This window comes from Loxodonta africana, chromosome 21, assembly GCF_030014295.1.
Source record: "Loxodonta africana isolate mLoxAfr1 chromosome 21, mLoxAfr1.hap2, whole genome shotgun sequence".
NCBI classification, from domain to species: domain Eukaryota; kingdom Metazoa; phylum Chordata; class Mammalia; order Proboscidea; family Elephantidae; genus Loxodonta; species Loxodonta africana.
In genome coordinates, this window is record NC_087362.1 from 53,385,010 (window position 1) to 53,457,098 (window position 72,089).

Sequence of the window (72,089 nt, forward strand, 5' to 3'; positions counted from 1 at the left end):
ATATTCTCTAGTGTTTCTTCAGAGCACATAAATTATAGATATGTATATTAAAGATTATGCAGAATTTTTTTCTCAGCTCTGCATAGGATGCGAAAGGGCTAAGCTCCATTCGAGATTTGATATAACTAAAAATCAGAGGGAAATTAAGCAGCTCTTTCAAGGCCCCCAGCAGAGTTCAACCTTTTGTCTATAACCAAACCCACTTAATGCAGACACACCAATCCACACTTCTTCACACTACAGTTTCTCTTAAAGCCAAGAATGCAGAATTTTTTCATTGGTGGCAGAAAACATGGGTTTTGCACGAGATAAACCTTGCAGATCATGAAAGGAAACAATTAGCTTACTCATTGATTTGCATTCCAAGGCATTAGATGTTTTCCTCTGAAGACGCCTTACTCGATGTTGTGATGTAGAGGGTTCAAGTGTTTATTAATAATGATGAAATGAATAATCCCTTACATTAATACCGTGCTTTGCAGATTACAAGGCACTCTAACATCTTTGATTTCATTTAATTCTCTCAAACATCTGGTAAAGGAGGTGAAATTGAGACAGGGAAAAAATCAGACTACATTAAATAAAGGCTACATTTTAAGGCCCTGTGCGCTTGGGCAGCTATAATTATATAGCCTCTGACTCAGTATTCTTGGAATTTCAACCAAAGTGCAGAGCACCATGTAACTTTTACTGCTGGCACTCGAGGACTACTTGTGACTAGCAAACTAGGTGCTTAGACAAGATAAGGGGCCATGTTTCCTAACCCTACAAGCTTGACCAGCTATAAATTACTGATAACCCTCCTGAGATGTTTTTCAAGTCCCCCACAAGCTGCAGAGCATGCGCAGTAAAAATCAAGGTAACCTATGAATGACCTTCGGCATGAAATAACCATGAGAAGGGATCCCTAGCCAGGACTTGAACCAGGATCCAGGGACATCATGCATGCACAACATCCCAGAATAAGTCCCATTCCACACCCCAGCAGCCCTTGCAACGGACTCCATCTTTGTTCCGACAACCTCTGCGAGGAAATCCATTTTAAATTCCAACTGCAAGTGCCCTTGATTTTCATAATCCCTCCCCTTCTCCTGGAAATCTCCACCCTTCTAATGAATGAAGAAAACCTTTTATAAACCCCGGGAAATCCTTTGTTCATAAGAGAACGGAGGCTAGCATAGGTGGAAACCCCTCTCCATCTCTCCCTCCTGAGCATTTTTCTTCCTGTCCCTAACAAATCTTTGTTGGTGTAGAACCTCTGAGCCTCTCCTGGTCATTCTTGGTCAGAAGAAGGTAAGAACCTAGGCAGGGCTTAGTCCCAAGCTGGGAAGCCTTGCCCTGCAACAGAATGAATTTGATTATCCCAATTTTATCTGGGAGCAAATTGAGATTCAGTGGGGTTAAGCTAATGCCAAAATTTACGCAGAAATTGGAGGGGTTAGACTCAATCCTGGACTCTGAGTTGAAGAATAGTAATCATTCTTTCTACTACAATACTATCTCTCAGACTATAAGCCTCCTCCAAAGGCAAACACAAAAAATTAATCATTGTCTGTGATGGTTAATCACATAAGCTATATTTAAACTGATAAAACTGAATTTATGTAAAGTTGAGCAAATGAAAATTACGCATAAGATACTAAAACAATATAGGATGCAAACATGTCCAATGCAATTGAAATTAAAATAATAATGGGATAATATTTCAGTGAAGCTAAACTGCTGCTCAGAATGTGAAAACAGCACCAACTATGAAGTATAAGGTTCTTTTGAATTCGCAGAGCATATGCTGCTATGTGTGCCACGTCAAGACTTAGTACTTCTTAAGATTTTCCTTCTTGAAGTACTGGAAACACTTCTGTCATAGATTGAATTATGTCCCCCCAAAAATGTGTGTATTAACTTGGTTAGGCCGTGTGGTTGTCCTCCATTTTGTGATTGTAATTTTAGGTTGAGAGGATTAGGGTGGGATTATAACACCACCCTTACTCAGGTCACCTCCCTGCTCCAGTGTAAAGGGAGTTTCCCTGGGGTTTGGCCTGCACCACCTTTTATCCCTCAAGAGATGAAAAGAAAGGGAAGCAAGCGGGCGGCGGGGGGGACCTCATACCACCAAGAAAGCAGCACCAGGAGCAGAGTGTGTCCTTTAGACCTGGGGTCCCTGCACCTGAGAAGCTCCTCAACCAGGGGAAGATTGATGACAAGGAATCTTCCTCCAGAGCTGACAGAGAAAGAAAACCTTCTCTAACACCCTGAATTTGGACTTTAAGCCTACTTTACTGTGAGGAAGTAAATTTCTCTTTGTTAAAGCCATCCACTTGTGATATTTCTGTTACAGCAGCACTAGATGACTAAGACAATTTCTTTTGGTTCAGCTCACCATTCCTCTTCTGACCTTACTTGGAGTCATTACATTATATATGCATTAAGTAGAATTTTGCTTTTTGTGCATTAACTGAACATTAACTATTTTTATGAATTTTATCACAAGTCCAAATGTAAATATACGCACTGAAATATGGGAACAGCATTTGGTTATAAGGTGGTCATTCATTTGAACCATGTGAGGTTCCTGGGTGGTGCAAATGGTTAACCGTTCAACTGCTAGCTGAAAAATTGGCTTTCGAAACGTCAGTTTTGGTGAAAATCCTAAGGAGCAGTTCTACTCTGCAACACGCAGAGTTGCCATGAGTCGGGATCAACTCATGGACAACTAACAATAACCACATCAACATGTTTACGTTGTTATCTGATTACCATCAAATTGAGTAATACAAATAAAAACAAAAGCTTGCGGCAGACCTGTGCACCTTGGAGAACATTTGTGGTAGACATCTGCAAGTAGTGGATTTTTAAAGGAAACTTGGACTCTATATAGTGTTTCCTTAGTGTAGGACAAATTTTTAGAGGGCAGTTAGTCCTGTCAAACATCATTACTTGTGCCTAGGTCCTTGGAACACTTTAGTGAAGTAGACTTTATCTTAATTTTACTAACAGAGTGAGATCAGGAGAAGATAGCTTGCTCCAGGTCATAGGAAAAAGTGAATTTTGGAACTGGACTGTTGACCCAGATCATTGTGCAACACAGACTCTACTTTCTTTCACCCACACCTGGTCTAAGTCTAAGACCAAGAAAGTTCTGATTGGAGCCAACATCTAACAAAATAGTCTTACCATACAGAAAAAACACCAAATATTGATTACTTGCTAGCATAGCACTACTTAAGTAAATTATAGACATTTATGTAGACCCCTAGAGTACGAGACATAGGTTTTAGGTAAAGTCAAGATCAGCATCTATTAATGTTTGAGGACTATGTTTTTTGAAACACTTAAATATGTCCTGGTTTCACTTGCTGAAATGCTTGTTTCTACACTGAAGGAGAACGTGATGTTCTAAACATGTCTGCCTTGTAAGGTTGCTAGAAATCTGTAGATGTTAACAACATAAAACTTCCAAATTCAACTCAATAAATATCCCAACACACTTGCACACATGGGTAGATAAATAGAAAAACGCTGTCACCTGGGAAATGTTACACTGGGATTTGCATTTTAATTACAGAATCAATAAGGAAAGCTGAGAAGGTTGAGGGAGTAGACATGCAAGGGGATAAGTTAAATGAATAATGTAGATGTCCAGGAAAGATTAATCTTATGATGGGCCCAAAATTATCTGTCTGGGTTATATTAATTATATGACTTTATATTAATTCTATATTATTTTAGGATTATTGACATATTAATTTTGATAAACAATGAATTTGTAATGTAAGTTATATTTATCAGGGCTTCAAACAGGTTTGTTTTGGTTCGACCCTTTGCTGAGAATTAGCATTTCCATCCCCAGATACATTGAATCAGCATCTACATTTTAACAAGATCACCTGGGGATACATAAGAATCACCTGAGGATCTTAAAAGTGTAGATTCAGTATCTCTGGGGTAGAAAGTAGAGGGTCAGACTGGAATGAACTGGTTCAAAGCCATGATATTTATTTTGTTTTATGCTCTGATATGTTATGTTATATATATTGTTATGTAGTATAGCATTTATTCTATCTAGAACAATTTAATTTATAATAAATATTAATTTATATTTGTCAGAATTTAAAAGTGCTATTTTAGGTAAGAGCCACATCCAGTGAGTCAGTCCTACTTAGTGTTGAAGAGACGGAGGGAAAAGCTGGGAAACATGGGTCATCTCCAAGGAATTTCCATCACTCAAGGGCCCCAAATCATAGGCACGACTGTCTCTTCTGACTCAAAATGGGCTATCAGGTTCTTGAATTAGGGCCAACTTGTTTTCAGACCAAATAGATAGTTTGAATATCATCCCCTTCATATACAACTTGGTTCAAAAAAAAGACATAGGAGACAAACCTTCAAAAGAGAATAATATAACTAGATGTATAAAATATAGCGAGGACAAAATGTAGGTGCTTAATGAAGTGGAATGAGTGTCTACAATGTTTCAGACACTGTATTGAGGGTACTTTGTACAAAAATATATATCACCTAATCTTTCTAATAGCATTGGTCTCCAATGTCCCCTTTTCCAAATAATTATGAGAAAATAGGACCTCAGGGAAATTATTTATTTATTTTTTTATGTAGCCTGGGCAATTGGAATGGAGGAGTGTCATACAAAGATGAGATTAATGCTAAGGTGTCCCTCACTCCAAGCCTATAAGATTATTACTCTACACAAGGCTAAACTACAAGAGAACAATTCGTAATGAGACAGTCTCTGTCTCTGACTCTGTCTCTCTCTGTTCTGCCAATAAATCTGGGAGAAATGGCATAAGCAAATAGGAATTTTAGATCATTATCTGTATTTCAAATAACTGGAAAGATCTTTCACATTATAATCACAGCTGTGGTTACAACAGAGCTAATACCATGCACCAATTTACCAACCTGGTGGGTACTATAAATAATGAATTATAATTTTATGTATTTATTTCTGGATCGAACCTAGGCATTGATGATTCAGCTCCCCTGGAAACCCTGAACACTTTCTGAGTCTGAAGAACCCTAAACATGAAAATTTTCAGTGTGTACCACATAATTAAGTTAATGCTGTCTGTTTTTTTTTTTTTTTTTTGTCTGTAGCTGATGAAGCAGGCATGCCACATGCCGGGTTCTATCAACTGCAGGAAAGACTATCACTTCCTCTCTCACTGCTTAAACAAGTCTAGCTCGAATAGAATTTTAAAAGCATTAAGATAAGTTATGTTGACTGGAAATTATAGTTGAGTTGTTTCTATAAATGATCAAGGCAATGGGAAACAAAACAGAAATGACTGCAGAATTTTGCAAGTATTTTACGATGAAATGGAAGAAGTGGTGGTGTTTTTGGATGTCACATTATTGCCTCATCCCAAAATAATAATTGCTGACATACAGTGACTGTTTATTCCACGCACTGAGATTATCTCTTTACATGCAATATCTTGGTTTAATGCTCACAAAAATTCAGTGAGGGAATTTTTAACCCATTTTTGAGATGAAGAAATAATTTCCCTAAGAAATTTAAATGACTTCCCTAAGGTCACAATATTTGGAAGTGGTAGAGCCAGTGTTTAAACTAAGGCTAACCTCAAAGTCCATATTTTCACACTTACATAGTGCTGTTTTCTACCATGTGGTTCAGGAATTCTTGATGGCTGTCAGCGTGAAAGTGGGCAGTTTCTATGAGGGTGCCTGCAATGTATATCTGTGGCATTCACTCATTCATTCTTTCAACAAGAACTGTACAAGCACCTACCATATGCCTGAAACTGTGTTAATCTCTGGGAATTTAGTAGCAAGTTTGACAAACAGAAAGTCTGCCATCCTACAACTTGCAAGCAAGCAGGGAAGACAGAAAATTGAACAAGGATTAATAATAAAATATGATAAGGGTTATTAAAATGAAAGAACAATGTACCATTCATGTTGTTGTTAGATGCTGTCGAATTGGTTCTGGCTCATGGCTGCCCTGTATACAACAGAACAAAACACTGCCAGGTCCTGCACCATCCTCACAATCATTGCTATTGCTATGTTTGAGCCCGTCATTGCAGCCACTGTGTCAACCCATCTCGTTGAGGGTCCTCCTCTTTTTTGCTGGCCCTCTACTATACCAAGCACCATGTCATTCTCCAGGGATTCCTTTCATAGCAGGGTCAAATATGCAAGTCATTTGGGGAGAAATAAAAAAGCAAAATGTATACAGATGCTAGAAGGAAGAGCAATGATGAGGAAGGCAAAAAGAAAAGTTTTGGCAAAGGCCTTTAGGTGAAAGAAAGCACAGCATTCAAGTAAATCACTGTGGTAGAAGGTCAGCAGAGGCAGGAAAAAGCCTGTGGCTCAATGAATAAACTAATGCAAGACCATGGAAGATAACGTACACCACGCTAAATTTAGACTTTATCCTGAGGAAAATGGGAAGCCACTAAGGGAGGAACAATATGATTAGAAGTCTAAGGCTTAGACTGGGTGTAGGGTGGGCAATGGATTGGAGGGGAGGTGTAAAGACTGAAGTGATCAGATATACAGCTGTTAGAGGCCGTAGGTTATAGATTATAGTGATCTGAGCCAAGAGAATACTAATAAGCATGAAGCAAAACAGAATATTTGAAAGGTATTTAGAAGATCAGATTAATAGTTTCATGTTGGAGTGGGTGTGGAGCGAGGGAGAAGAGGCAGTCAAGGAGGATTTCTAGTCCTGTGTATTGGATAATTACTGGATGGTGGTACTATGACCTGGGATGAGAAATGACAAGCATGGAGGAAGTTATTGCTAACTTTTTTGGGGGGAGGGGCAGGGTGAGTTAAGTTTAAAGTAATAGCAGTATGTCCAATCGGCTGTATCTCCAATGGGCATTTGACATAGTCTGGATGTAAACAATCTGGCCCTTTCTGGCTCACCCAGAAATGGGAGATGCGTAATGGAACAGGCTAGAAGTCGAGGTTGGGCCCAGGATTGTAGTAGTTTGAGTTTGGCAGTTGGAATGATACATATCACAATTTGGATTCTCCAAGAAGCAGACTGTTAGGTAGAAATTATAACCCAAAAAGTTTATTGGGGAATGCTCTCCGGATCAACATTTCTCTCTGCTCAATAAAGTAGAATTGAGCGGAGGGAGATGTTGAATTGGAATGCAGTAATGGCAAAGGTTTCTGCCATTTTTACAGAGCACTTTGGAGCCAGAATGGCTTTTCAGAGGTGTCCTGAATTAAGGCAATCACAGAACCGAACACACTGCTGTCAAATTGATTCTGGCTCATACCAACCCTATAGCACTGATTAGAACTGACCCATAGGGTTTCCAAGACTGTAAATCTTTACAGGAGTAGACTGCCTTATCTTTCTCCTGAGAACTAAGGCGAGGAGGCCATTAAATTCTTGAAGGATATCTTCAGGAAGGGGACTTGACCTTGGTTAAAGGAGCTGATTTCCCATCCCAGAAAGGGAACTAGGTGAGATTTGTCATCCATCAACACTCTCAGAAGCTTCAGGAATAATAATTTCAGTCTCTGAGGAGGATATCTGGGTGGTGGATCATACAATTTAATACAGTAGGCATTCATCTGAGGTCAATAGGTTTGCCATGTGGGTTACTCTCTATAGTTAGGCAAGATGCGATGCAAAGATGCCTAATAAGTCTGCAGGTTTTTTGTTGGTTTGTTTTTAATACAGACAGAACACCTCAATATAGTAATGCCTCCATGTTCTTCTTTAAAAAAAAACAAAAACCTGGCCCTTGACTCCATTCAGACTTACGGCAACACTACACGTTACAGAATAGAACTGCTCCATAGGGTTTTCTTGGCTGTAATCTTTATGGGAGCAGATTGCCAGGCCTTTCTTCTGCAGTGCCAGGGTAGTATTGAACTGTCAATCTTTAGGTTAGTAGTTGAGTGCACACCGTTTGTGCCACCCAGGGTCCTTTCTATGTCCTTTGAGTGGCTTAATATTATGGCCAGGCACTTCCTCCTTGCCCTGCATAGTTAGTAATTTGGAGAGGATGTTGTCTTTTCCCCTAATTCCACCACACAGTTAAACACCAGCTTCTGTTTGTGACTTTTTGGTGTATCCAAGGAAATAGGCTCAGCATATTTTCCTTAATGAACCTTTCTCATCAGTTCCTCATTCTTGCTGTTGACACAGATGACTATTTTTCCCTCTACCCTCCCTTTAGGATAATAAATCTCTTTTTCTCTTTGAGAAAAATATTAATATTTAATTGGAAAAACTCTTAAAATGTTAGGAAAATATTAAACCAAGCACTGAATAATGCCCAGGAGAGCAAGCAGCTTGATTTGTGCTGAGAAGTTTCCTTGTTCATTTGCATTTTCTTCTAATAACTGTGACCTACTAAGTGGATCTTTCTCACATTCCTTTTTAGAAGTAAAATTCTTTTGAGTAAGAAAATAAGTCACAAAAGGGGATGTCAGCTTACATTTCTGTTCCAAAGGACTCTTTTGAAATAGTGCTTATTTGAACACATCAAATCTGTTCCAAAATATTCAGGTCATGCATAATTAAATATGTAGCTTTTAGCAATTTTAATTCTTCCAAGATATGTTGTATAAAAAAAAAATACTACATAATAAATACTTTTGAGCAAGTATTTTTGTTTCATGCTTCCAGATGTCTCTGTAATTTGCTATTCAAAGGTTAATGTTATGCAAGTATTGAAGGTCAAGTTTTAGTGGAATTTTAAATGATAAAATATACGTGTCTCGACCACATACTATTGTGAAAAAAGTTTGGCAAAAACGTATTCAGAGGAAGTTTCAAGATTAAGGAGGATTAAGGGCTATTTTAACATGTGGAATATAATGTATTTTGTTGATTATTCTGAAGTATTCATATTTTCTAGGTTATAGGCAGTCGCTGATTATAAACAAGTTCTGTTCCTGTCTGTCTTTAAGTCGAATTTGTACACAAGTCAGAGCAGTTAGGTATGGTTCCTATCTAACATCAGTTAGTCAAATGTTTTAGTATATGTTTTTTAATTCCTTATGCATAAAAAACATGAAACAAAAACTTTCAGATACACTAAAACATCTTTAATACAATAATAATAATTATGTTTGGATGCGTGTCACAAAGTAGTGCCTGTTTGTTATTATGAACAGATGCATATACCTCGAATTTTTAATATAGAGTCATGAGCCGCATAGCATCTGTTTGGGCAATATCCAACTGCATATACGTGTATGGTTCCATAAGGTTATTATTATTATTATTTTAAGAGAAAGCAGCTTTCCTTTTGTTTATTACTTTCCTCTAATGGTTTTAAAGACCCCGAACCCCCAGAGTGAACTAGCAGTGGGACTCCAGGGTGCATCCCAATCCCAGAAGCTCCTCCTCCTTCCCCTTCTCCTTGCTTCCTTCGCCCAGCAGCCAAGCAGATGTTCACTCATGGCTCAGGGCAGCACCTGCCATGACTCTTCTGCCCCTGCCAGAGCGCTGGCCGGAGCGCTGGCCCGGCCACGGTGCTTGTGGGGCTCCCGGATCTGGACGGCCACTGTCAGCTGGGCACCCAGCACCTGCACACCGACTCCGGACCTGGTCCCTGCGGCCACCTCTCCACGCCCCCGTGCGACCCGCACCCTGCGCCCAGACGTGTGCAAAGTTCCAATCCACCTGCCTGCACAGCACCTGTCTTCGACCCGGCCTGCAGCCACGCACCCAGCAAGACATGTCTCCTGTATCCAGTGGATACAGCTCTGAGGCTTTGTCCAGCGGGCTTCCATAAAGTTTTAATATAATAAGTTTTATGGGGTTTAGTTCATATCTATGGATTTTACAGGGATTGCCTATATATAATATGGTGTTCACACAAGTGCAAATCACATAACACCCTGTTTCACAGAACCTGTTGTGGACATTAAGCGATGCATGACTGTAGCAGGCTTTGCAGGGGTTGGTTCATAACTGTGGGTTGTACATAAGTCGGTAATTCATAACCCAGGGACTGCCCGTATATGTGAGAAGAAAGAGCATAAGCTCTGAAGGCTAGGTAATGTTCCTGAACAGTAGATATTTTTCACACCCACACAAAAATTACTTCCATGTTTCATCAAGAATGTTTGGTGTATGGTGATGATTTTTTTTTTAACCTACAAAAACCTTTGAAATTGAATTAAAAAAAAAAAACTTATACTGGTAAAATACTGATAACAGCTAACACATTTTGCTTACTGTATTTAGGTAGTATTTGCAGTATATTCAGGTATTTCTATTCATTTCATTCTCACACACACAAAAAAATCTAGTTTTCATTTTATCCTCATTTTACAGATCAAGAAACTGAGGCACAGAGAGTCTCCACAAGTTGCCTGAGGTCACATGCCTAATAAGAGATTCCAGGGGTTTGAAGCCAGGCACACTGGCTTTAAAAGGTGGGTCATAAAAAAACAGGATGTATTGCCCCTTAAGATACATATGTATTTTATGTGCTTGTAGGGAACACAGAGAAATCTTGGCTATTCAATTTTATATAAGATCTACGAATTTTATTTGTCACAAAGAACTATCTTAATTTAAGGACAATATTGTTGTTGTTTTTGTGTGCCATCAAGTTGATTCCAACTCATAGTGATCCTATATGACAGAGTAGAACTGCCTTATAGGGTTTCCTAGTCTGTATTCTATACTTTTTTTTTTTTTTAATCTCTACCATAGCAGATCGCCAGGTCTTTTCTTCAGTGGAGCTGTTGGGTTTGGACCACTGAGTGCTTAACCACTGCACCACCAGGGCTCCTAAGGACAATATATTTATGCTCCTGTCCCCACAGTCAAGCGCAGCACCCTCATTCTTTCGCGATTATCCTTCTTGTCTTTTATGATTGTGATAGTCACTAGAGGTCCCCATCAGGCTGGTGAGGGGAACAGCATGGATATTGGAGAAGGACTGACAGGATGTAAAGTATACTTCTAGGATAATTCTATGTGATACTGGAAATTTTGCTATTTTAATTTTTACGTTTCCATGATAAGGAAACAATTTTAAAAATTATCTCACAAAACTAATAAAGCCTTGATTTGTGGCATTCCAATTTAACTTTGTCAAAATATTAATCACTCTCAAGTTTCCTTTTTATTTCTTAATTTGGGACATTGAGACTTAGTAAGGGCGGAAGAAGATAATAGAAAGGAGGGGCCAGATTCTCAGACAGCGATTACGTTGATGTTGCTGCTACTGTCTAAGTACAAAGACTGACAACAACGTGGGCTCCCAAGAAAACAAGTGGCATAAGGCTGTGCCATCAAGCATACTCTAAAGCAAACAGATCCGAAAACACATGGGCATGTGCTCTCCTGCTCACAAACACACACACCCTGTATGCATTATTTATAAAGTAGAAAAGGGAAAAATTGTATCAGTTCTTGATCAAATGTAAGGATCCATGTGCTTCTAGCAACAATATTATTTCTTTTCTGAAGGCTAAAAAAATCACAATGCAGTATTAACAGAAAATATTTCCACCCTAGGCAAAATATGGATTTAATATACAAGAGTTCAGAGGAAATCTACAACACCCAACGAAAGTAACCCCTACCTCATTAGCTCTTGATTTTCAATCATTGTTTGAGAATCAAATCTATCAGATTTCAGGTGGACTATGATTAGAAACTCATGACCACCACCAAAAGATCTCTTGCTGAAGAAATGTGTACTTATTACCAAATCCATTAGAGTTTATTGGGCATAAGTTATTCAATGCAATCTGTTCTCTCTATAGTTGATGCTCAGCTAATGTTTTAGGTAGCTCGAATGCATCTTTTTCTTACTTCAGAGGTGAGTTAACCTTTTGCAATTAAAACTATAACAATAGTTATTTGGACTCTTTTCATTTCTATTTTAAATCCACTTTAAAAATAAAAACAAACAAAAAATAACCGGCATATGTTTACCATTCTTACATTACTTGAAACCGCATTCCTAAGTCGTATGATCGAAAAGTATTTTTTAAAAAGTTTTAAGTTTTCTTGGATCAGGAGGGAAATATCTGAATCCTCATAGCCTCTTCCTACCCTTATTCCACCCATATAACCTTTCTTTCTACAGCCATATTGTTGATATCGGTAGAAGTGTACAGAAGTGGAAGTGTACAAAACAGCTAATGCTAGCCTTCTAGAAACAAGTTAAATTGTATTTACAGAGAGAACCAAACCAAAAAAAAAAAAAAAAAATCTAAAACAAACCCACTGCCCTTGAGTCAATTCTCTCTATAGAGTCATCGCAACTCTATAGAGAGAACAGAAAGGGTATATCCATGAATGGTGGAGCAGGCTAGTGGGGTGAGGGAAAACAGGAGCCAGCCTACTCTTTTTTAGGGAGATTTATGCTAATTCTGCAAAAGCAGGTAGAGATGGGCATGTAGCTGGGAGGGAGTGAAGAGATTAAGGACAGCTGCATTAGTCCATAAATTAGAGTTGCAGAGATGGATGGATGGAGAAGATTTTTGATGACATTTATTTTGCTTTATAAAGGGAATTTCCCTTTGGAATTTTCTTTTTTTTTAATAATTTTTATTGTGCTTTAAGTGAAAGTTTACAAATCAAGTCAGTCTGTCACATATAAGCTTATATACACCTTAGTCCATACTCCCAATTCCTCTCCCCCTAAAGAGTCAGCCCGCTCCCTCCTTCCAGTCTCTCCTTTCTTGACAATTTTGCCAGTTTCTAACTCTCTCTACCCTCCTATCTCCCCTCCAGACAGGAGATGCCAACACAGTCTCAAGTGTCCACCTGATACAAGTAGCTCACTCTTCATCAGCATCTCTCTCCAACCCATTGTCCAGTCCCTTCCATGTCTGATGAGTTGTCTTTGGGAATGGTTCCTGTCCTGGGCCAACAGAAGGTTTGGGGACCCTGACAGCTAGGATTCTTCTAGTCTCAGTCAGGCCATTAAGTCTGGTCTTTTTATGAGAATTTGGGGTCTGCATCCCACTGTTCTCCTGCTCCCTCAGGGGTTCTCTGTTGTGCTCCCTGTCAGGGCAGTCATTGGTTGTGGCCGGGCACCATCTAGTTTTTCTGGTCTCAGGATGATGTAAGTCTCTGGTTCATGCGGCCCTTTCTGTCTCTTGGACTCTTAGTTGTCGTGTGACCTTGGTGTTCTTCATTCTCCTTTGCTCCAGGTGGGTTGAGACCAATTGATGCATCTTAGATGGCCTCTTGTTAGCATTTAAGACCCCAGACGCCACACTTCAAAGTGGGATGCAGAATGTTTTCATAATAGAAATATTTTGCCAATTGACTTAGAAGTCCCCTTAAACCATGGTCCCCAAACCCCCGCCCTTGCTCCGCTGACCTTTGAAGCATTCATTTTATCCCAGAAACTTCTTTGCTTTTGGTACAGTCCAGTTGAGCTGACCTTCCATGTATTGAGCGTTGTCCTTCCCTTCACCTAAAGTAGTTCTTATCTACTAACTAATCAGTAAATAACCCTCCCCCACCCTCCCTCCCTCCCCTCCTCCTCTGGAATTTTCTGATGGAACACAGTAAATATTCAAATTCTTTTCTGTCTTCTCCAGGATTGTTAGAACTGTGATTGTTTTAGTTCATCACCTTGAGTCTGTGGAGGAACAAGCTGATCTTTATCCATTTTTTCTTCTTTTTTTTAACCTGGCTTATCATCTTTGAGCACTGGAGTCTTGAATGCAGCTGTTATACCTTAAATCTAGATTTATATCTATTTCCGTATTTCTGTGCCTATGCTCCTAGAAAGTGTGCCAAAGGATGTTATATGCTACTAAACATTAGATTGACAGGAAGCAGAGGGGTATTCAAAAACATCTCTATGGGGATACACGGATGCACACAAGCACATATGCACAAAAACAATTGCAAATATTGTACAATACTGGTCTGATATCAACTTCCAACATCTCACTAAATAATTTTGTGAAATTCTTTGCAAGCTTAGTTAACAAAGATATTTCTCTCATGGTCTGAATTACTTTCTTTAGTCACTGAAATAAAAAAAATATGCATGGAATCCTCGTGTTCTAAAGCTTACCTCTGGGAAAACTGAACTTTTCTGGTATGTTTTCCTTCTGTTTTTACTTGAATCATTCTTTCATCCATCCATCCATTTATTTATTTATTTAAGAATAGAGGCCATCTCAGTTAGTAGCTCCCAAACATTTTTAATAGCAAACGTCAGATGTCTGAAACCATTAAAATCATATTGCCTGATGTTAACTGGAGTTAAGGTTTAGGTACAGACCACTCTGTCTTGGCCCATTCCACCTTCCCTAGTGTGACTACTAAAAAAAAGAAATTCACAATATTCATTTAATTGTTAAGGGTTCTTTGCCTCACATATAGAAATTACAGATCTAGTTTTATTCCTTTGTATTTTAAACACCAGAGCTCAGAAAAGTAAAGTGAATCACCAAGTTCACAAAATATAGTTCTCTAATTTTCAATTGAACTTTCAATTAATTCAGGCTAATATGGTACCATAAAAACAATTACTTATGTGATTAAGTTTTCACTTTTTTTGCTATTATTGATAAACTAGAAAATGTCCATTAGCTTTTTTTATTTTTACTTCCCAGATAACTCATTAATTTTGAACAAATAAATGTAGAATAAATTAAGCTAAATGAAGAAGAAAATGTCTCTTTTTCCTGTATTGTAGCTGTGAAACATGGTTTGTGATGAATTTGCTTAGATGGCTTGCCAATTCACCAGTGTGGATTTTAATAATAATATTTTCAAATACATTATACCTTAATGACTAACTTCAGTCTTCACATGCATTATTCACTCAAGAGCTGTTACTGTGAAATGGGAATGATCTCAAATGCACCTATTACAGGCACATTCAGCTCTTGTTTCTGCAAGCTATGAATGACAGCTAACATGTACAAGTGTCATCCTTTCTTCAAGTGTTTGTATTTTCAACACTATCAGTTATTTAATACGAAAAAAGGCTTGCAACTTTAGGTATCAAATCGAGAAGCAGGAACATAAGGGTTAATTTACACTAACTGCTTTATGAGTCAAATGAAGTTAGCATATTCTTTTAAAGAGAATGCAAAAATGTTAATGCAATTTGAGATTGTACAGTATTCTTTTCTCCTTCCCTCATCTTCATGTTTGAATTATACTAACAGAAACATTAGAGCAAAGTTTATAGAATATATGAATAAATACATAGTGCATTTACACAGATTTTATTTTGTATTTGAATCCACATATATTTGGTAACTGACCGAATAATTTTCACTGGGAATTTCTTTCTCGTTTTTAAAATATGTCATTTTTAACAATGTACAAAATATTTTTTTCTTTCATTTCTTGACCTCCATTCCATTTCCCCTGCCTTCCATCCGTCCTTCCTAAAAAAAATAATTAAACACCCTCTTTTCATGTTCAGGCCACAGCTGAATCCCATTTTCAGGAATACAAGTTGTTGGGTTTGGGGGACAGATATTACAATGCACATTCATTACTCACCTGTAGGACTTAACACCTTGACAACACATGCCAATAGGAAAGCATTATACAACTAAATCAGTTTTATACTTATGGAAACATGCCACAGTTCTAGTTGCCCTAAAATGGTGCAAACATCAAACTGTCCTTCAAAGTTTTTTTTTTTTTTTTTAAAGTGTGATTTTATAGAAAGCCTTCCCTGTCACTTCATTCTGCTTGTGACTTGGAGATAGGCGAACACAGACATGGAAAGAGGTGGGGAACACAGAGATGTATTCCTCCCATCCTCTTCAACTCTACAATTTGAGTCTATTTTATTTTAAGTATTCTTTATTTGGAGCTGTTAGAAGAGGGGTTGGTGAGGTTTGGCAAGTAGTTCAATTTTCATTTGTCACCTTCTTGAAAGTTTGCAAGGAATAATTCACGGCTTAAGCTCTGTCTTTTTCTTTTTGAAAGAAAAAAAAGCAATCTGGAATAAAAAAAGAAAAGAAGTGTTGACATTGTCTTTGCAGTAATACGCGATTTTCATAGTGATCTTAAATGTCAGTTTTCTCATCTGCGAAGTGGGTTGAGAATGGTTTAAATAACCTGTTAGCCTCTTTGCGTAAAAGGTTTTTTAATACTCTCAACCTCATATGACCGTATTTTCTCCATGAGGACTGTCTATCAAATAAAGACACATTATTTTTCTTTCTCAGATGTAATATATATACATATATATACATACACATACGTACATACCAGTAGTTCTTAGCTGTGCCACCATAACATATATAGTATATGGGAGCCCTGGTGGCACAGTAGTTAAGAACTCAGCTGCTAAATGAAAGGTTTGCAGTTCAAATCCACAAGCCGCTCCTTGAAAACCCTATGGTGCAGTTCTACTCTCTCCTTTAGGGTCAGTATGAGTCAGAATCACTCAATGGCAATTAAAAAATATATATATATATAAAAATATGTATTAATGTTATGTATATGTACACATCTACTCCTCACTTATTGACTATCTTATTATTCAACATTTCACATTTCACAACAGCAAAAAATCTACTGTCTGACTATTTTGAACATTTATGACGCATGTCTGTCAGTAAAGAATTCCGAGGTACAAGGCAAGGGTAACACTGGTTGTGATGGTCAAGGTTATGTGTCAAGTTGGCTGGGCCATGATTCTCGGCAGTTTGGCAGTTATCTAATGAAGTAATTTGGCAGCTATGTGATGAAGTAATTTGCAAATTATGTAATGATGTAATCATCCTCCATTTTGTGATCTGCTGTGGTCATCCTCCATGTTTGCATAACACCAATTTCCCATAATGAGCTGGTCTTTGGAACCTAATCATGTCAATAAGTGAGGAGTAGGGGTGTGTGTGTGTGTGTATATATATATATATATGTGTGTGTATACATATATATATATACATACACACATATGTTTGCCCTGGATGTTTCTGGAAAAGAAGTGCTATAGCTCCTGTGCAATAATGCAAAGGTGTTTTGATTAATCTAGAATACAACCTTTCTTTTATAACACAATCTGTTCTCACCTTTTGGCAAGCATCCTATATCCCTGGTACTCCTCAATTTAGTTAAGTTGTGGTTATGCTGCTTTTAACTTGAATATATACTCTGCTGACAATCCACAATTAAAAAAAAATACACACATTTTGGAACTAAAATACTTGACAAAACCCACCCACTGCCGTAGAGTCGATTCCGACTCATAGCGACCCTACAGGACAGAGTAGAACTGCCCCATTGAGTTTCCAAGGAGCGCCTGGTGGATTTGAACTGCCGACCTCTTGGGTAGCAGTACAGGATATGTGAAAATGCTTTATGAGCATGATCACTGGTATTTAATTAGGATTCATATATATGTATATATATATTTGAATATACCCATAATAATATCTGATTTTTGCATATTGGGGCATTGATTTATTTTATTTCCTGCTCTTTAAAAATAAGAAGAGTCACTTTTTTTCAGCTTCCAACTTCACGAATCCCTGAGGAGGTCAGTGCTTTCTAAGCAGAAGGCAATTTTATCCACTCTAAATGAACAATTAGCATAAATTCATCTTTCTTGCATAGGATGAGCTCTCCATTTAAAGCACCATAGTTTATTTTAACATCTTCTATACACTTCAATAGCTAGAAGAATTCTGCATGCTATTATCCCAAAGTGATTCTTGGTTTTCAAATTGCTGATCTTAATAAGATGGGCTTTCTTCATCTCCTGTATTACCATATCACATGTAATAAAATCAGGTTCAACCAATCAAATTCCTGGATGACTGACCTTTATTAACTGGTAATTCAGAAACATGATTTCAGAGGACTCTAGCTTATAATGTAAAAAAAAAAAAATTAACAAGTAAGATTGCTTCTCATTGGCCTAGGAAGTAAAAGGTTCTTTGGAGGCCAGTCAAAATTAAGATTCAAAATATGATAGAGTGATAGAGATACAATGTATACCATTCTAGGAGATGACATTAATTCAGCTGCTTTAATTATGTGGCTTTATGTCTACTGTGTCTACTTTATTATCCTTGGACAGTGCTGATATATGCTTGGAAAATTTCACATAAAGTATATTTTATAGACTCTATTAAGTCCTTTGCAAGGAAATACATTTTCCTCTAAAGATGTTTGTTTCAAGAAATAATACACCGTGCAATCATTCTTTCATCAAGCTTTTTTATAAAGTTCATCATGTATAAGTCTGTGTGTCGGTGTATGGCGAATACATTCAAAACCTTTTACTAGTCACCTTCTTTTTGTGAGGGCCTAACCTAGGTGATGGAAATTCTGGTGGTGTAGTGGTTAAGTGCTACAGCTGCTAACCAAAAGGTCAGCAGCAGTTTGAAGCCACCAGGTGCTCCTTGGGAACTCTATGGGGCTGTTCTACTCTGCCCTATAGGGTCACTATGAGTTGGAATCGACTCCATGGCAATGGGTTTGAGTTTTTTTTTTTTTTTAACCTAGGCAGTAGGTATCTCTGAGTGCTGCAAATTGTTAAGCACTCAACTACTAATTAAAAGGTTAATGGTTTGAACTCAAATACAGGTGCCTCAGAAAGAAAGCTTGGGATTTTTCTCCAAAAATTCACAGCCTTGAAAACTCTGTGGAGCACAGTTTTACTCTGCACACATGGGGTCACCCTGAGTTAGAACCATCTTGACAACTGACACTGGTAAGCTAGGCACTGAAGATACAGAAGTCAGATCTGTGGTCTCAAGAATATGCAGTTCAGGATGAGAAACAAATTGTCATACTGTGTTTTAAGTGGTTAGAGAGAAGTAATCCTTGTTTGCAGTGGGGATAAATTCCCAATCTCCCTGTGCTCCCATTGCCTCTTGTCCCTGGCCACTGTGACACTGTTATATACCATTGGTCTTCTTCTCCACTTGCATTCTGTGGTGGATAGTTTTTCTAACTTCCAAAGTTTTCCCAGTAGTTGAAAAAAATTAAAAACACTGGCCATTTTGGGTTCATTTATTTTAAGTATGTTACATAAATTGTTACAGAGATAAATAGAAAAAACAATTGAAATAGCAAATATAGGGAAATATAATCTTTTGTGGCTTTTAAATTGTTTATAGTCTTAGGTGTTTATCAAAGGATATGAATGTGGCACTTATCCTGCCCTAAAAGTCAGTTTTTAGGAGAGATAAAATGTGGCTATAAATAAATAAGTTATGTCAGTCAGAGTTCCAACAGAAAGCAGATGGTTCACTCAGATCAGATAATTGAAGAAACGCTTATGAAATGATAATTTAAACAGGTGTGATAGGGACTTCTGCTTCTAGGAAGATGCAGAAGACTTTCCCTAAGTGTGACTAAGAACCCTGGTCATTTGATAGATAGATCGATAGATCGGTCGGTAGGTTGGTCAGTTGATAGATTAGATAGATAGATGATAGATGATAGATGATAGATAGATAGATAGATAGATAGATAGATAGATAGATAGATAGATAGATAGATAGATAGATGATAGATAAATAGATAGATAAAGAAGACTCTGAAAGGTGAAGAGAAGGCACACTTACCACAGGCCTTGAGACCCAAGGACCAGCACAGAATAAGTCCTCTTGGTTTTGTTTTCACCTCACACATCCCAGACTTGGAGCAAAGGAGGCTAGCAAGTCAGAAACACTGATGGGTGTTGTGATGGTTAAGATTGTGTGTCAACTTGTCTGGGCCATGATTCTCAGTGTTTTGGCAGTTGTACAGATTTGTGATCACTTTCCAGTTGAAATTCGATATGTGATTATCCCCATGATGGAATCTGCTGAGTGGTACCTGTGGGGGTGGGGCCTGTGGCAGCTCACTGCCCCCTCAGCCATCACCTCCCTGCTTTCTTCCACCTACTTTCTTTTCCTGCTCGCCTTGCAAAGGTTGTTGGCTTGTTCTGGATCCAGCAGCTGTCTCTTGTCTGACCTCTGGTTCTTGGGACTTGAGCTAGCAGCGTACCTGTCCATCTTGGACTTTGCCGATCTTCATGGCCTGCAAGCAAGAGTCCTGCTCCTGACCTGACTATCTTGGGTTCACCAGCCCCTGCAGCTGACTCAGGAGAAAGCTTGAAGTCTTGCCTGCTGACCTTGGGGATTCTTCGACCATCACAACCTGTAAGCAGGATCCCTGCTCCAACCTGCTCATCTTGGGTTCACCAGCTCCAGTGACTCTGTGAATTAGGAAAGGACTCTATCCTGATCCAAGGACTTGGGACGTTCCAACCCTTACAATCGCACGAGCTCTTTCCTTAATATAAATCTTTCTCTATATATGTGTATGCATTACTGGTTTTGCTTCTCTAGAGAACCCAGCCTAAGACAGGTGCAGGCAAAAAAAAAAAAAAAAAAGTCCCACTAAAAGCGTACTCTTTAACCAAAGAACCAGGAAGGGGTAGCTTAGCAACATAGAAACTTTTAGGTAATAACTGCTCTACTCCAGCCAAACATCACAGAAAGAACTGTGCTTCTCCCTCCATACACACCAGCAAAGCCTCAGTGGGGAAGCTAGACTTCTAACCTTGCCAGGCTGTAAAGAATCACGCCAACTCTACTGCCAGGGTGGTTTCAGAGAAGCCAAGTACACAGACATAACCTGGTGGTAAGGAAGTTGACACCATGGAGATGGTTTTAGAAAAAGCCTAGTGGAGAGTCAAAACTTCCACCACTGCCCAGTGCTAACATGGCATCACTTCCACCAGTGGTGTAAGTGGAGGCTACACAGGTAAAGTAATAAAGCACTTTTAACCCTTTCCGGCAAGAAGGTATCAGTGGAGGCTCAGTGAATAGTGTGAAGGCATCCCCTGCCCTGTAGTAACAAGGAATGTTCCCCCTGCCCCCAGTTCAGATGTCTTCATAGACTGAGTGGGGAACTAGGAATTCTAACCTGTTTGTAATGAAGAGGTGACCCCTTTTCCTCCACCACAGCGATGTCAGAAGAAGTCAGCTAAAACAGAAAGTTTAAATAAGATCCAGAATCTCTTAATGTAAGACCCAGTATGTCCAGGCTTCAACTGAAAATCATTTATCATACCAAGAACCAGAAAGATCTCAAATGGAATAAAAAAGACAATCAATAGATAGTTATGGATTGAATTATGTCTCCCCAAAATCTTTATTGAAGTCCTGGCCCCTATACCTGTGGATGCAAGACTTCTGTTATGCCATATAAGCAAATGAAAATTAGGGTTGGGTACTAGACCTTTTTTACTAGATCGTTATCAGCCCACTTTCAGCTTGGGGAATCGTATTCATAATCAGAGTAGGGGTTCGATATTTTCAAGAACTTTTAGATATTAGAGAGTACACATGATTTTTTTTTTTTTTTTTTGAGAAATAAGTGTTTCAACAAATTAAGAGAAGAATCATATGAAGTATAGTCATTATTATGTCCAAGTCTGGTGGGTTTGGAAAAAAAATTCCATCTTACTAATTTTATGCATTTATATAACCTAATAAACTGTCCATTTATTTATCCAACCATTCACCAAATCGACATGCATCTTGGGCAAGCACTCCTCTGAGCTTTCGGGAAATAGCTACTTCATTGAGTTTATGTTATTGTGAGGGAGAACAACATTGAACACTGCTATGAATAAAAAAAAAATGGTCTAGAAGGCCATTTAGAGGTAATATTTTGGATGGTCTCCCTAAGGACAGCTCCATGGAGAATGTGACATTTCACTGGATATCTGATTGAAGGGAGAGAATGGGCCATACAAAAATATCTAGGGAGGAAGTTGTTCCAGACACAGGAAATAGAAGTGCAAAGGCCATGATGTAGACATGGATGAAAAATACAAGTGTGGCTAGAGCGAGTAGGAAAGAAGAGTTTTAGGAAATACAGTCAGAATGGTAACTAGAGATTATATCATATACATGGCTTTGTAGCCTATGCAGGGAATCTGAATATATTTTGAGTGTGATCAGAAGCTATTGGACGTTTTTGAGAAGGTAAGGGACATGACTGGACTCACTATTAATGGGGTCACTGTCTGTTGGATGGGTTATAGATGGTGAAGCGGCAAGAGTGGTAGCAGCAGGAAAACCATTTGGCTATTTTAATAGTCCAGGAAAGAAATGACGGTGGATTAGACCAGGAGGTAGCTGCGAAGATGGTGGGAAGGTATTTTCTGCACATGGGTTGAAGAAAGAATCCACAAGATTTTCTGACTTATTAGATGTTGGTGTGAGGAAAAGTGAGGAGTCTCATTTAGATTTTTGACCTGACCAATAGCAAGGAGGAAACCCTGGTGGTGTAGTTGTTAAGAGCTATGGGCTGCTAATCAAGAGGTCGGCAGTTCAAATCCACCAGGTGCTCCTTGAAACTCTATGGGGCAGTTCTACTCTGCCCTTTAGGGTCGCTGTGAGTCAGAATCGACTTAATGGCAATGGGTTTGGTGTTCTTTTTTTTTTTTTTTATTTAAATAGCAAGAAGATAAGTGCCAATAGTTAGCCACTCCCTTGAACCTCACATTTTTCACACTGAGTCTGCAATTCATGATGATTCTCTCTTGAAGATTAAAATCATGCTGCAATTGTGGGGGAAAAAAAAAAAGGAATTTGTATGCCTGAGTTTCCACATTATACATAAAGGCAATAATCCATACGTTATAAAAAATGAAATAAATTTATCCAGGCAGTTTTGAATTTTGATTCACTTTTGAAATTTGGGTTGATGCCTAAAGTCAAACACTTAGATCTTTTTTGATTTCCAATAGTGCAAAAGTTCACGGTAGTATTTTAAGATCTTAAAAAAATGAAAAATGAGTTCCAAAATCTATTATCTTTTTACACTGCCTAATAATTATGACTATGACTCACACAAATCAAGCTTTCAAGTATCTTGTCATAAAATAAAGCACAAGTCACAGAGTGTCTTAACAAGAAGTTAGTAAAGAGAATAAATGCACCATCCTGCAGCTTTCATTGGGCTTAGGTTTAAACCCCGCTAAACTTACCATTAAAGTTAATTTCTGATAACATGTCCTCAAACTGCTCTTTCAAATTAATTTTCACCTTATAAAAATATAGTTCATATTAAATTCTGAAAATCCTCTTATGGTGTGCATAAAATGATAACGGATCTACAGAAATTCCATCCCTAGTTTTCATTTGAAAATGAGAGAGTTGGGATGCAGTGATTTACATATGGCCATATAATTATTCTGGCACAGAGATTTAGAACAGGCAGATCCCAATTCAGTGTAAAATAACACAGAAACTGAAAGGAATGACACACCGTGTAGCTTTAATAATCACTTCATCAACAATTAGTGTCATGAATAAATTACCCTCTTAAGTGAGAAATTATAGACAGCCATACATAGCCCACCAAATCTGGCAGTAGATATCTTTTGCAAATAAAGTAGAAACACTGTATTGTAATTAGCTTCAGTTTTAGGAATTGCTATAAAAATTGAATTAAAAAAAAAAAAGCAAACAAGTATAAAAACACCTGAGATCGTGCCACAACTACCAAGATAACTGGTGTTAGCCCCAAGGAAATACCTAAACCCTCATTGGTTATACGCTGAAGTCTTTCCTGAAAGCTTGGTTTTTCAAATTAAATTAGTTTGCCTGAGATGGTTAGACAGAAGGATGGAAGATTGGAAAGCAGAGAGTACTTTTATCAGTTTCAAGTGTATCTTGGTGGCCTATCTTAATTACACATGATTTTTCTCATTTGTAAAATGGGAATAATCACAGGATACACTTGCAACTTTATTGTAAGGCATTGATGAGTTAGTGGATATTGCACATTTATGTAATAATCAGTTGCCATCCTGTTCATTCTGACTCATGGCAGCAACATGTGTATAAGAATAAAACTGTGTTCCACGGGATTCTCAATGGCTGATTTTTTGGAAGTAGGTCACTAAGCTTTTTTTCCCAAGGCACCTCTGGGTGGACCCAAACCTCCAATCTTTCAGTTAGCAATGAAACACATTAAACATTTGTACAACCTAGGGATATTAGACATTTAGAATACTTTATGTTAGATTCATAAGAATGCCCAGTTTTGAATGTCCATAAAATGTATGTAACTCAGCACAATTAATAGTTGAGAACAGATTTCAAAGGGCAGCTTGAAAAGAAAAAGCAAAGTATTATAATGAAATGTGCAAAGACCTGGAGTCAGAAAACCAAAAGGGAAGAACATACTTGACATTTCTCAAGCTGAAAGAGCTGAAGAAAAAATTCAAGCCTCAAGTTGCAATATTGAAGGAGTTTATGGTAAAATATTGAACAATGCAGGAAGCATCAAAAGAAGATGGAAAGAATACAGAGAGTCACTGTACCAAAAAGAATTGGTTGATGTTCAACTATTCCAGGAGGTAGCTTATAATCAAGAACAGATGGTAGTGAAGAAAGAAGTCCAAGCTGCACTGAAGGCATTGATGAAAAAGAAGATTCCAGGAATTGATGGAATACCAATTCAGACGTTTCAACAAATTGATGCAACTCTGGAAGAGCTCACTCATCTATGCCAAGAAATTTGGATGACAGCTACCTGGCCAACTGACTGGAAGAGATCCATATGAGCACCCATTCCAAAGAAAGATGATCCAATAGAATGCATACATTATCGAACAATATCCTTAATATCACACCCAACTAAAATTTTGCTGAAGATAATTCAAAAATGGTTGCAGGAGTACATGGACAGGGACCTGTCAGAAATTCAAGCCAGATTCAGAAGAGCACGTCGAATGAGGGATATCATTGCTAATGTCAGATGGATTTTGGCTGAAAGCAGAAAATATCAGAAAGATGTTTACCTATGTTTTATTGGCTATGTAAAGGTATTTGACTGGGTGAGTCATAAAGATTATGGATAACATTGTTAAGAATGGAAATTCCAGAACACTTCATTGTGCTAATGCAGAAACTGCATAGATTGAGAGGCAGTCATTCAAACAGAACAAGGGGATACTGCGTGGTTTAAAATCAGAAAAGGTGTGTCTTAGAGTTGTATCCATTTACCATATTTATTCAATCTGTATATGCTGAACAAATAACCCAAGAAGTTGAACTATGTGAAGAAGATATGGCATCAGGATTGGAGGAAGACTCATTAACATCCTGCAATATGCAGATGACACAAACTTGCTTACGGAATGCGAAGAGGACTTGAAGCACTTACTGATGAAGATCAAAGACTACAGTCTTCAGTACGGATTACAACTCAGCATAAGGAAAACAAAAATCCTCACAACTGGACCAATAAGCAACATCATGACAAACGGAAAAAAGACTGAAATTGTCAAGGCTTTATTTTCTTGGATCCACAATCAGTGCTTATGGAAGCAGCAGTCAAGAAATCAAATGAAGTAGTGCATTGGGAAAATCTGCTGCAAAACACCTCTTTCAAGTGTCAAAAAGAGAAGATGTTATTTTGAGGACTAAGACACGCTTTACCCAAGTCATGGTATTCTCAGTTGCCTCATACGCATGTGAAAACTGAGAGGTGAATAAGGAAGACTGAAGAATATTCAATATACCACAGACATAATGATTGCTCCTTCCTTCAAACTAGCACTTACTCTGTAAGCTCATATCATTTTCATAAAGCAAAGACTCTTAATGGTCATACTGTATGTCCTGTCTGGCGCTTTGACTCCCTTCTCTAATCTCTGTGTAAGTAATCACTGTGTTCCTACTTGAGTACTTTTAAAGGAAGAAAAACAGTTCCCCCAGTGTCCTGTTGTAAAGAGAGCACAGATTCAAGAATCAGACGAAGTGGTTTTTCTAGCTAATGAAGGTCCTAAAGTATCCTTCTTTATGTCTATGAGCCTATTCTTAATAAAATTTGCTTGTCTGTAGAATGACTTCAAAGCATTCTTTGAGCCCAAAGATCCTGTCATTTTGAAGTATGTCATTTTATTTTGTATCTTTTGTTTTCCAGAGTTTTTCCTATATACATATTCATAGCAGGAAAATGGCTTATTTTGGTATATCACTTGATAGACTTGTGCAGACATCAAAATGATAAAGATAAAATCACCTGAAAGCATCTGAATGTAATATGAAATAACACATACGTCTACATGTGCCATGATATACTTATTTAAAAAAAAAATTAGACCTGCATATGGACAAAATCAGAAGAGATTATGTAAAAATGAGTATGCATATTATAGTGCAGAACTATAAGTGCCATTTCCCCACATTTTAAATGATAGTTTTTTAATGTATATAGTTTTCTTATAGTACAAGAAAATAGACACATGGTATATTGAGTCAAAATAAGCCAACCTTCAGTTTTCAATAACCCTCTGTTTTACCCGCTCTCCCCAGTACAAACCTAGGATCACTTGCTCAGTTCATCTTTTGGTAATTTGAAGATAAATTTCATGCTAGACTATGTCTTTTCATCTAAGTCAAAACTCTAAGTTTCTTTGGTTATTTCTCCTCAGGTATGTTTTTCAATCAAAACAATTTCCTTTTGTTTGATATCCTTTTAATAGTTAACACCTACAAGTGCACCAAGCATTCCAGTGGTAGTCTGACAAATAAGTGATCATTATTACCCTAGTTCTGATGAGTATACACGTTCTATTACTATAGCTGAAGATTAATTAGCTTTTGAAATAGCCCCATCACATGGTTGACTAGCACTGGATTTACTATAATCCAGTAAGGGCTTATAAATATCTTTACACATGCATTGCTTCTCAGCTTTTCCCCTGCTCATATTTTACTTGATCTGAGTAATTATTTTGGGTATAATTGGAGAACCATACATATATCCCTAATTCTGCTTTCGAGTACAGTCAACAACTTATCTTACTTTATATCTCACAAATATAACCCAAATGGAAAGCAAAATGCTAATAGTTCACTAAAACAGAGCCTATCTAACTTTTGGAAACATGAGCATAAACCAAGTGACATTTTAAGAATACACATTTTGGACTCCAGACTTTCTGGAGTCATGGAGGCTGGATAAACCCCTGAAACTATTGTTCTGAGATAATCTTTAAACCTGAAACCAAAAATACTCCCTGAAGTATTTTAAAAACAAAATAGTAGTTTAGCTTAACTAGTAAAACATGTCTGCCTTTAGCATTATGGACTTTTAAGAACTATCTATATGGGATCAAATTAACAAAAGCAACTCAAGAAATTAAATAGTAATCTCAGGGGGCAGTAAGCTTATGTTAATGGGGGAGGAACAATTCAGAAAAGGAGGGTGAGAATGCTTGTACAACTTGAAGAATGTAGTTAATGTCACTAAATGGTAAATGTAGAAACTGTTGAATTGGTATATGCTTTGCTGTGAAAATTCTCAACAAGATAAAAACATTAAAATAAAATACACATTTTCAGGCTTCAATCCAGGAGATTTTCATCAGCCTGATACATGTGAAGCCTGAGAACTTGCTGTTGAAGTCACTACCAAGGTGATTCTGAAGCAGGTGGTCCAGGAACCACCTATGAGAAACTCTGAGCTTGAGGGAACTTCCATTTCCTAAGCTGCGCTCAGGCACTAATTACACTAGCTACATAGTTCTTTATTTTTCACTAAAGCCCCTGACATATAGATGTTGCAGAAGGGACTTCTAAGTCTTAGAATGTGAGATGAACCTGGCTGACTTAGTTGTATAGCATACCCGAGCACAGGGAGTCCAGAGGCGATGGAGCCTATTAGGCACAAAGGTTTTTGCTAACTGTCTGTATGAGTATGCTCATCTATCTATATGCTCATTTGTTTGTACTTTTTCATTCACCTAATAAATATTTATTAAATATTGGTTATATGCCAGGCAATATGCTAGACTAGACCATAGGATTACCTCTTTTTAATAACAAACAAGCAAAACAAAACAACCAAAAAAACCACAGCTCTTAACCAGTTATTCTTAGACATTATCATGCCCGTTTTTTTATGGCATAGCAATGCTGATTCTCATTGTTCTTTTGACATGGCTACAATTTCTGAGCTTACTCCTGCTCTCCCAGCCCAGCTCTATTATTTCATTTCTGACTCTTTACTTTGCTGCAATCTGATTTATCCAATTCTGCCCTCTTAGGGCCCAGCCTACCATGTTGTTAGGTCCTTCATACATGCAAACAATGACCTATTCAGCCATATTGATCCTGGTTATCCCCATTTTACAGATAAGGAAGCTTGGGTGAAGAGAAGGTGGAGAGCTTGATTAAAGTAGCACAGGTAGTATGTGGAAGAAAGATATTAGAACATTGGTCTCTGGCTCCCAGCTCACTCTATTTCTATTTCCCCATGCTGCTTTCAAAACTTCATGGTGCCTGGCACAGTTTCACTTGACAGATGTTATGTGAAAAATGATGCCTATAGATATGCCCCTGACAATACTAGGCAGTTTAATGCTAGGATTTATTCCAAGTGAGTATGACTCTGCTCACTGTAAAAGGTGTTGCCTTTCGAGGTCCACAGGATAAAAGATAGGTGATAAGAATCCAGGGAATTCAAAGCAGATTAGACAGAAGTAACTAAAATTATCATACCCCTAAAAGATCTAACCCCTGCCTTTCCCTCAAACCTAAACTTCCGTACTGAGTGTCTTCTGGTAACACTAGCTTCCCTCCTGTTCTGAGAATATGAATCATGCTCTTTTTCAACTGAATATTCTCGAGTACACATTCCTCTCTGCCTGGAACACTCTGGATCCAGCCCATCAGATGGTTCCTTCTTGTCATTCACATCTCTACTCAAGTGTCACCTTCTCACTGAAATCTTACCGGACTACTTTATCTAAATTACACCTCTCCCCCGAAGTTGCCTGGTATCGATTCACTGTTTTATCTTCTTCATGGCACTTTTAAACATCTGAAATCATCTTACGGATGTGCTGATTGTCTGTCTCCTTCACTAGAATATTAATTGGGCAGGGACACTGTTTGATTTATTTGCTAGTGTGACCACAGAATAAAGGCAAAATTTGGTACACAGTCATCACTCTGAAAATGGGTACTTTTAGGAAATGATGAATATTAAGGTATTACAGGGAAATTGCTGTGTTCAGAGCCAGAATAAAGTGAGAAGCTGAACCACTGTATTTATTCTGGGAGATTGCTGGCTCTGTATTCTTTCTAGAAAGCTGCTGCATGCTTCATTGAAGAAGCTCTGAGATTTTCAAAGGAATAGTAAGTGTTGCACAGTAATCTACAAATTCCCCAAGTGTTTATTTTTAGAACAGGAAAACAAGTTAAACCATACCCAAGGATGCACTGTATTTTTAAAATGTTCCCTCAAATAGGTGCCTATTTGGTTATTCAGTTATTTTAAGATTCGTCCATTTTCAGCACAATAGCTCTTTCATTCTTAAATTTACTAAATCTAGCTCTGAAAGTCATCATCATCCTTTCTGACAGAACTTTGGGAAACGCCGTTGCTCCCTCTACTGGTTCCAACCCTCTGGAGCAACTGACTATAAACCAAACCAAACCTGTTGTAGTTGAGTCAGTTCCTACTCGTAGTAACCCTGTAAGACAGAGTAGAACTGCCCTATAGGGTTTCCAAAGAGCAGCTGGTGGATTTAAATTGTTGACCTCTTGGTTAGCAGCCAAACATTTAACCACTGTGCCACCAGGGCTCCTCTGGAGCAACTAGAAATGACAAACAGGAAATGGAAACCTGGCCATATATTATTTTAGTTTTCTGAATCGAGCAGTAAAGTCAGATTCTTCAACACAACACTTTATTTTCCTTTGTTTCTTCTTTTCTCTCTCTCTCCCTCTCTTTTTTATTTTGTCCCTGAATTTGTTTCTATTAGCAACGGTGTCAAGGTTTCCATAACTCTTCATTTGCAAAGCTTGGCTTGAGCTTTGGGGATATTTTAAGCTTTGGAAAGTAGTGGATTTGCTGAGCACAGTATATAAAACTAGCTAATGATATTTTGGTTTGCTCATTCAATAGGTAATTTATTGCTCTAACATATCGCCTCTCTTAGACAATCCCTCCTTCCAATAGTGAGATATACCTCTTCATTTGAGTTTTTCTGCACATGGTATAATAAGAACTCTCTCCAAATTTAGAAAATCAATTCATTATCCTTTGGAAAATTCTACATAGAGCTCTGGGGTTTCTGTCGAACTGATAGGATTACAAGCTAAGGAAAGAAAATAGGAACGTCCTACATCTAGGGCTGTTCCTGCTTATAAGATACAAAGGCAACTGGAAAGAATACAGATTCTCAAGTTCTACAGTCCTGCTCACACATTCGAATTACCCATTTGCTGTGTGACCTTGGGTTAGTTATTAATCTCTCAGTTTTTTCTTCTTATACTGGTGAAAATACTTCATAGAATTATTGGAAGGATAAAACGGGATAAGTAAACATTGTTGTTGGGTGCAATTGAGTTGATTCTGCCTCATAGTGACCCCATGTAGCAGAGCAGAACAACCTTAAAGGGTTTTCTTGGATGTAATCTTTATGAAAGCAGATTGCCAGGTCTTTCTTCCATGGAAGTGCTAGTGAGTTTGAATCCCTAACCTTTTGGGGAGCAGTCAAGTGCTCGAGAGTTACATCACGAATACTAACAACGTTCACTTTTCCTTTTCAGAAAGTTCTGGTATAGATAGTTTGGGTGTTATTAAAAAATATATACATAAAAAAATGCATACACACAGACATGCACACACAAAAGATATAATTTGGCTAACGACAAAAAAAACGACAAGAGTTTGCAATATCTTCCAATAGGTACTTTATTTTACTGACCATGCTTTTATCATTCTTCCTCTTTTTCATGATTACTTTACCTTGTAATCTTGGGGGTCAGTTGCCTCTATTTTTTTTTTTTTCAAGGAGAGTTGATTAGTATTTCTGTATTATTTAATGCCCACAGTCAATATTTAAGTGAATGCATTGCATTTAGAAATCTATGCGTGATGTTCAACATCGCCGTTAATGGGGATCAGCGTTCTTCTGCAAAAACTTGAAACAGAAGGAGACCTAGATGCAGATTTGAAGTGAAGGCTTTCAAAGTCAAGGAGAAGTAAATTGCTTTAAGGGAATATGTGGTGGGGGTTGGTGTTCTGTGCCCTCCAGTCAATTCTGACTCATCGGGAACAAGTATGACAGGGTAGACTTCACCGTAGGGTTTCCTACTCCATAATCTTTCTGGGGAAGGAGTCCTGATGGTGCAGTAGTGCTTAGATGCTAACTTAGAGGTCTGCAGTTCAAACCTACCAGCAGCTCTGAAGAAGAAAAGACCTGACAATCTGTTCCCGAGTCGGAATTGACTTGATGGCACACAACAACAACAATAATAATTTTTATGGGAGCAGATCACTAGGTCTTTTCTCTTGCAGAGCCTCTGATGGGTTTGAACTGCTAACCTTTTAGTCAGTAGCTCAGTGCTTAACAGTTGCACCACCAGGGCTCCTTAAGGGTAGATGGCTGTGGTAAATAAAGACTAGAGCCATAAAGGAACATGTTTTTGAATTAAAAAAAACAAAGTTTGAAGGTTCTCAATTTTTAAGTTTTGAATGAAAAATGTTTCTGGTCTGAGGCCTGAGTTGTCAGAGTCAAGCAATGAGAAATACTTCAGCATAATGAAAGTTTCAGATGCATATCTGACAGCAACTGACATATAGCTCTGTGAATATAATATTCTGAAAGTGAAGGTCATCAGATAAAAATGCTATGACTTCACCAGCCACATGTAAGGGTCCAGCGTTGCGAGTGAAATTTAGGGTAAAGAGGAGCACATCATGACTGTTTGATAGTCAGCAGAGGGCAAAGATCCTCTAAAATGAGAAGAATAGAATGGGCATTCTAATTAGAAAAGCTCAGCTTAACATGGAGACTTTCACTGTTCTTACCAATTTAAAGAAGAGAGATAAGGACAAAGAAGAAGGAGAAAGTATAATCTGATAGTCTTCAGTCTCCCTTGACATCACAAACCTAAGATACAAATCACTTTGGGGTTTGGTCTTTCCTCAAATATGAAGTTTAATTGTTGTGCTAGGTAGGTCCCGTTGTGTTCCTTAAATTTTATAGATCGTTAAATATCTAGTGGAATTCTTGGCTGGCACAAATGTTTAATGCACTCAGCTGCTACTGAAAGATTGGGGGTTTGAGTCTACCTTGCCTTCTCAGAAAAAAGGCCTGGTGATACACATCTGAAAATTCAGCCACTGAAAATCCTGTGGAACACAGTTCTACTCTGACACTTACGATGTCGCCATGAGTCAGAACTGACTTGTTGGCACCTGGTATAAGTCTAGTGCCATGCCATATACTGAGATCCATTTATTATTTTAAGAACATATAACACAAAGTAAGAAGCTATGGTATTTAACACTCACTATGTAAGCATTTATTTTACTATTTTAAAATAAAATCCCTTTATAGCATATCTGACTTCCCAAATCATATAAAGGTGTTCAAAATTTTCAACATCAATCCAACATGAAAAGAGAAGTATAGATAAGTAGCTGTAAAAAAAGTCTTCACTGTGAAAGGTGATACTGAATTAAGGAAAAGAAAAAAAAAAAAGTAGGAATTTTCCAGTTGAGGAAGTCGTCAGGCAGACAGAATTCAGGTGTTCAATGAGGAACTGAAATGGCTTTTCAAGTTTTTGTCACTCTTGATATTTTCAGTTTAAAACATTGATTCATTCAAAGTATGTTATACAACCTGCCCTTATGCAATTTAGAGTCTATAAGGGGATATAGACTCTAAATATTAAAAAATATATATATATATTAAAAAAAATAATGGTTATCAAATTTTAATTATGGTAAGTGCAAAAAACAAGTGCACAATAATTTTAGAAAATAACCCAGGCAGGTCAGTCTAGGAAGGAACTTTGAAGGTTATCTCTGAAGTATAAATAGGTGTTCGCCAATCAACTTGTGTGTAGGGAGGGGTAGAGGGAAATAAGTTCAGTTAGAATGTACAGCATGTTTACAAACGTTAAATTGGGCAAAAAACCACCTTGCTGTATCTGGAGACCCTGGGGATTCCGTAGTAGAATTCTCACCTTCCATGCGGGAGACCTGGGTTGATTCCCGGCCAATACACTTCATGTGCAGCCCCCAGCTGTTTGTCCATGGTGACTTGCATGTTCTTAAATGCTGAACCAGTTTCAGGGGAGCTTCCAGACTAAGACCGATTAGGAAGAAAAGGCGTGATAATTTACTTCCAAAAATCAGACAATGAAATCCCTCTGGATCACAAAGGTCTGAGCTGCACCAATTATGGGGATGGCACAGGACTGGGCAGTATTTAGTTTCATGCTGTCACCTGGAGTCAGGGATCAATTTGACAGCAGCTAAGGACGACAACAACTACATATCATGGGAACTGAACTAGGACTCAAAAACTTTTTGCACAGGAAAAAAAAGAAGGCAAAAGAAGAACCTCACAGGGTCTCATAAATCATGGTGAGGGGTGTGGATTTTATTTGCAGTTCAACGTGAAGCCACTAAAGGACACGCTAGAAGGCAGTGGCATAATCAGAACTGAACTCAATAAACTCTATTAATGATCAATTGGCAGTCAGTTTCTCTCTCTCTCTGTGTTTCCATTTCCTCATCTGTAGAATTAAAACATATGGTCACTTTTAATAGTTGTTTTTTTTTTAATAGTCTATTATACAATAGAGTCTTCCATGGATATACACAATAAATCAACCAATCCTGACCCTGGGCATTTTATGAGTCATGGAAGAGCTGTGATATTCAAATCTCATTCAGGCCTGATTCAATATAGTGGAAAGAGCCCAGGGCAGGAATTCTTGCTTCCCTCCCTCGGCTGTGTGACAGCTTGGGAAGTTACTCAACTTGTAGAACCTTATTTTATTTTATTTATTTAAGTGGAATGATGATACTTTGCTGGTAAATTCCCTCATGTATAAAGTGATCTTTGTTAAAGACTTAACACATCCATCTCCCTGGGACATGTGAAAATGTGATCCAATCTCAAATGGAAATTTTTTTCTTTAATCCAGCCACCTATACATGGCTACCATTTAATTTTGTCAAACCAAGGACAGCACTGGGCCTTTTAAAACTGAAAATGATGTCACACACACACTTAACAACGTCCCCCCACTTTTCCTGTAAAACAGAGGCCATTGTATCACACATAAGCCAGTGAAGTAAGGCAGAGGGGAGTTCCACATATGTATTTGGATGTAGACAACGAAAAACAACAACGATTCACAGAACAGAAGTTAGTAATTGCCTAACTTAACTGCTCCACCTATTGAACTGCGCCAAGGTACCTTTTCTCACTTTGCTCACACTTGTGTGTAAAGCATGACACCATCTGTTTGTGAATTTCTGTTGAGCTTTCACACTACTTCTCTCTTAACAGAACTACCATGAAACGCATGGGCCACATACGTGTCGTGCAGACATGTCAGGATGAAAAGCTAGGCATCAGGTTAATCATCACCCCTTTTTACTCCACTTCTAATACAGATTTACAAAGTCAATCCCTTGTCTATCATCCTGCCATTTGGTTTCTTGAAAAAATCAGAGGCTAGAAGAGATTTCTTGCAGAGCTGATGTGATGTAATTTTTTTTCCCTCTAGTTTTCCATGGTGATAACTTGTGTTGTTTACTTACTTACCGCTGCATTGGTGTGCCTGAGTGAATTAAACATGCAACTTTCTCTTCCAGTTGAAGAATATGATACCAGACACAATGAAATATAAATTACTTGCCCAAGCGTCAATGGGCAGAAAAGGGCAATAGTTAGCTATATTCTGGGGGGAGGGAACATTAGTAATAATGCTCATGATGAATAACATAAATGCTTAAATAATTCTTTTTCTCATCTAACTTTGCCAAAAAGAAAGACAATCAAAAGCCAACCTCATGCTGGATGTGTCCTCTATGTTCAGGGAAGTGTTGTGGTTGTTGTGTGCCCTTGAGTCAATTTCAAGTCATAATGACCCCATAGGACAGACTAGAACCGTCCCATAGGGTTTCCTAGGCTGTAATCTTTACAGGAGCAGATTGTCAGGTCTTTCTCCCGCAGAGCCACTGGGTGGGTTTGAACTACCGTGCCAACCTTTCAGTCAGCAGCCGAGCACTTAACCATTTTGCCACGAGGGCTCCTTCAAGAAGGTGTACCATGACACACTTTCAAAATCTGTAAATAATCAATAAATATTGAGACATGACACTTGCAATAGACCGTAGGTCAGCCCTCTATGTCTCTAAATCCCTTTGTTCTTGTATACATTCCTCAGAAATGCTTAAAATAGTTTTTTCAAGAATCCCCCTCTCCAAAGTATACTTTTCAAGCGAGAGTAAGATAAAGTGGAAGCCTTACAGGCTGAGAGTGGAAAGATATAAATTGGAGGGTCAGGTATGCTGTGCACCCTTGAGAAGGTCTCTAGCTCTCTCAGAGTTCCCCTGGCACCTTCAGTGAACGTGGAGGATTCAGTAAATGCCCTCAAAGATTCCTTCCATATGTGGACATGCACTTCCCTTTCAATTATAAACATCTTAACGAAGACACAGAGGAAAATAGAAGAAACTTAATTTAGATGAATGTTCTTAAGGATTACATTTGCAATGTGTCCTAGACCAGTTTTAATTTGGACTCATGAAACTTTAACTCCAGTGATATTTCAGAGAAAGCTGTAAAGGTAGTTTCAGTAGACAATATCAGGAATAGGGAGATTTCCACAATTTCATCATATTTGCTCACAAACTATATTGAGACTTGGAAAACAAAAAATTAAGCCAACAAAATATACAGAATAAAATAGAAATCTCATCCAGTAATATTATGTATTCTTTGTGCCAAGATAAAAATTGTTCAATAAAAATAAAAGGCCAAATAGAAGAAATCTAAGAATAAATTCACTAGAGCATCAGTGTGCTTTCTGATGAGCTACCACAATACCCCTGAATACAGCAGCCCTTAAAAATATAGTTAGATACATAGATAGATAAATGATTATTATTATTAATCCAGGTAAATTTAAACTATTTCTCCAGTGAAAACTGAAATCTTGAGCTAGAAACACCATAGACATAGTGGTTTTCTGCCAACTAATATAAAAGGAGTTATTTTAATAAAGATATCCCCTCCTGTGTGGATGCATTTCTGATCTCCTTAATCAACTAGAGGTGAGTATTCTCTCTAGCACCTTCAATCAGAGGCTCTTTACTTGTTGGCTTATCATGGACATTTTGATTTGTCTCTATGTTAGCTCCCATCATGACTGGATTGCACCTTAAGCTCAATTTCAATGTTTTCAGAGTTTGGGTTGTACAATTTACCACCATTTCTGGCATATATTGGGTATCCACTATGCTGGTTGAATTTAATAAAATGGATTACATTGAATTAACTTTCTGAAGTTCAATTTATTTTAGAGAACACTGTTAAAGCAGTGCAGGGCCTCCAAACCTGGGCATATATGAGAATCATTTAGAAAAATTTTTTGATAAAGAGATTTCTGAGCCCTCTCAGGTACTGATTCAGTAAGTTGAAAATTAGGAATCTGTAATTTGGACAAACACCCTGGTACTCATTTTTATGCAGCTCTCTTGGCTGCAGTCACCTGGTTGGAATGTGGGCAAAGTGATAGTGAACACAAACGCTGGGGACACAGAGTAGGGCTTCCATTCTGGAGCATATTTCCGGTCTCTTTGGAATACCTACTTTTCCTCAATGAAGCCCAGTTTAGATCTTATCTCTAACAGTGGGTATAATGTTACCTAATTTCAATGTCTATTATAAGGACACTATGTAGTAAGGCATAAAACATCTGCCAGATAGCAATTTTAGCAAATAATATCAAAATTGTAATAATTTTCATATTAGTCCTACATCTTAATCATCTTCAAACCAAACCTGAGGAAGAAGCTCTTTAATGTTACTCCATTTTGTTCTTTGTGAAAATCATGTGATGGGGCTACCTCGCTGGAATTTGAAATGCAGAGTCTAGCTGGAATTTGAAATGCAGAGTCTAGGGAGCAGTATGACTCTTCCTTCCTTCTTCTATGGTGGGGGTCTATCTTCAGGGATGATTTTACTTCTCTTTTGGAGAACCTGCGCTCAGGAAGGCTAAATGGTAACCAGGGATAGATTCAGTGAAAGAGATACACGTGACAGGTTAAGTAGGCCTTATCTATCGCAGGCATTAATATGAAAAAGTAGGGGACGTTATGAAGAATTAAGTTATCATACTGAAAACGTATATAGGTAATTAAGCATATTTGTCATGAGGGGTTTCTGGTCACATCTTTTGATAGGATTATGTAAGATAATATGATTATCATAAGATTGAAAATGTAACTATTTGGGAATAAAGATTAATTATTTCATTCACTCAAAAATATGTATAGAATTCAATCAACGACCTAAGTAAGCATTGAGCCAAGTACTAAGAATACAAAGATATATAAGAATTGGTTTCTAGCCTCTATGAGCTCAAGAGTCTGGACTCAAACCATCATATAAAAAGGTTCATAGAATAGTTTTTTTTTTTTTAGAAGATTATGTTGGGGGGTGCAAATGACATGGGATCTGAGTGGAAGAGTATCACACCTAGCCTGCTTGTCAAGAACCAAGGATGCAATGTCTGGATAGAGACCCATGAGACAGGTAGAATTTAGCTAGTTGCAAAAGGGATCATAAGGATATTTAAGACTGTAGTACGACTTATAAACAAGGAAAGAACTTTCTTTCCTTTGGGTTGATGGAATGAATGCCAATGATTCTACCTTGTACCTTATCCTTTCTTGGAGGAACAAAGCTATGCAACCTCAAACATGCCAGTTAAGGCTCTACAGATAGGATGCTCAAACAATCCTCACAGTATGAGTGTAAAGATGAAAAAAAATAACTTGTATACATTATTACACACCAAATTACCTAGTATAAGTATATCTAAAAGCATTTTCACTGATAATATGAGCACTATCAGGGAATAGTCGCAGATATTTCAGATGATGACAAACTTATCTAACTCTCCTGATGAGTGATGATACTCTATTAAGAAAAAGTAAGAGAAAAATCACTCTTTTGATCTCTTGTGGTTCATAAACCACACAAAACTTGGAGTTGCTAAATTAGACGAAATAATATTCTTCTGAAAAATATATATGCTTGCCCTTTGATGACCATTATCATTTATAACGGACACAGTTCTTTTAAAATTTATTTAAATAAGAGCAAAGACTACCAAGAAATGTTAGTGCACTTAAGAAGAAAAAGTTGAGGGAATTAAATCCAGTATAATGGTAACACTATGATATAGGGAGTGTCTAGGGAATAAAAGACGGGAGTTGAAAGAAATCATCAACTAGACTCTATATTTAATGCCAATTATTTTGTGTGGGGAATCAAAGGTGAAGAAGTCATGACCTCTTCCCTCAAAGATTGTAGCCAAGAACACTAACAGATGTGGAAATAAATTACTATCAGTGCTGTGAGATCAATAGAAGAGAACTTTCCAAGGAACAGTGCAGGCAGGGCAATGCCCATTCTTCCTGTAAGGAAGGACATCACAGATTTGATCTTGAAGAATTATGAAAGATTCGATAAATTGGCATGGGATTGGGGAATTGACGTTCCAGAAATAGGGAGCAGTGTGTGTGAAGATAAAGGGCGTGTTCAGGGAATTGTGAGTAATTCAGTATATCCAGTATAAATTGGGTGTGGAATAGACTGAGAAGCAAGAAAACACACACTCTTAAAGGGTCTTGTGGGTTATGCCATGGCAGCCTTTCAATGTATCTAAACACTTGTTTGATTAATTTCTTATTATTCTTTACCTGTGAATAGACAAGTGATGTATGATGGTTGTTACTGTTGCTATTAGGTGCTGTCTAATCATTTCTGACTCAAAGGCACCCAATGCGCGACAGAACTAAACACTGCTGGGTCCTGAGCAATCCTCACAATTGTTGCTATGTTTGAGTCCATTGTTGTCAATTCACCTTATCAAAGATCTTCCTCCTCAAAGTGACATCATTGTTTTTCAACACTTTAAGGAGGTCTTTTGCAGCAGGTTTGCCCAAGGCACTACATTCTTTGATTTCTTGACTCCTGCTTCCAGGGGCGTTGATTGTGGATCCAAGTAAAATGAAATCCTTGACAGCCTCAATCTTTTCTCCTTTTATCATGATGTTGCTTATTGGTCCAGTTATGAGGATTTTAGTTTTCTTTATGTTGAGGTGTAATCTATACTGAAGGCTGTAGTCTTTGACCTTCATCGGGAAGTGTTTCAAGTCCTCCTTGCTTTCAGCAAGCAAGGTTGTGTCATCTGCATATCACAGGTTGTTAATGAGTCCTCCTTCAATTCTGATGCTGCATTCTTCTTTATACGGTCTGGCTTCTCGCATTATTTGCTCAGAATACAGAGTGAATATGTATAGCGAAAGGATACAACACTGACACACACCTTTCCTGATTTTAAAGCATGAAGTATTCCCTTGTTCTGTTTGAACAACTGCCTCATGGTCTATGCACAATTAAGTCTTCTGGAATTTCCATTCTTTGAAATGTTATTCATAATTTGTTACGTTCCACAAAGCCAAATGCCTTTTCACAGTCAATATAACTCAGGGAAACATCTTTCTGGTATTCTCTGCTTTCAGCCAAAATTCATCTGACATCAGCAATGATATACCTTGTCTTTGTCCTCTTCTGAACCTAGCTTGAATTTTTGGCAGTTCCCTGTTGATGTACTGCTGTAACTGCTTTTGAATGATCTTCAGGAAATTTTTACTTGTGTGTGATATTAATGATATTGTTGGATAATTGATAATCTCCTTATTCTGTTGGATCGCTTTTCTTTGGAGTGGGCACAAATATGGATCTCTTCTGGTCAGTTGGCCAAATTTCATGGCATAGATGAGTATAAAAGTCAGTTCTTTTATATACAATATCTTATTTGATTTTCATGTCACTGTGAAGTAGCCATGATTAAAGATCTTTCAGATTAGGGAAGAGGTAACTAGAGGTGTGAAATTACTTAGGTAATCGCACTCAGATAGTAAGCAGCAGTTCAGAGAATAAAATATGGGTGGATTAATATAGAGCTTTATTAATTAATAAGGATTATTTTAGATGCAAGTGAATGTAAAGCTAAGTCAAGAGATGTTCCAAAAACATAAATTAGAGACTCACAAAATCAAAGGAAAGGGGAAGCAAAAAAGTTGGACATTAGGAACAACTGAAATCAGAGCATTGAATGCCACTAGATATTCCTCTGTCTCTGTTTCTCCCTTTATGTCATATATTTTTATTTCTCTCTATGGGTAATTTTTAAAAAAAAAAAAAAATTTTTTTTTTTTGTGGGTATTGTTTCACATACTGGAAAATATGACCACCACCAACTTCTAATTTTTATATCTTATAGATTCACCTACCAGAGGGCAACTGACCTACACCTTTCTCTGGTCTCATGAAAAAATAAAATAATGTCTTTGGGCATGACCCAACTCTGAACCAATCAAATCTGGCCGGGGGCAGGGGCAGGCTATGTTGCACTCACATGCGAACGGAGGAAGGGGCAAACAGTCACACAGATGTGCACAAAAGAATCAATTTTACTTTTTAAAAGCTATACTGTATTAAATAAAGAAGCCCTGGTGGCACAGTGGTTAAGTGCCCGGTTGCTAAATGAAAGGTGTGTGATTTGAACCCACCAGCCACTCTGTTGCAGAAAGATGTGGCAGCCTGCTTTCATAAAGATTTACTGCCTTGGAAACCCTATGGAGCAGTTCTTATCTGTCCTATAGGATTGCTATGAGTCAGAGAATCAACTCCACAGTAATGAGTTTGGTTTTTGGTTTATATTAAATAAAATGTGGAGGAATGTTCTCACTAATCCCACATCATAGATTTGAACTGGTAATCAGTATGTTTTCTTTGTATTTCTGTTCCCAGGCTAAGCCACAATTATCTGTCCCATTGTAGAGATATCTAGCCACTGTTTCTCTCTCTTAGAGATCTCTAAGATTTGTGTGATGTTATGGGTACAGTATTTTTCAGCCAGCTGAAAAGATCTTGGTTCCATTCTTGGCTGAGTTATTTGGCAGTTTTACTATATAAAAAATACACATCATTTAACATATCAGAGCCTATGGTTTCCATGTTAAATAAGTATAATATCAATGCCAACTTTGTAAGGATATAAGGCACCTGACACGTAATAAAAAAAAAAAAATAGTTTCCCTATAAAAATGAAGTGAATAATATTATCAGTAAACCAAAAACAAAATAAAAATGGTTCAATTAAATGTAGGGTCCATAAAGCTACACTGTCTACCTTAGTTATCACCATATTCTCAGGGCCCAACACAGAGTAGAGGCTCAATAAATATTTATCAAGAGAGCAAATACATACATAATGGAATTATTAATGTAATGGAGAAATAAAGAGTTGGATAATTGATTTGATGAATAAATTGAAAAAATATGCAATGATCGGAATATCAACATTTTTCTATTGCAGGCAAATTCATAAAAAAATAATGTAAAACCAAATCAAGCAAGTTAGATTAAATAAATTTTAAAACAATTGGTAGTAAAAACATATGCTGAATATTGGAAATAGATGTAGAGCTTTAAAAATTTAAAAATATGGAAAATTAAGGTTTTGTGTTTTTCTGTATAATCACAGGGACCCAAACTGTATAAAATGAAAGATCAAAATGAAAGATCAAAAGTCATCAACCCATCAATAAAAGAATATTAAATCTTACTGACCTCTGGCTAACACAAAAGTTCTTGGTCTTCTGTTGATAAAACATTGTAATTTGATCAGGACTCTGTTGAAATACAGGCAAAGTGGTCATGCAGAAGAAAGGAAAATAATCCAGAACAGTTTTACATTGGTCATACTATGTCATTTCATCTGCGTAAATAATAACCCTTCTTAAAGTGCTACGGCACAAAAAATATCTTGTATTCCTTTTTGAATGTAAAGGAGTTTGGTCAGAAATCTTTGCAAACGTTGTTGGAATCAGAATTAATAGTTTAATTGTCTGAAATAATGGTTTCTTCCCTGATTACAATTTTGACATTGCTAATATCTGCAGAGTAATGTCCTCTCTTCCTATTACCATATTCCATGTTTATTTATTTTGCCTCAAGGTCTCTGTTTTTCATGTAAGATACACCTCCCCCCTCTTCTGGTTGGCTTCTGGTGGTCCCTCTTTATAGTACATACTCCGTCTGGAGGCTGTGTGCCATCAGACAACATATCTAAGTTAGCACACCTCTTTTTGGAATAATTCGTCTTCACAGTAGTGGTAGTGAATGTTTTCTTCTGCCTATAAATCCTGCTGGAGCAATTCTAACCAAGAGTGATTTGTGTTATGAAAACCCACCAAGGAGATTTATAGGACCTTTCACCAGAGAGCTGTGTCAGGGATAATTAGGTACACTGGGCCCGGAATACTGGGAAGAATGCCATTCAGGAGTCATGAAGCCTAGTTCCAGTCCTGGTCTCACCTTCAGGTAGCTGCATGACGCTCTAGCCACCTGCACTCATTAGGCTTAGTTTAATGACTTTCCAAGGCCTCAAAGTTCTTCAAATCTGCCTCAGGGGTCAATATGTGGAGGGGTCTGAAACATTTAAAACCTAAGTTATAGATCTGCCTAAACTGGACCAGTCCAATTATTCTGACTTTATACAGTTGTAATTTATGTACAATTACAGTATATTTGAACAAAGGATTTTCAAACTTTGATATTCTCAGATTTAAATAGAACAGAAAATCCCAGGCTTCCAGATGATTCGATCTCACAGTGATCTTAGACATTATTTAAATGCAGAAAAGAAATAACGATCTGTCTCTAGGTTCACGGCCTTTTTCCTGCCTTTTGGGCATGTTATGTTGAAAATACTGAGTTTTTAGTGTGATAAATTAGCCATGGAACCTAGAAAGAGGGAAGGCCTTATGTTTGTTGACACTAATACTAGGTCAGCAGGCTTATTTTTGTTTGTTTTAGATGAGAAATATGAATCTCTAAGCAATTAATTAATTAATTTTTCCAATATCCCATAATGACTTAATAATATTAGGCATGATTTAGAGAATTGTGATGGTATAATAACTTCCTTTATCTAGATAATCTTAAATAAGCAATCTATAGAAATTAACAGTGAACTCAGATTGTATATGTACAATTTAGGAAAATCTTGAAATTCTTTCCTCCATATTATTATTCATAGCTTGACAGAAAGCTATCAGACTAGGATGAGCAATTAAGAGAAATAAGGGGCAGCCCTGAGTCCATTCACCAGACAGTGCACAGTATCAACTTATATACCCTTAATGAAGAAAGAAAACATCTGAAGAGTACAAACAATATGCCAGGTAACATTCATATGCTTTGCTTTAGAACAACATATCAACAGCCCCATTTTGTTGCTGTTGTTGTCAGGTTCCATCAACTCGGTAATGACTCCTAGCGACCCTATGTACAACAGAATGAAACATGGCCCGATCCTGCGCCATCCTCACGTTCATTGTTATGCTTGAGCCCAGTGTCGTAGCCGCCACGTCAATCCAATTCATTGAGGATCTTCCTCTGTTGTGCTGACCCTCTACTTTACCAAGCATGATGTCCTTTTCCAGGGACTGATCCGTACTGATAAACGTCCCAATTATGCAAAACGTAGTCTCCCCATTCTTGCTTCTAAGAATTTTTTGGTTGTACTTTTCTAAGGTGTATTTGTTGTTCTTTTGGCAGTCTGTGGTATATTCAGTATTCTTCACCAACACCACAATTCAAAGGTGTCAATTATTCTTTGGTCTTCCTTATTCCTCACCCAGCTTGCACATGCATATGAGGCAATTGAAAACACCATGGCTTGCTTGGGTCAGGCTCACCATAGTTTTCAAGGTCACATCTTTACTTTTCAACATTTTAAAGAAGTCTTTTGCAGCAAATTTGCCCATTACACTGCATCTTTTGAATTCTTGACTACTGCTTCCATGAGTGTTTATTGTGAATCCAAGTAAAACGAAATCCTCGACAACTTCAGCCTTTTCTCCATTTATCACGATATTGCTTATTGGTCCAGTTGTGAGGATTTTTGTTTTCTTTTTGTTGAGGCCTAATCCATACTGATGGCTATGGTCTTTGATCTTCCTTAGTAAGTGCATCAAGTCCTCTTCACTTTCAAAAAGCAAGTTTGTGTCACATGCATATCAAAGGTTGTTAATGAGTCTTCCTCCAATACTGATGGCTTGTTCTTCTTCATATAGTCCAGCTTCTTGGATTATTTTCTCAGTATACAGATTGAATAGGTATGGTGAAAGGATAAAACCCTGACACACACCTTTCCTGACTTTAAACGACACAGTATCTCCTTGTTCGGTTAGAAAGATTGCCTCTTGGTCACTAACGTTCAAACGTATTCTTGAGATAGTCTCTAAATTCAGGTGGAATATTCTCAAGGTTGTACTTTGGCTCTTGTGGACTTGTTCTAAGTTTCTTCAGCTTCAACTTGAACTTGCATATGAGCAATTGATGGTCTTTTCTACAGTCGGCCTCTGGCCTTGTTCTGACTGCTGATGTTGAGCTTTTCCATCATCTCTTTCCACAGATGTAGTTGATTTGATTCCTGTGTATTCCATCTGGTGAGGTCCATGTGTATAGACATGGTTTATGTTGTTGAAAAAAGGTATTTGCAATGAAAAGTTGTTGGTCTTGCAAAATTCTATCATGTGATCTTCAGCATCATTTCTATCACTACAGCCGTGTTTTCCAACACTGCTCCTTCTTCTTTGTTTCCAACTTTCACATTCCAATCACCAGTAATTCTCAAGGCATCCTGATTGCATATTTGATCAATGTTGGACAGCAGAAGTTGGTAAAAATCTTAATTTCTTTATCTTTGGCCTTGGTTGTTGGTACATAGATTTGAATAATGTCTTATTAACCATTCTTCCTTATAGGTGTATGGATATTGTCCTATAACTGACAGTGTTGTACTTCAGGATAGACCTTGAAATGTTCTTTTGACAATGAATGCAATGCCAGTCCTCTTCAAGTTGTCATTCCAGGCATAGTATTCCACGTGTTTGTCTAATTCAAAATGTCCAGTACCAGTACATTTCAGCTCACTAATGCCTAGGATATCAATGTTTATGCATTCTATTTCATTTTTGACAGTTTCCAATTTTCCTAGATTCATACTTTGTACCTTCCACATTCTCATTTATTAATGGATATTTGCAGCTGTTCCTTCTCATTTTGAGTTGTGCCGTATCAGCAAATGAAGGCTTCAAAACTTGACTCCATCCACTTTATTAAGGTCGACTGTACTTTGAACAGGCAGCTCTTTCCCACTAATGTTTTGAGTGCCTTCCAATCTGAGGGGCTCATCTTCTGCCACTATATCAGACAATATTCTGCTGTTATTCATAAGGTTTTCACTGGCTAGTTCTTTTCAGAAGTAGACCGCCAGGCCTTCTTCCCAGTTTCCTGGAAGCTCAACTGAAACCTGTCTGCCATGGGTGACCCTGCTGATATTTGAATACCACTGGCATAGCTTCCAGCATCACAGCAACATGGAAACCCTCATAGTATGACAAACTGACAGATGCGTGGAGGAGCCCCATTTTACAGACAAGAATATTGAGTCAGAGAAAGGCTAATTATTTTTTCTCCCATGTTACTCCATGTATTAGCCACAGTGTCCTATTTTCCTTTATGCCTCTCCATTTGAGTGTACATGTTCCAGGGGGTTTCTCTGGTCACTGGAGTCTTCTTTACGCATGCATGGGACAGACTTATAGGGCTAAAGATCAATGACACCTGGGAAATGCTCCTCTGCAATGACTGATGGTAGTAGGTATACAACACTCCATCTTCCTTGCCTTTTGCATGAGATAACTCTGTTTTTTTTTTTTTAAGAATTCCCTGTAGGATTAAGCCCCAGTTGTTCACAATAGTAACCTGCTTCTAAATGTACTTTTCCCAATTTCTTTTCTTCTTCTATGCCATTTCCGCACTCCCTACTGATGTTTACTGTGATCACCTCCCAAATTAACTATTTATATTTTTTTGATACTTGCGCTAGTGTCTTGTTCTGAAAAACTCATCAATTTAAAATACCTAGTTGGTAAATGACAGGGCTGGCTTCTTCTAACTCCAAAGCCCCTGGTTGGTCAACTTAAAAATGCCTTGTCTGTACACAGAGAATATAGATATAGATCATCTCTTATAGTGTTTACATATTTTTCAGAGGGTAGGTTTTTTCCCAGGATTGTAGTTTTAATTTTAAATTTATTCTCACAAATAAACGCTTTCTTACAAAGTGTTAATATGAAAACACACATGGGCTTCTTAAAAACAATTGAGTATAACAACACTCACAAATGGGTTCTTCATTGCTAATTCTTGTAGTAAATGGAGGGATGTCCAGGTGACCACCTGAAGTGTCCAAGAGTTTCTCATACTCAGGCCTGAGTTGCAGATTCAGAAGCTGATTGTGTGGGATGCATTTACAAACTGGACTGTCTGGGGAGATGGAGTCATTAGTGGGGCAACTTACAATACAAAACCTAGGGAGCTTGTAACTGGTCAACCACAACTGCAGTGAATTCTTTCCTTTCGGTGTTTGATTTGAGCCAAAGTGGGGCTGTTCCTCATAAGGAGTTTGGTTTGAACCAAAAGCAGCTACAGACCTAAAATTTAAGGAATAAATATAGCTACAATAATTACCATCCGTGCTATTAAGTAGAAATCTTTTCTTGAACCAAGGGAACCACGTAACCATGTGGAATTTTGAAGTTATTTTAAAATAATTAATTTTCAATATAAGTATGTGGAAAATTTTCAGAAAAGTAGAAAAAATGTATGATCCCATTACCCCTCTGTATAAAATAAAGTAAAATTATTAGCATCTGCTTTTTGGTTTATTTGTGGGCCAATTTAAAATTTAAATTTAAAAAAGTGTATATTATAATTTGATTGAGTTTTTTAATCCTTCTTGAGCACCCTGAAAATTTTATACTAATCCCAGCCTCTCTAATTGGACAGATAGGTTATGTTGTTATTGTTGTTGTTAGGTGGTGACTCATAGCAACCCTATGTACAACAGAATGAAACATTGCCCAGTCCTGCACCATCCTCACAATCATTGTTATGTTTGAGCCCATTGTTCCAGCCACTGTGTCAGTCCATCTAGCTGAGGGTCTGCCTCTTTTTCACTGACCCTGTACTTCACCAAACATTATGTCCTTCTCTAGGGTCTGGTACCTCCTGATAACATGTCCAAAGTATGTGAGACAAAGTCCCGCCATTCTCGCCTCTCAAGAAGAATTCTGGCTGTAATTCTTCTGAGATAAATTTGTTTATTCTTCTGGTAATCCACGGTATATTCAATATCCTTCACCAACATTATAAGTTATAGACATATCTTAGTTAACTGAAGAGAGACTAAACAAAATCAGTCTTCTTTTCCTCCTGGTTTTTGTTTGTGTTTCTTAGCTCTATAAATCATCACGCTCCTGATAACTTAGGATTCAAATGAGGAGTCACCTCATATTCCATGGGAAAATGGTGGACAGTGCCTAGCAAAATCTGCAGCCCACCAAGAAAAAAAAAAAACCTTTGCCATCGAGTTCATTCCAACACATAGAAACCTATACGACAGAGCAGAACTGTCACATAAAGTTTCCAAGGAGTGCCTAGTGGATTCAAACTGCCAACCTTTTGGTTAGCAGATGTAGCTCTGAGCCACTACGCCGCCAGGGTTTCCCATGGTAGGTGTTAAATAAATGTTAACTACTCTCAGTTCCTGTCTCACCCAACTCAAGCTTTCTGTTTCTACTGTTGATCCCCTAGTTTGGGCCCTTACAGTGACCCTTCTAAATCCACTTCTAAATTCTGCAGTTTCCTTTTTCTCAACCTCAGCATATAACTAACGTAGGCAGACAGTATAAAAAGGACATACTTTTTTTTTGAGTCAAATAAGCCCAACTAGAAGGGAGTCCTAGCTCCACTTTTTCCCAAATGAATGCCATTGAGGAGTAGCTTAACCACTCATAACCTCAGGCTCATTCCTCTATAAACCGAGGACAATAGTACCTAAGTAGCAAGTGTTTGTCAGGAATCATGATTGCATACGTTACTGCATATGTGCCTAGCATAGTACCTCACTAAGTAATTTTTTTCTGAAATAACACATCTTCCCACTAGTGGAGAGTCCTCTTCTTTTGAGGGAGAGTTTCTGACTGAGAGAAGGCGAATACATTGATTATAACCACCCCGATACTAATTCAAAGGTTTGTCTAACTTGAATAAAAGAAAATTGCAGGCTACATTGCACTTCTACAGACCCATCAAATGATTCTTACTTTTAAGTACCTTAGTTGGGTAGTAGCTTTGTTAGTGTCAAAATTAAAGAATAAACAAACAAAAATGGGTATGCTAGAAATGTGAGAACTCTCCAAAAACTACACATTTTGGAGAATTTCCATAGTGAGAGAAAGCAGAGTCATTTATTTAATCGTCTACATTGATTACTGTGAAAATATCTGAATACAAACTTTTGATTAACACCATTGGGGCTCAAAACTCTACAAAGTGGTATTTTTCTTGTCCAAATTGAACTTTGTCTTCTGTAGACCTTATATTAAATCAGACGAGTTACACCAGCTGAAAATCTGAGGTGGCTGTAAGTTTCTGTAAAAAAGGCTGATGATAAAAATTGGCCTGGACAAAAATACCAGTTATAATCACCAACCAACTGGTAAGGGGGAGGAAGTGCTATCCATCTCTAATTCCAACTGTTAATTACCTAAAAATATATACATTTCTTGCTTATATTTTTGGCATATTATGATTTAATCAAAACGTGGTCTGTCATAAGTTTAAGAAAAGCATATTCAATTTATAGGGCATTTTTCACAGTATAATATTCCTGGTAGCTTAGTCTTATTAAATGCAAAAGAGTAATAGGGGAAAAGACATTGTTTAGTGTTGTTAAGATATTAATATCCCAAATTAGGTGCCAGATGACAGAATACTACATTTATCCCTAAATTAATTTACAATTTACATTACGAAATCTGAGTTATCTCTTGGCAGGTTGGCAGATCTATTCTGTTGGACTTGGGCAAACATGGTAATTAGAAGTATGGGGAATTAGTATCCAGCATCCTCAAGTAGGAAATATGCACAGGGCGGAATTTGTGATAAGGGGTGTGGGTTGGTAAAAAATATTTACCCACGTGTTAACACAACTCTTAAGGAGCCTGGGTGGCTCAAGCAGTTTGCGATTGGCTACTCACCTAAAGGCTGGTAGTTTAAACCTACCCAACATCTCCACAGAATAAAGACCTGGCAAACTGCTTCCATAAAGATTACAGACAAGAGAATCCTATAGAGCTCAGTTCTACTCTGAAATGCATGGGGTTACCACGAGCTGGAGCCGATCCTACAGCAGCTAACAACAACAAACACATTTGTTAGAGCATTCTTTTGTTATTTATGTGACATTGTTGCTGTTAGGTGCCATCGGGTTGGTTCCAACTCATAGCCGCCCTATGTACAACAAAACAAAACACTGCCCAGTCCTGTGCCATCTTCACAGTTGTTGTTATGACATTGGTAAGATGGTTTTCATCTCTGATTCTCAGCTTCTCATCCATAAAATGGAGTAATAATAAAATAATAACATAGTTCAAATAATATTCACAAAATTGATTAGCATTTATCAAATGCTTATTATGTTCCAGTAACTTTTCAGATAGCAAACAGGTCAAGTTTCACAGTAAACCTGTATTAAAGGTGGTTTCTTTTACTATCTTCCTCTATAGAGGGGAACATCAAAACAAAGAGAGGTTAGGGCACTTGCTGAACCTCATGTAGCCATCAGTGAAATGTGAATGTGACATTACATCATACTACCTCTCTCACAAAAAATATAATCAGAAAACTAACTGGCAATTTTAACTCTAGCTATCATTACATATGGGAAAGAACCATGAATATCTTACACCATAAACTATACTTTTCTTTATGTCATGAGGACCTTACAAACTGATTGGTTTACCTTCAATATTTCTTTTCTTTCCTAAATAAGAAGAATTGGTGTACTTCTTCCTATTTTACAAATGGAGAAACTAAGGCTCAGAGGGGTCAGTGAATCACCCAAGATCACACAGGTGATTAATGCTAGAGTCAGGACCTGGATTTCATGACTCTGTTCTTCTTTCTTTGACATGTTTCTTCCATGTATCGTGGTTATGCAAGGCTACATTGTGTTTTTCTGGGAAAGAACAGAGTAACATGAAAGAGTAAGTACTGGGCAGTACTAGTAAATTTTGGGAGATGCAGACACAGGCTTGGTCCATTACTGGTTTCCATTTTACTTGGGACTAATACAGAACAATTCATTGGGCAGGAATGTGGTGACTATTCGGTTTGTTTGCTTTTTCTGTCCTGAATGGTAAGCACCCTTAGCATTTTATGATACAACTGAGAACAAATAATTCTCTAGCCAAAAACTAGTTTCCACTGGGTCAGTTATGACTCGGTCCCTGGATGGTGGAAATGGTCAACACACTTGACTGGTAACTGAAAGGTTAGAAGTTCGAGTCCACCCAAAGGTGCCTTGAAAGAGAGACTTGGTGACCGACTTATAAAACGTGATCCATTAAAAACTCTATGGAGCACAGTTCTACTCTGAAACACATGGGGTGGCCATGAGTTGGAATCAACTCTACGGCAACTGATTTTTGGTATAGATAAAATAGATTCCCCGCCCCCCCGTAAATACTCAAGAGATAACTAATTTCTTCAGTCAGTTTGACAAATATTTAATAAGTACTTATATACCAGACACACTTGTATGTGCTTAAGACTCACTTTTAAAAAGACAAACAGGTCCTTCCTCTCTTGAAACCTATACTTTAGTGGTGGACAGTGACAACAAATAACAACACATGGAAGTAGTATTTTACAGTAATCTGTTATATTTACCTGTTGATGAGCTGGTCTCTAATTCTTTTTAATTTTTAGAAGAGGGTTGTATTTAGGCAAGGCTACAATCTCAGCTGCATGCTTTTCTCCCTGACCATCACATCTCATTCTTTCACAAACACAGTCCTGACCTTGGCTATTATGTTGGTATCTAACAGCTTCAGGGGCTCTCTTTGGCTTTTGGTAGGAAACAGACCACAGCTTTACTCTTGGGAATAGGTGTTGGTTGGCAAAGAGAGAAGGCACAATGCTCAATCAGGAGTAGAGAGGAAACTGTGTACTTGTTATACCAGATAGTTGCTCTGCAGTTCCAAAGGACATAATAGTATGCACACACACACACACACAGATACACACAATAGATATACACATATATAAAAAAAACTACACATATAAATAAATTTATACATATATAAAGATCTATACATTTAATTTTTTCACAACAGTATTTGTCTGTTATTTACAAACCATAAAATTGTTTATTCAATAGTTATCTTCATTAATGAGCTTTGATACTGAAAAGCAGATAAGAAGCTATAAAGAACTACAGTACTTTTAAAACAGGCAGCCTCTCTCCTAGTTACATATAGCTCAACATAAGAGAACTCTGTCTGGCCTGTTATCTTCTGTTTGCACTTCTTATCTAAATTTTCCCTTCTCCACGCTGTTCTGCACTTCACAAGACTGACCCCCCTGAAGTACCACATTTTTACACAAATAACGCCAGTCTTCTACGTTTGCTTGCTGACCGCGACCTCCTGCTGTAAGATATTTTCATAAGTGCTGCTGTGTCAATTTTTTTACATGTTGCTGTAAAAAGAAAAAAATAAACAGCATAGGATGCTTATGAAAATGCCTCATGGGGGAAGGCACGGTTGGCAAACAAATGTAGAAGGTGCACCTTCTTTGTGTAAAAATGTGGTGTATCGATGTGTTCTCATGCCTCTGATTTGGGGCTGCATTAGAACAATATGGAGCTCCAGTAGAAAATTATTGTCGTTGTTAGTTGCCATTGGGTCATCTCCAACTCATGGCAACCTGACGTATAACAACAAAATGTTGCCCAGTTTTACATCATCTTTATGATCGATGGTATGAGTGCATTGCTGTGGTTATTTTGTCACCCCATCTCAGTGAGGGTTTTCCTTGTTCTTGATGACCCTCTGTGGTTAAGCATTTGGCGGCTAACCAAAGGGTTGGCCATTAAAATCTACCAGCCAGTCTTTGGAAACCCTATGGGGCAGTTCTAGTCTGTCCTATATGGTTGTTATGAGTTGGAAGCAACTTGATGGCAATTCTTTTTTTTTTCCTGCTTTATCAAACATGAATAGGAGATTAGAGGAAGGAAACTGAAGTTAGCAGCATATGTGGGATCACCTTGGGCTTGCTGTGCTGTCTACTAAAGGCCATTGCTTTTCTCAAGGTGACTCTTTTTACATGACTCTCTATTTCTGTAACTGCTCATTGCCATTGTCCATTTGAATGTAGCAATGGAAACAGTACTTCTTGCACTAGCCCAGAGTTTTTGCATTATTCACTGTGGTTAGCCTGTACCCATACTTCGATAGTCTTTTTACAAATAAACTTTCCTCAAATCATCCTGTATGAGTATACCAGCTGTTTCCTGTTGAGTTCCTGACTAACACAACTATCACCAGTGAAAGCACCCATTTGGATCCATTAAGTGAGGGAGAACGGAAGTGGCAGAAAGAGGGTTGGAATTAGAAGTTTGGGGTTCAAATTATGGCTACACTTTTAGCGTTAAGTGTGATCTGAAGCTAGTTACTTAGACTCTGAGTTGTAGTCTCTCCTGTGCAAAATGGGGATAATAATGCCTAAAGTGCAGAATAAAAGTGTGAGTCAAAGTTATTGTATGTAGAAGCAAACCACAAAGAGCCTGGAAATAGTATCCCCAGTGATGTTAGTATTAGCAGCAATATTAGTGGTCCTTTTTTTTTTTTTTTACATGACATACAACCTTGATTTCAACCACTTTATGACATTAAAATACTAACTGTTCTTAATTTGCATTTCATTGCTGTGGTTCCAATTTGAGGAATGGGTTGCTATTTCTAAGAAGAAAGGGATATGAAAACATCTAATGTCATATAGCAACTGATACATGCTTCTAGTCTCTTTCTCGGAAACTGTTTTACATCGTTTTCTGAAAGTATAAAATTAATTAATACTCCTAACATGTTCAAATCCCCAAAGCTGAAAAAGAAATGCTACTGTTAAAAGTCTTTGACTGGGGGCTAACTAGTTGCCCAGGGAAGACAATGGTCGCAGGTAGGAAGCATCTGTCTATTTTGTGAAATATTACAAAACCAAGACTTACCGTTAAAATCTAATTAGTTTAAATGTTGCAAGCCTGTAAACTTTGTTCATCACAAAAGGTTGAGCTGTTCTTACACATAATCTGAGCAACAAAATGGTCTAGTAACAGTACTGGGACACAACCATATCCAGGTAACCCCCATATTTGAAGGAGTCAGCCCACTGGCGGGAGTTATCTTCCAGAAAATCGCAGACCAAATGTGCTTCCACTTCTCCAACTAATAGGCACACATACAAGATTGTACTTTTCTTTATGTTGAATAATTTCAGGTATGTGTTTTGTAGTGAGAAATTGTATGTGGTTGGCAAATTTTGTAAAATCATTTAGAGTGATACTAATGATAAAGCTAATATTTATTGAGTGCTTCCTACGGACCTAGAACTGTAATGAGCTATATTACCTGAAAAACCTCATTCAATTCTTGTGGTACCTCTTTGAGGAAGTTACTAACTCTAAATCAGGATTCTAATCCATGTAATTTTACAGAGGGCTTGCCTTCTTAACCACAAAGCTATAAAGAAATGTATGCCTACCTTTGTTCATTTTAATTGCCATTGTAGGCCAAGATAAGGTACTTGATTGTCTATTTTCAAATGAATTGTGTGATCTGATTTAGTTTCTTCATGGCATTCAAGTTCCAGAAGTGTTAGGTATCTTCACTTTTCACAATAAAATTAAAGTAGGTCAGGCTTCACTAGTCAGTGTTTTCAACAATCCAGTGTCACCCACGATAGAGCTTCACATTCCTTTGGTTGTATCATACAATGTATCTGAGGATCTTCTGGTCCTGGATAAATCGAGCTGATGCTGTCATTAAGTCCTGGTAGCTTTCATGATTACTTTTCATCCTTTCAAATAGAATATAACTGCCCAATTCTGGTTTTTGCACAGCTATCTGCCCACCACTGCTTCTCCAGGTGGGCCGTGTATACATACCTCACAGAGGTCCTCTCCTTTAACAGGTTCTGTTATTAGTTATTAGACACTGGTTATTAGTCACTGCTTCTATAGCCACCAACCTTAATGACCATCCCGTACTGCCTTCCGTGCAATTATCCACCCTTCCCATGTTTGGAAATGCTTGTATGGAATATCATGTCTTTGTCCAGGTTGAGCCACTTTCACTTCAATTAAGACATAGGACTTTTCTCTCTGCTCTTTCGCTGGGGAAAAATTAGTTTAATTTTTTTGTGTGTGTGCATTAGCCTTGCATTATAAAGCCATCTGGGTCTTGTTTTTAGGCTGACTCCTGCAGTGCAAAGAAGCTGTTAACTCCGCAAAGGTTGGGCAATGTTTTTAATAAGAAAAGCCTACATCTCAGAACACAGAGGGGAAAGAGTGAAGTACAGTAAGGAGAGGAATAAAGTAGGGTCGATTTGGAGTTTACACACTCTTTCTTTAAACGGTTTACGGCTTCGTAAGGGTGATTTATTCCTTCCCCAAGCAACACTGCTTCAGTTGACTCAATATCCTGCTAGTAAGTTATGAGTTTGTAGCTGACTCTAATGAAGATTTGGTATAACTAAGGGATTTTACATCAGAGGCATGCATACAACTTAAATTTGAGTATTAGACGTACCATTCATAAAATTCTATTACTATTCGACCGTGCTGCTAAAGCTTTCTCATTCGCTCTCAATAATCCCTGTTCCCCATTTTCAGAGCCTCTCTTATGCCCTAATATGTCCTGCTTTTATTATGAAGAATAAATTACACTTCCACTCTCTTATTCACCATTAGTCTTATATTGGGATATCAACTTTTATTATTGTGCGCTATTAAAGAATAGAAAATCTATTCTAGCTTTACAACATAGACCTAAGTACAGAATGTTAAAAAGAGCTTTGAAATCTCATTCATCTTCTTCCTCCTTTCTCTGCTGGTCTCTATAAGAATAAGAAAATATGTTCCCTCGTGATAATAAATTATACCATCCCTTCCTTAAAAAAAAAATTAAAAAAAATTTTTTTTAATAATAGTATAGAAATAATAAAAACTTTTGAATCAAAGTTGCTTTCTTGACCCTTCTTGCCCCTCATCATTTTAATACTAGGTAAGTGTTGCTATCTCCATATCACAAGTATTGAAACAGACTTTTAGAGGTTAAAAGATTTTTCCAAATCTCACTTCTAATAAAGCCTTGGAACCCACATTTGAACCCAACCAGTTCCATTTCTGGCCCTTTTCACTATATGCTATGTTGTTGATCCATAAAGATAACCAAGCATTCAATATGAACTATGCAGAAAAAACAAACAAAACTTTCCAGAGGTCTTCGGAATTGATAAAGATAAGTCCCAGTTTATGGCATGTCATGCAACAAAAATTGAAAATAAGAGTATTACATAGTCGGAGGTTATTCGCCCACACAGAAATTACTCTTTCCCTAACTAGATTAGTTAATTTCTGAATCCTGGTGGGAATAGGTTTTAGAGATTCTTGAGTTTTGGAGTGAGGCTGGTATTTAATTTCTGTCCCAAATTGTATGTTTATGATTTTGCACAAATAACTACTTAGAGTCCCAGTTTCCTCCTCTATTAGAAGCAAAGAACATCTGTTTAATAATACTTTTTTTTTTTTTTTTAGCTGAGCCCTCTCACTCTGTCCTCAAAAACCCTCAGCATTTCTTCAGCAACATTTTCTATATCCTCCTCTTCTCCTTTAAACCCACCCTTCTCCTTCTTGCATCTTGCCTGGAGTCCTCTCTCACATCTCTCCCACTACTCGGAAGAGAGGTTGAATAGGTCTTCTCAGTGCCCTCTGTGACTGTTGCCTAGCAATTATCCTCTATCCTTCCTCACAGTCCTCAGGCTTAAGCACTATGTCATTGCCCCAGTAGTAGTCATCTTCATGTTACCAGCCACTCCTCTTCATCTTTTGATGATTTTAAACCTTGGCTCACCATATCTCTTCTCAACACAACTGATTTTCAAAATTCCTATCTATTTCAGTATCCCTGTAGATAACCCCTTCAAGATCTTGACCTCTCAATTTCTCTTCTTTGCCTCCTCTAATGATTCAGTCTTCTACCTCATAACCCATGCTCATAACTCAGACTTTGACATTACCAAAAGACACAGCTCCTCCATAATAGCAACTTCAAGCATCTTAACCTCCAACCACATTCTCTCATCTTTCTAGTTCACCCACAATTCTAGCAATTCTTTAACAACCTAGCCATTTAATTCTTTGACTATATTACTCTTTAATTGTTCCTCAGTCTTCTCATGTTCTCAACTTTTATTCTTGTCATGCTTAGTTAGATTCCATGATTAATCATGATTATACCATCAATTCCATTAGTTCTCTCTTTCTTTTTAATATCCTTCTGCCAAGCCCCAACATTGGTTAAGTCCATCTGTATTCCTGCAGCTTAATGAAATGGTGGGAGAGAAGACACACAAAACCATGCTGAATGATTTCAATTGAAATTCACCCCAAACTCTAAGCCAGGCTTTAGTGCTGCCAGGCAATTCTTCCCCTATTTCCCTGTCCATTTTCTCTTCTGCTCTCCTATTTAACACACTCTCCTCTTTCCTCAAATCTTCATCCTCCACTGCCTCACCCTCCTCTCAGCTGATGATCCTGTCTTCTAGTTCACTGAGAAAATAGCAGTCAGAAAGCAATGTCTATACATTTCAATTACCACATCTACGTAAGCTCTTGAGTCTTCTTGTTACTTTGGGTGAATTATCTGTGTTCCTTGCTAAGGCCATTAGTCTTCATTGTATCCAGTCTACTGAAGGACACCTCTTCAGTAACGTCCCATTTCTCTACTGTATGATCATTTTTTTTTTCTCCTCAAGGAATCATAGCTATCAGCATGCATACATTATATATATACATACGTGTTATTTCTCATACATACGTATTATTTCTCCCATCTAATTCTATGTCTAATGTATTACCCCTGTCCTCATTATCTAGTGCTTCTGTAACAGAAATCCCACAAGTGGATGGTTTTAATAAAGAGAAATGTATTCTCTCACAGTTTAGGAAGCTAGAAGCCCTAATTTAGGATGCCAGCTCCCAGGGAATGCTTTCTCTCTGTGTCGGTTCTGGGGGAAGATCCTTGTCATCAATCCTCCCCTAGTCTAGGAGATTCTCAGTGCAGAGACCCCAGTTACAAAGAACATGCTTCATTTCTGGCATTTCTTTCTTGGTGGCATGAAGTCTCTCTCTCTGCTCCCTCCTTTCTCCTTTTATCTCTTGTAAGATAAAATGTGATACAGGCCACACCCCAGGGAAACTCCCCTTATATTGCTCTGGGCTGTGACCTGAGTAACGGTGTTGTATTCCACCATCACCCTCTTCAGCACAACCTAACCTCGTCTCATTAACCACAGGCAGAGATCAGGATTTATAATACATCAGATCACAAAATAGTGGACAATCACACAATAGTGGAAATCATGGCCTAGCCAAGTTGGTACACATTGCGGGGGGGGGGGGGGGAGGCACAATTCAATCCATAACAACCCTCAAATCTCATTCCATTTCTCTGTTGTACTTTATAGCAACATTCTTCTCCTCTCATCTTCCCTTGAACTCACTCTAATCAGATGTTTGCCTCCACCTTCACTCCAAACCATCACTGTTGTGCTTGCCAAAGACTTCAAAGGCCCTGACAACCTCAGTGTTGCTAAATCCAATGGTCAAGTCCAAGTTTTCACTGTACTTGACTTATCAAGTATACTTGACGTAGTTAGTTGATCATGCTCTCCTTCTTCACTTATCCTGTAATATATGCTTTGTTTGTTTTCCTCCTTCACTGGCTTCTCCTTCCAAAGTCTCTTTCACTGGTTTCTTTTTATCTCCCCAATATATAAATAACAATTCTTCTCCTCTTTCCCCATACTCACTCTCCAAGGTTCAGGCTCTACTTTATCCCAGGACTATGGCTTTAAATACTGTGAATATATGGATATCTGCATGTTTCCCAGTTGGGATCTCGCCCTTGTCCTCAAATCAAGTGTATCCAATTGCTGGCCTGTGTTGAAAGTTGAAAAACTTCATCCCTCATCCTCCTAAATCCACATTTCCCTCAGTCTTCCCTATCTCAGTAAATTACTTCATTTTTCTTTTCAGTTTCTCAGCCATAACCACTGAAGTTATTCCTGATACCTCTCTAGTATTCCATATTTAATCCATTATCAAGTTATAGCACCAAAATTTGCCTCCAAATTTCATTTGGTACCTGACCACTTCTTCTCATAATACTATGGTCCTTTCAATGGGTTCTCATCCTTCTTTTGCTTGGTACTCACAGTCTATTTTCAATTTCAAAGCAAGAATGATTTTTTAAATATAAATCAGTTATTTTCTTTACACAAAACCTCCCAGGGGCTTCCTGCCTTACTTGGATAAAAGAAAAGCCCTTATGGTTGCGTATAAGAGCCTAATCTCGCACTCTACTTCTACTTTACCTTCTACAACTCTCTCCTTTGCTCTTATACTCTTATCTTTCTGTTTTCTAAAAACAGCTGCACTTAATCCCAAGGGACTTCTCTACATTTCCTTGTCAATTTGTATATAATCTGTCTTCCCATTCATCTCCACCCTCCCACCTCTTACTATAAAAATTTTTTTTTTTTTTTTTTTTACTATAAGCTCCATAAAAACAAGGTAAAGCCTGTACTATATTAAGTGATGCATCCCCAGAACCTAGAACATAGTAGGTGCTTAGCATTAATACATAGTAGGTGAATAAAAGTGTGAATGAATTAACCAATCTAAAATCACATGTGATGCATTTGCAATTGCTGTGGTGGACCCCATTACTTTTTGCCTCCTAGTAAACGTATCCATGGAAGACGGAAATATCGGGAAGGCAAGCTTCACTGATTCTTCAGAAAGTTATTTTCACTACCCCCAGTTTGTATTAATAGTGTTATTATCAAGAAAAAAAAAATACATATATGTCTTAGCCACAATAAAACTTAAGCAGGTATTTGCGAAGTATTCACTTGGTTGTCCTCATAATCCCCTCCCCGCCCCCCCCCCCCCCCCAGAAGGAACCCTTGCTATGCCCTTGGTCCATTCTGAAGTTTTTAGGGTATCTGACAGGATGGTCCATTTTTTTGTTTGTTTGTTTTTAAATTTTACCCTTTCGTTTTCACTTCCCACAGAAGTTTTTTTTTTTTTTTTTAGTTTTCCCACCCACTTTCACGATATCCTAACAAGTCTTTAGAAATAACCCAGACTCAGACTTATACCTTTCCAGTTTCAAAGCTTGAAGTATTAAAGGCTTACGGGGGGTTTGGATCTGTGTAATATCACTGCTCTGCAAAGAGGAGTGTAGATTTAGGTCTTCCCATGGGAAGTGAAATGGTAAATTCTATCCCTATAGATTATGCTAGAGGTAGGGATGCTCTGTATGTGGGAAAGGCAGGGAATGGTGTAGGACACCTTCCCCTCTAGGCCACAGCTTTTTATTTCCTGTAACATCTAAAATCTCATATGCCAAAATGAGAAATAATTGCCTTCCCAAATCTCTTTTGCATATGCATGGGAAATTCATGTAGCTTCTAACAACACTAAATTTCATAAAATCTAAACATTTTTAACCCTGACCTTATTATACTAAGAGAAGCATCCTTGCCCTCCACGCCCTCTGCCAATCTGAGTTACTCCACAAAGAAGCTTACATTAACTAGCAATGAATGCAGACATGTCCAATTTTTTTTTTTTTTTTAAAGACTCAGGCAAGAAAATATTGGTCCTCCCAGCTATTTTCATGAGGAAAAGATCATCCTTTCATGCACATAAATTTTAAGAAAATGTTTCCTTTTTTTTCTATTAGGGTATATTAAGGAGGTTGCTTTGGATTCACTGTTACTGAAAGAAGTCACAGGGGATAAATAATAAAATATGTTGCTCATGAGATTGTTACTTGCCTTGTCACCCAAATACGAGCAACACTCTACTTTTTACCAACAGTAAGTGATTCTGACTCACATTTTCACTTTCATATGGCCTGCAGCTTGGTACATATTTAAGTAATGAGAGAAAATCCTTTGACCTCTCAAGTGGCGCTACTGAAGGACATGTTTACATAGAATTGTCAACCTCTTTAAAATAGAAGGAAAGACGGTGCATCAAACTTCTTATAAACTAGGCTTTTTCTCCTGGGTTACCTCGAACATTTCTGGAAAGCAGAGAATATAATGTGCCTTTTATAGGAGGGAAAACACACTCCAAGTGCTAAGTAGCAGCTTACTAGGGAGGAAGGGTAGAGGAAAATCTCTTTAAGATTTTATGAGCAAAGTATGGCCTCCTTTAGCCACCCAAGTCCAGGTCATCCCTTCTTCTTTTTTTTCAGTATTTTATAAAATACCTGAGGAAGCCACATATATCTTTTAGTAATGCCTGCCCAGTCATCCAGAATACAATATTCACAACATTTCCTGTATAAAAAAAATACTTTCTAATTCCACTGCCTCCACTAATCCCAGGCCTCTCCCCCATGGCTCCCTTAGCTTCCTTCCCACCTGGGAAAGATTATCTGCTTCCAACCCCTAGTGGTTTGCATCAAGTATTCTTTCTTAAAGAGCAACTCACTTCAGAACAGACTGAGTGCTTTTAAGTGATTATCAAGGAAATCACTGTGGGGAAAAAGACTCTTTGAAGGAGGTGAAGCAACACATGTAACACAGCCATTTGTCTGGTGAGAATAAAGAACAGAGAAGAGAAAACTCAGTTCTGTGAGCTGATTGGCTACTTCCCTCAGCCACCCCAGCCCCAACACCTCTAGCCCCAACCTAGCCTTTAACTTAGGTGAGTTATTGTGTATTGGAAAAATTTTCTCCATTCTCAACATATTTTCACAATTTCTATTCCCAAATTAATGCAAGAAGAAATGACTTAATTGGCTAATTATTACTCTAGCTTTGATAAGCTGTTGTTTACAAGGTCAAAGAAGTGGCTGATAAAAATTTTTTATACTGTCTGAGGATGTAGAGTGGGAAGTAAGTGAGTCTGTGGTGAATTTGATTAGCGCAGAGTGTTATTCCAGATGATTTAGGTCAAGACTCTATGTGTACTCCTCAAAAGGAAATATTTGAAAGTAGATAAACCCTACAAATGTGATTGCCTAAGACTATATAAACTTAGCTTTAGTGAGAGTTAACAGAATAGTTCAACAAATATTTATTGAATGCTTATTTGTTCTCCTTTTAATCTATCCTCTAGACTCTGAGTGATCTTTTTAAATCACAAATCTGATCATGCCATTCTCATGCTATAAAGACCCTAATGGCTTGCTATTTTTTAGCTGTGCTCTTTTACTAGAGAACCCAATCACTAGTGTTATAAAGTGGTCTACCAAGAGTATGAAACAGCATAGAATAAACATGGGATTTATTTTTCCAAATCTTTGGATCATGGCAACGCAGTGGTTAAGAGCTCAGCTGCTAACTAAAAGTTGGTAGTTTGAATCCACCAGCTGCTCACTGGAAACCCTATGATACAGTTCTACTCTGTCCTATAAGGTTGCTATGAGTTGGAATTGACTCAAGGGCAATGAGTTTGGTTTCGTTTTTGTTTAAAAACACTATGTCCACCATATACTCTGCATATTTTTATTACTGTTATTTTATATTCTTATATAAGTTTTATCACTTTGATTCCCGAGAACCAGAGTAAGAGTGGCAAAGAGAGAGGCCAACAATCTCCATCCTTCCAATGTTTTCAAGACAAGCATCACGTCCTTTTCTAGACTATAGTACCCTACCGACCTCTTTAGTCTCACCTGAATATCTCTAACCATTTCCCCTTGTACTCAGACTCCACAGGCCTTTACTGACTCTCTTCAATGGGCCATGGTCTCTCCTGCTTCATGGTTTTTATATACACTACTGTCTCCTCCTGGTGACTTGGGTACTAATCAATCTCCCCCAAGTGCAGTCTTATCCTAATTGACTTATACTCAGCTTTTTTATCTCTGAACAATCATTATTTCCTTGAGAAATCTCTGTCTGATTCCCCGTTACATGCTGCCAATACTTTCACTTCTTATTTTGATTAATACTAGACTATTTGTATGAATATTTAAAAATGTGAGTTTCTCTTTGGACACAATCTTTATGAAGAAAGAGGCCACTTCTATTTTGCTCCGTATTGAATGTCCTACTTAGTGGTCAACATAAATTAACGCCTGTTGAATAAGTATTTACTCAACAGATATTTCATAAGAGCCTGTTAGGAGTCCAGAAATAGTCTAGAGCCTATGGAGTCATCTCGAATAGGTTAGACAAGGTTTCTACCCCTATAGAATTTACAATGTGGAAAGGGTAGGTAGGCAGTAAACACATATGTGTCATTTTTTTTCTTTGTTCATTAATGCTAAAATATGCTATTCTGTAAGTAATACTAAGTAGAGTGATAAGGATTGCCAGTGGGGCTATTTCAATGTGTATGCTTAAGAGAACCTCTCTAAGAAGCTAACATTTAAGCTTAGGTCTTTAAAAGGACTCGATCATACCAACTTTGAACGAACTTCCAGCAAAGGGAAGAGCTGGTGCTGAGGGAAAGAAGGATGTGAATCTGGCTTAGAAGTGATGGCAAAAGGGAAGGAGTATGATATTGGGGGGAAAATGTGGACAGTGACCAGGACTATACATCAGGGAAAGAGTTTTGATTTCCTCCTAATTTTTTTTGAATCACTGAACCATTTTAAGCAGAAGGGAAACATGACTTAATTTGTGTTTTTTACCAAAGCTCATTTTGGCATCTGTGTGATGAGTGGTGTATGGTAATGATAAAAATGGATGTGAAAGCCTACCTAGGAGTCTCTTGCAGTCTAGATGAGAGAGTATAGTGCCATGGAATGAGGCCTTAGTAATGGAGGTGTGTGTAGGTCTAGTGGATGCCTTGGATATTCGGTGTGAAGGAAAGAAAAAATAAAGAAGAAATACCTTTATTACCTGGGTCAGTGGTTAATCTCTTTTTTTTAGATGGGGAAGATTAGGGAAAATAGGTTCAGAATAAGTTGGAGGATGTAGGTCATGAGGACTGTTTGTCCATATTAAGTCTTCTTTTGTCCATGCACTTCGGGATGTCAAGTAAGAAATTGGTTACATGAATCTGTAATGAATAAATGAATGGCTTATTGAAAGACTGGTAAAAAACTAAACTGATAGTGTGATGCTGAAGGTCAGTTCACAGGAATAAAATTCAGCAAATATCATATATTTGCAGTCTTTCCAACATCAGAACATCCCAATCTTCTCCCCATCACCATTTGAAAGCACACTTCCATTAACTAGCAATTGCAATATACAGATTGGCCTTATACTTGCTTTGATCTTAGTTCCTTGCTCTCATCCTTTCTATTTATAGGTGTTTTAGGCCAAAATAAGAAAGGTCCCGTTGTCAGGAAAATTACACGAAGCAACCCAGGTATGGGCTCTAAAGCAGCACCATGTTGCTAATTGAGATGGCCCTAATCTCAGCTTTGGTTTGACCTTTCTCCTATGGATCCTAGGTATGTTTGGTGTACACTCTGGTAATGAGTTTGGAAGCTCCTATTTTTGTGAGTGTTCATGGAATCTGGCATTATTGTACTTCCCAAAGCATAGCATGAATCATCAACGAAAAGGTCACTAAGGTTACACAGAACTTAGATGACAGTTGGCTGCAAAATTGAGTGGCAAATGTAACTATATTCGAATTACAAGGAAGATTATACGATAATCTTGTGATAACAGAAGGGCATGCAAGATGGTACAAAAAAGCTCTGAATATGAACTCAAAAAATTCTTAGAAAAAAAATGTAATGGCGTACAAATGTTTATGGGGAGAGGACTGTAGGGGAGAATCACCACAACCATATCCACCACAACAAAACAAAAATAACAAAAAGAGATAAAATGAAAGCACTGTTATTTTCAACCAATGGTTTGAAGGTAAGGTTTTCCCCCAAATCCACTGTCAAGACTATTTCAACTCATAGTGACCCAATGGGACAGAGTCGAACTGCCCCATAGGGTATCCAAGAATGTAAATCTTTATGGAGACTGACTGCCATATCTTCACCCCTTGGAGGAGCAGCCGGTGGGTTTGAACCACAGACGTTTCAGTTAGCAGCCGAGCGCCTAACCATTGTACTGCCAGGGCTTCTAAGATTTTCCCAGTTTCTTTATTATTCCATTATTTTTATTTTATTTTCTAAGTTTTATTTTTTTTGTTGTTGAGAATATACACAGCAAAACATACACCAATTCAACAGTTTCTACATGTACAATTTAGTGACATTGTTTTCATTCGAGTTGTGTTACGATTCTCATCCTCATTTTCTGAGCTGTTCCTCCCTCATTAACATAAACTCACTGCCCCCTAAAGTTCCTATCTAATCTTTCAGTTTCTGCTGTCAATTTGATCCCATATAGATAGTTCTTAAAATAGCATAAGGATCAATGCAGAACTCTTTTACTAGTTAAATTACTATTTCTTTTTAAGATGACTTCAGGGGGTATTTTTGATTTAAGGTTTAAAGATTATCAGATTATCTCAGGGCAATAATTTCAGGGGTTCATCCTCCATGGCTCTGGGAAGTATGGAGACCATGAAAATTTTAAATTCTGCTCTATAATTTCCCCCTTTTGATCAGAATTCTTCTATGGAATCTTTGATCAAAATGTTCAGTAATGGTAGCCAGACACCATCTAGTTCTTCTGGTCTCATGGTAAAGGAGCCAGCTGTTCATGGAGGCAGTTAGCTATACATTCCATATCTTCGTCCTATTCCTGACTCTCCTTCTCACTTCACGTGAATGGAAACCAATTGTTGTGTCTTGGATGGCTGCTTGAAAGTTTTTAAGCCACCAGACACTATGCAATGAGCTAAGAGGTAGAACAGAAGCCCTAAATACTTTATTAGGCCAATTAACTGGGATATCCAATGAAACCATGACCCTAAATCTCCAAAACAAGAAATCAAATCCCATGAGGTGTCTGGTTGTATGTAAGTAGCCTCAGCAGCTGCTCTTGTTTTTGGTTGTTGTTGAAATACATCTATCACACTAAGTTTTCAACTTTTTACAGATGTACAACTTTTGACAGCAATTACAATAAATGGCTGTGCAACTCTACCTTTAATCAATGTGATTTTTCCACCACTGTTAATCCCTTTTTCTTCTTCCTTTCTGCCTCTAGTAACTACTAATAAACTTTGGTCTTTATACTTTGCCTATTTTTTTTTTTGTCTTTTTACATAATTGAGGTCATACAATATTTGTTCTCTAGAACCTTGAGCTAATTTTTATTCCTTCCTCCCATTCACTTTTTCCCCTCTTTATGCTTCACATTTCTTTAGTAGAACTAGATGTCTTCTACACTGGAATCCACCCACATTTTCCCATGACAGTCCTTACAATCCACTCTGAACTTCATATAAAAATGAAATGAGGGGCGGAGCCAAGATGGCGGACTAGGCAGACGCTACCTCGGATCCCTCTTACAACAAAGACACGGAAAAACAAGTGAATCGATCACATACATAACAATCTACGAACCCTGAACAACAAACACAGATTTAGAGACGGAGAACGAACTACTACGGGGAAGCAGCGATTGTTTCCAGAGCCTGGAGCCAGCGTACCAGTCAGGTACGGCACAAGCACAGAGAGCGGCTCCACCCCCCTGAACTAACCCCAGGAGGGGGACCAGCCGGTTCCACGGGCGGCGTGGGACGCAGCCGTACGAGAAGTCCCCGGGAGGCAGTGACTGGTTGTGGAGCAGAAAGAGCAGCATCCGAGCCGGGGAACCGTCCCGCAGGGATTTGGACTGGACGCAGGTACGGCATAAACACGGAGAGTTGCTCCACCCCCCTGAACTAATCCCGGGAAGAGGACCAGCCGGGTCGCGCGGGCGGTGTGGGACGCAGCCGGTAGGAGAAGTCCCTGGGAGGCAGCGACTGGTATTGGAGCGGGGAGAACAGCGTCCCAGCCGGGACACTCGGTCACGGCACAAGCACGGGGACCTGCTCCACCCATCTGAACTAACCCCGGGAGGAGGCCCAACTGGTTCTCGGGGGCGGCAAGGCCACGCGGCTGGAGGGACAAGAAGTCCCCGGGAGGCAGCAACTGATTTTGGAGTCGAGAGTGCACCGTCCCAGTAGGGGAGCCTTGACGCTGGGCATGGGGCTGGAAGCGGAGGATCTGACCTTGACTCCAGCGGCCCAGACCCCCCGGGGGCAATCTCCACACAGCCAGCACACATAGGCGACGCGCCCGTGGGAATCTCAGATACAATAGTCATTCCAAGCAAGACAAGCAACTCTGGCTATATTCTGAGGTGCTACTCTCCTATCTCTCTGTTCCCTCTCCCACCCTCCCCAGGCGGCTTCATTAACATCTGAATAGCCTGAGCCAGAGGGAAAACTCTGATAGGGATCTGACTGCATTTTTTTTTTAGCGGATTTTCTGGAAAAACTACTTTCCCAGTGATGGCTCAGAGACAACAATCCATATCAAACCACTTAAAGAAGCAGACCATGACAGCTTCTCCAACCCCCCAAACAAAAGAATCAAAATCTTTCCCAAATGAAGATACAATCTTGGAATTATCAGATACAGAATATAAAACACTAATTTACAGAATGCTTAATGATATCACAAATGAAATTAGGATAACTGCAGAAAAAGCCAAGGAACACACTGATAAAACTGTTGAAGAACTCAAAAAGATTATTCAAGAACATACTGGAAAAATTAATAAGTTGCAAGAATCCATAGAGAGACAACATGTAGAAATCCAAAAGATTAACAATAAAATAACAGAATTAGACAACGCACTAGGAAGTCAGAGGAGCAGACTCGAGCAATTAGAATGCAGACTGGGACATCTGGAGGACCAGGGAATCGACACCAACATAGCTGAAAAAAAATCAGATAAAAGAATTAAAAAAAATGAAGAAACCCTAAGAATTATGTGGGACTCTATCAAGAAGGATAACCTGCGGGTGATTGGAGTCCCAGAACAGGGAGGGGGGACAGAAAACACAGAGAAAATAGTTGAAGAACTCCTGACAGAAAACTTCCCTGACATCATGAAAGACGAAAGGATAGCTATCCAAGATGCTCATCGAACCCCATTTAAGATTGATCCAAAAAGAAAAACACCAAGACATATTATCATCAAACTTACCAAAACCAAAGAAAAAGAGAAAATTTTAAAAGCAGCCAGGGAGAAAAGAAAGGTTTCCTTCAAGGGAGAATCAGTAAGAATATGTTCTGACTACTCAGCAGAAACCATGCAGGCAAGAAGGGAATGGGACGACATATACAGAACACTGAAGGAGAAAAACTGCCAGCCAAGGATCATATATCCAGCAAAACTCTCTCTGAAATATGAAGGCTAAATTAAGATATTTACAGACAAACACAAGTTTAGAGAATTTGCAAAAACCAAACCAAAGCTACAAGAAATACTAAAGGATATTGTTTGGTCAGAGAACCAATAATATCAGATATCAGCACAACACAAGGTCACAAAACAGAACGTCCTGATATCAACTCAAATAGGGAAATCACAAAAACAAATTAAGATTAATAAAAAAAAAAAATACACATAACAGGGAATCATGGAAGTCAATAGGTAAAAGATCACAATAATCAAAAAGAGGGACTAAATACAGGAGGCATTGAACTGCCACATGGAGAGTGATACAAGGCGATATAGAACAATACAAGTTAGGTCTTTACTCAGAAAAATAGGGGTAAATAATAAGGTAACCACAAAAAGGTATAACAACTCCATAACTCAAGATAAACACCAAGAAAAACGTAACGACTCAACTAACATAAAGTCAAACACTATGAAAATGAGGATCTCACAATTTACTAAGAAAAACGCCTCAGCACAAAAAAGTATGTGGAAAAATGAAATTGTCAACAACACACATAAAAAGGCATCAAAATGACAGCACTAAAAACTTATTTATCTATAATTACCCTGAATGTAAATTGACTAAATGCACCAATAAAGAGACAGAGAGTCACAGACTGGATAAAGAAACACGATCCATCTATATGCTGCCTACAAGAGACACACCTTAGACTTAGAGACACAAACAAACTAAAACTCAAAGGATGGAAAAAAGTATATCAAGCAAACAATAAGCAAAAAAGAAGAGGAGTAGCAATATTAATTTCTGACAAAATAGACTTTAGACTTAAATCCACCACAAAGGATAAAGAAGGACACTATATAATGATAAAAGGGACAATTGATCAGGAAGACATAACCATATTAAATATTTATGCACCCAATGACAGGGCTGCAAGATACATAAATCAAATTTTAACAGAATTGAAAAGCGAGATAGATACCTCCACAATTATAGTAGGAGACTTCAACACACCACTTTCGGAGAAGGACAGGACATCCAGTAAGAAGCTCAACAGAGACACGGAAGATCTAATTACAACAATCAACCAACTTGACCTCATTGACTTATACAGAACTCTCCACCCAACTGCTGCAAAGTATACTTTTTTTTCTAGCGCACATGGAACATTCTCTAGAATAGACCACATATTAGGTCATAAAACAAACCTTTGCAGAGTCCAAAACATCGAAATATTACAAAGCATCTTCTCAGACCACAAGGCAATAAAACTAGAGATCAATAACAGAAAAACGAGGGAAAAGAAATCAAGTACTTGGAAAATGAACAACACCCTTCTGAAAAAAGACTGCGTTATAGAAGACATTAAGGAGGGAATAAGGAAATTCTTAGAAAGCAACGAGAATGAAAATACTTCCTATCAAAACCTCTGGGACACAGCAAAAGCAGTGCTCAGAGGCCAATTTATATCAATAAATGCACACATACAAAAAGAAGAAAGAGCCAAAAGCAGAGAACTGTCCCTACAACTTGAACAAATAGAAACTGAGCAACAAAAGAATCCATCAGGCACCAGAAGAAAACAAATAATAAAAATTAGAGCTGAACTAAATGAATTAGAGAACAGAAAAACAATTGAAAGAATTAACAAAGCCAAAAGCTGGTTCTTTGAAAAAATTAACAAAATTGATAAACCATTGGCTAGACTGACAAAAGAAATACAGGAAAGGAAACAAATAACCCGAATAAGAAATGAGAAGGACCACATCAAAACAGAACCAAATGAAATTAAAAGAATCATTTCAGATTACTACGAAAAACTATACTCTAACAAATTTGAAAACCTAGAAGAAATGGATGAATTCCTGGAAAAACACTACCTACCTAAACTAACACATTCAGAAGTAGAACAACTAAATAGACCCATAACAAAAAAAGAGATTGAAACGGTAATCAAAAAACTCCCAACAAAAAAAAGCCCTGGCCCGGATGGCTTCACTGCAGAGTTCTACCAAACTTTCAGAGAAGAGTTAACACCACTACTACTAAAGGTATTCCAAAGCATAGAAAATGACAGAATACCACCCAACTCATTCTATGAAGCCACCATCTCCCTGATACCAAAACCAGGTAAAGACATTACAAAAAAAGAAAATTATAGACCTATATCCCTCATGAACATTGATGCAAAAATCCTCAACAAAATTCTAGCCAATAGAATCCAACAACACATCAAAAAAATAATTCACCCTGATCAAGTGGGATTTATACCAGGTATGCAAGGCTGGTTTAATATCAGAAAAACCATTAATGTAATCCATCACATAAAGAAAACAAAAGACAAAAACCACATGATCTTATCAATTGATGCAGAAAAGGCATTTGACAAAGTCCAACACCCATTTATGATAAAAACTCTTACCAAAATAGGAATCGAAGGAAAATTCCTCAACATAATAAAGGGCATCTATGCAAAGCCAACAGCCAATATCACTCTAAATGGAGAGAACCTGAAAGCATTTCCCTTGAGAACGGGAACCAGACAAGGATGCCCTTTATCACCGCTCTTATTCAACATCGTGTTCGAAGTCTTAGCCAGGGCAATTAGGCTAGACAAAGAAATAAAAGGTATCCGGATTGGCAAGGAAGAAGTAAAGTTATCACTATTTGCAGATGACATGATCTTATACACAGAAAACCCTAAGGAATCCTCCAGAAAACTACTGAAACTAATAGAAGAGTTTGGCAGAGTCTCAGGTTATAAAATAAACATACAAAAATCACTTGGATTCCTCTACATCAACAAAAAGAACACCGAAGAGGAAATCACCAAATCAATACCATTCACAGTAGCCCCCAAGAAGATAAGATACTTAGGAATAAATCTTACCAAGGATGTAAAAGACCTATACAAAGAAAACTACAAAGCTCTACTACAAGAAATTCAAAAGGACATACTTAAGTGGAAAAACATACCCTGCTCATGGATAGGAAGACTTAACATAGTAAAAATGTCTATTCTACCAAAAGCCATCTATACATTTAACGCACTTCCGATCCAAATTCCAATGTCATATTTTAAGGGGATAGAGAAACAAATCACCAATTTCATATTGAAGGGAAAGAAGCCCCGGATAAGCAAAGCACTACTGAAAAAGAAGAAGAAAGTGGGAGGCCTCACCTTACCTGACTTCAGAACCTATTATACAGCCACAGTAGTCAAAACAGCCTGGTAGTGGTACAACAACAGACACATAGACCAATGGAACAGAATTGAGAACCCAGACATAGATCCATCCACGTATGAGCAGCTGATATTTGACAAAGGACCAGTGTCAATTAACTCGGGAAAAGATAGCCTTTTTAACAAATGGTGCTGGCATAACTGGATATCCATTTGCAAAAAAATGAAACAGGACCCATACCTCACACCATGCACAAAAACTAACTCCAAGTGGATCAAAGACCTAAACATAAAGACTAAAACGATAAAGATCATGGAAGAAAAAGTTGGGACAACCCTAGGAGCCCTAATACAAGGTATAAACAGAATACAAAACATTACCAAAAATGATGAAGAGAAACCCGATAACTGGGAGCTCCTAAAAATCAAACACCTATGCTTATCTAAAGACTTCTCCAAAAGAGTAAAAAGACCACCTACAGACTGGGAAAGAATTTTCAGCTATGACATCTCCGACCAGCGCCTGATCTCTAAAATCTACATGTTTCTGTCAAAACTCAACCACAAAAAGACAAACAACCCAATCAAGAAGTGGGCAAAGGATATGAACACACATTTCACTAAAGAAGATATTCAGGCAGCCAACAGATACATGAGAAAATGCTCTCGATCATTAGCCATTAGAGAAATGCAAATTAAAATTACGATGAGATTCCATCTCACACCAGCAAGGCTGGCATTAATCCAAAAAATACAAAATAATAAATGTTGGAGAGGCTGTGGAGAGATTGGAACTCTCATACACTGCTGGTGGGAATGTGAAATGGTACAACCACTTTGGAAATCTATCTGGCGTTATCTTAAACAGTTAGAAATAGAACTACCATACAACCCAGAAATCCCACTCCTAGGAATATATCCTAGAGATACAAGAGCCTTCATACAAACAGATACATGCACACCCATGTTTATTGCAGCTCTGTTTACAATAGCAAAAAGTTGGAAGCAACCACGGTGTCCATCAACGGATGAATGGGTAAATAAATTGTGGTGTATTCACACAATGGAATACTACGCATCGATAAAGAACAGTGACGAATCTCTGAAACGTTTCATAACATGGAGGAACCTGGAAGGCATTATGCTGAGCGAAATGAGTCAGAGGCAAAAGGACAAATATTGTATAAGACCATTATTATAAGATCTTGAGAAATAGTAAACCTGAGAAGAACACATACTTTTGTGGTTATGAGGGCGGGAGGGAGGGAGGGTGGGAGAAGGTTTTTTATTGATTAATCAGTACATAAGAACTGCTTTAGGTGAAGGGAAAGACAAC